At 39.1% G+C, this 72089-nt stretch overlaps 1 protein-coding gene across 1 annotated transcript; it reads left to right on the top strand.

Moving 5' to 3' along the window:
• The first annotated feature begins 28595 nt into the window (after window positions 1-28595).
• LOC110695385 lies at window positions 28596-53848 on the top strand. The gene is made up of 3 exons (XM_021872623.1): window positions 28596-29216; window positions 53094-53149; window positions 53734-53848. Exons 1-3 carry the CDS (start codon window positions 28596-28598, stop codon window positions 53846-53848), a joined length of 792 nt encoding a protein of 263 aa, XP_021728315.1.
• Window positions 53849-72089: the final 18241 nt, after the last annotated feature.

Here is a 72089-nt window from a genome sequence, read left to right as displayed (position 1 = left end):
GTTGGTGACATCAAAGTCGAGCTTCATGGAAATTGGGATGTGTTCTTCATGGGGTGATACGAGCAAGACTCCCACACCACATCCCTTTTGGTTTGAAGCTCCATCGAAATAGAGCGTCCAACTATCGTCTTCGGTCATGAGTAAATCTTCGTCAGGGAAATCATACTCATCTTCTTCTTTTTCAGCTTCTTCTAGCGGAAAGTCTGCTAAGAAGTCAGAAACTGCAGAACCTTTGATGGCCTTTTGTGACACAAATCTCAAATCAAATTGAGCTAGATTGAGTATCCATCTTGATAATTTGCCGTTGAGTGTTTCTTTCTCGAACAGATATTTGAGAGGATCCATCTTAGACACGACATGCACTGTATGAGTGAGCATGTAATGTCTCAGTTTTTGTGCGGCCCATACAAGTGCGAGACACAATTTCTTGAGTTGCGTGTATCGCGTCTTATATCCTTGGAGTTTCTTGCTCAAGTAATAGATTGCATTCTCCTTGCTTTTGATCTCTTGTGCTAGCATTACCCCCATCGTTTCTCTTGTGACTGTAAGGTAGAGTCGAAGAGGAAAGTCAGGTATTGCTGGCGCTAGCACGGGTGGGTTTGCCAAATACTCTTTGATTTTGTCGAAAGCCTTTTGGCAGTCATCATCCCATGTGACTGGGACATTCTTCTTAAGCTTCTTGAATATAGGTTCGCATATCGCTGTGAGCTTTGATATGAACCTACTTATGTACTGCAACCTTCCAATGAAGCCTCGAATCTCCTTCTCATTTTTGGGTGGTGGCATGGCCATGATCGCTTTTACTTTTGAAGGATCTATTTCAATCCCTCGGGAACTGATCACATATCCAAGTAATTTGCCTGACGTGACTCCGAATGCACATTTTGCTGGATTTAATCTCATGTTGTACTTACGGAGTCTTGCAAAAAATTTGCGAAGTGCGATAATATGGCCTGGGCGATCTTTAGACTTGACAATCATATCATCAACATAGACCTCCACCTCTTTGTGCATCATGTCATGTAAAAGTGTTGTAGCTGCTCTTTAGTAGGTGGCACCCGCGTTTTTCAACCCGAATGGCATTACCGTATAACAATATGTACCCCACTGTGTGATGAATGTGGTTTTCTCCATGTCTTCTACGACCATCAATACTTGATTATATCCAGCGTAACCATCCATGAATGACAGGAGTGCATGGTTTGCTGTATTATTGACCAGAATGTCAATGTGAGGTAGAGGAAACCCATCTTTTGGGCTTACTTTATTGAGATCCCTGTAATCAACACACATTCTGACCCTTCCATCCTTCTTTGGAACTGGGACCACATTTTCTATCCATTCCGGATACTTGGATACTCTGATGAAACCTGCGGCCAATTGCTTCCTGATTTCTTCTTTGATTTTGAGAGCCACATCTGGTTTCATTCGGCGCAGCTTTTGTTTGACAGGCTTTATACTTGGAATGAGTGGTATCGTATGCTGAGCTATATCCCTGTCAATTCCTGGCATATCTTGGTATGACCAAGCAAATACATCAACAAATTCACTAAGCAAGTTAATTAGCTCTTTGCGTTCATCTTAACTTAGTGTTAATCCAATTTTTACTTCCTTAACAGTCGTATCATTGGAAATGTTAACTGTTTCTGTATCTTCAATAACTGCTGTTTTATTTTCATGTTCTTCCATTGCTTTTATTATTTCTTTGTCATTTTTATCATTAGCAAAGAAATATTGATCAGGGCTAGGGGAATGGCACACATCGTAAGCAAAGGTATTCATTTTATTGAAATCACTGGCTAATACATCAAGAGAGGAAAGGTCAGCTGCGACCTCACCAGAATTATTAGGACTAGAAGGATAGGGCTATAGCAGAAAGAGGGTCAGCCTTAGACTCTAAGGACTCATCTATAGACTTAGAGTCAGACTCAGACTCGGACCCAGACGATTCAGACTCATCAAACTTAGGACCCTCGCCAGCGGTTATTTCCAACTTCTCTCCACTCGGCGTAGTGATCCTTAATGTCTTGCGCCATCCCCTTGAAATGTTGTCAGCTTGGACGATTAACTCGGAGGGATCAAACTCCTTGTTTGCTATGACCGCTTGAACGAGCTCAGAGTTATCATTGCAGACCGGCTTGGATTCATTTTTCTCCATTCCAAAAAGAAGGTTAATTCCCAGATCATCAGAGTTCAGGCTGGCTGACTTCTCGACTGTGGAGAGTTCTTCATCGATGAAGTCACAATCGAGGAATACCTCGAATCCTGGTTCACGGATCCCATCATGGACAAATGGTTCGGGGAATTCATAGCATGGGAAGTCTTCCCCTTCTTTGATGTACTGGCCGTTGAGAGTGAACGGATATGGATCCATGGCCATTTCTGTCTTCGTGATTCGAGCATTGTTGCGAGCCTTCAATTTCAACGCAGCCCATTTCAGGTCTTTCTTTGTCGGCTCGAATCCTAAGCCGAAAGTGTCCTTCTTGACTGCACAAGGATGGCCCCAAGATTTAGCCATTTTCTTCTTGAGCCCAAGGGTCATTCCAGGAAAGTGACCTTGCTTCTTCAGAATGGCGTTGATACTAGTGTTTGAATAAGGATCGAAGTCGAGATGACACTTTTCCTCTTCTTCAATCGCAAGAACATCATCTAAAGAAAACCCCCACAGATCTTCATCTTCCTCGTCGTGTTCAACATGGACGATAGGGGTGTCAATAACTTGAATGCGCATAGGAGAAGCATCGATAGTAATCAGAATCCCTCCTACTATGGCTTTCACTTTCTGGTGAAGCGACGACGAAATCGCCTTTAGCTCATGAAGCCAAGGGAGTCCTAATAACAGATTGAAAGAGGCCTTAATGTCCACCACCTGAAACTTGGTGCGACGTTCAATAGCCCCAGTAGTTATATTCAGTACGATAGTACCCACGACTTGACGGTGAGTATTATCGTAAGCTCGAATCCCTTGAGTGGAGGGAGTCAACTCTTCGTTCTTTATACCCAACTTCCTTGCAGTACGGAGTGGGCACACATTGATTGCAGAGCCATTATCAACTAGGCTCATAGGAACATTTATCTGCCTACACACTACAGTGAGGTGTAAGGCCTTATTATGTTGGTCCCCTTCCAGGGGTAGATCCTTATCAGAAAAGGAGATCAGGTTGCTGGTACTCGGCAGCTCAGTAGTGAGAAAGTTGACCAATCCTTGAGGAGTCATGTTGTCATCAACTCCTATCTTCACCAGAGCATTCATTACAGCCTTTCGATGCTCGTGGGAAGTGGCCAAAAGCTTCCATACATTCATCTCCACCTTGGTCTTTTGCAGCTGTTTGACCACATCGCTATTCACAGGGTCGACGGGATCAACTATCGGATTTGATTGTGGTGGAGGTGGAGGTGGGTTAGGTTGTTGCAACCGTCCACTTCTGGTGAGAACCTTGACCTCAAGGTCCCCCCAAACATCTTCACTGATGCCGAGAGATGAACAGGCTATGTCTTTGAGATAGACGTCTTCATCATCACTATCCCAAATCCCATTCACTTCTTCAGTGTTTGAGATAAATACAACTTCCGGCAGAGGTTTATTCACAGGTTGAATGAGTATTGACGGATCAAAGGAGACTTCATCTCCCATGATAGCCAAAGCATCAGAAAGAGGACCTGTTAGGAAGTTGGTTAGCATCAATCAGGTCTTGGATTGCGTCTTTCAGCCTCCAACACTTATCAGTGTTATGACCCTTGCCTTGATGATACTTGCAATAAGCATTGGGGTCATAGTTAGCGGTCCTATTCTCAGGTCGAGGTTCTGGAAATGGTCCGATTGGCATAATCAGTCCCTGACCATGAAGACGGTCATAAGCAGCATCATAAGTCATTCCCAAAGGCGTATAAACCCTCCTTTGCCTTTGGAATCTTTGAGGAGGAGCATTAAGGGCCAGCACATCATTGATGTTGATATTGTTGGTATCATTATTTCCTTAGAAGACGAAGAAGAAGGAGTGTCGTTCTTCTTGTTTTTTCAAGTGCTGTTGTTATTGTTGCTACCAACAAACTTCATCAGTTCGTCTTCGATATTGATTCCAATATCGTATACAGCATCAAAGGTACTTAGAGGCAGAAACTTTAGGTGTTGCTTGTATTTATGCGTCAGATTGGCAATGAACAAGCGAACCACCTCCTTCTCCTTGGGAGGATCCACCAAGAGCGCAGTTGTTTCTCTCCACCTGCTTAGGTAAGTGGTGAAGCCTTCATTCTCTTTTTGTTTGAGAATGGAGAGTTCACGTTCAGAAGTCTTGGCCTGGATGTTACACTTGTACCGATTCATAAAGCTTTCAGTAACATTCTCCCAGGTCGCGACATGCTTGGATTCCAGAGAGTAGAACCACTGTTGACAGGCATGTTCTAAGGAAAGAGGAAACACCGTAGGGAAGAGTGTCACATCTACTCCCTTAAGAGCCATAGTTGCAGAAAAAGCCTTCAAATGGAAAAGTGGATTATCAGTAGGCTTGAACTTGGGAATATCAGCAGTGGAAAACTTCTCAGGAAGCTTCAATCTTATAGACGAGGAGGTGATAGGCTGTTCCACATAAGTGAACTCTTCGGAAATCTTGCTCATTTGTTCCTTGATCTTGTCCATTGCAGCAGTAGTACCACTGTTTTGCTTGTCTTGCTCTACAGTGCTGACTCTAGTAGTGAGTATCTACATCATGTCAGACAATCTTTCGATTGTCCTGTTGAGGTTCTCGATGTCTTCCTTAGTGGCCATTGGTTGAAAGTAGACTGGAGACGGATCTTGTGGAGATGACTGAGGTGGTTTCCTTGTACGCCTACTTGGTATAAGAGGTTGTTGAGGTATGGACTCGAACCGTTACAATCTACCCTTGCTTCTTGCCCAAGTGCTGTGACACCGAAACAAACACACCTTTAATGACCAAGCTTGACCTTAACCTATCCGGATTAAAGAAATTTTTTTTTTTATTGAAGATCTACTTATTAAAAAAAAAAAAAGAAAACATGGGAGGATACCATCCGACTTACTCCGAAAAAAAAAAACGACACAAAAAAAACAAAACTTCCCTAAAATACGGTCAAAAGTGGTGCATGACTAAAAAAAAAAGTGTGGACATAATATGTGAGTGATTAGGTGAGGTTATAGACGCGTGTTTTGACCGTATAGCTAGACACGACTCAATACTGGACACAAAATTCGAGAAAAAAGACTGACGGGACACTTTCCTAGGCACCGTGTCACGGTGCAGACTGGCGTGACACGGTTAAGCCTACCGTCAAACGGTAGCCTTTACCGTGTCACGGCACTGTTCACCGTGACACGGTAGAAAATACCGTGACACGGTGTGCAGTTCCAGGTCAGGTTTGTGATTTATTTCAGATTTTAATCGATTTTAAGTCCGTACTAATTACTATGTGAGAATAAAAAATCCTCGGTCATGGGTCAAACAAAAAGAGCAAACACATTAGGGTTAGCACCGCACAAACACATAGCATTTAGGCACGATGATGTAAAAAAAAAGTTCGCAACATAAAGTCAAGATCTATGTTCAACTATTGGTCAAGCTTTGGGTGTCAAAAGGGTACCATGGTTAAGAGTTTGGACGCGTTAGCAAGGAGGCCTCCCTTGAGGGTGTATGCCAACGGGCGGCTCCGCGAGTTCGTGATGAAATCGAACTCGACTCCATGGCTTGGGTGGATTTAATGACTCGGATGAACCCTTATTGCCATGAGCGTTTTAGGGTTGATAGAGATTAAATCCCCCGGGGCTAAGACGCATGTAGAACACATACGTTTTTTCAGAAAAATCGAAGGAAGTCGACTGTAAGAAAAGAAAATAGGCCACCGGACTGATTTTAGGACTGCCGTGACACGGCAGACTCTGCCGTGACACGGCAGTCAGAAAATCTGACTGGTACCCTGTTTGCTTTTGCGCGCAACCGAGTTATCCAATTTTTTCCTACGGGACAGACCTGAATGCGACGTTAAAACGTCTATGCAGATGCAAAAAATGCCAAATTAATCACAGGAATATTTTTTCAAGAATCTTTCAAGTCTCATCCACTCATCTTAATTAAATACCGATCACTCAAATCGATAAATAATTAAGAATCCTCCCCAGTGGAGTCGCCAAATTGTAGGCGTCGTTTGAAGTGCGCCGATGTTAAAAGCATGTTGTGAATATGCTTGGCACTCATAGGAAGTGGGAATTGACATTACGATTAGGGACAACGATTAGGGACAAATAAAGTAGGGAGCCGCCAACAAGTTTTTAAGGAACTTGTAAACCGTCCACGGATCATAAAAAGGCAACCACGATAAGGGACAACGATAGGCAACAACGATTGACCCGTGAAGGTTACACCCCATTCATAATCCATGAGATTACTAACTCCATATGGTTCGGAACCAAGAAAGGAGGATCGGGGATGATGGTACGAAGTGAGTCATGGAGTCACATTCGCCTGTATTGGCCTCTACTCGATTCTTATATTGAAAAGCATTCCTGTGATCTCAAAAGCATACAAACAATAATTCAATTCGCTCCAAACTATTATTTAACTAAATTGGTTTAAAATTAATGCACACATAATTCTAAAAATTTGGTGATCACTTCAATTAATAATAAGATTAAAAAGGATCCTAAACCGGTTGTCCAAATTATCTTATTAGGCGTGATTTTCAATTACATATTCCCTTTAACATGCAATATGGTGATAAAAAATAATAACAGAATCAATATTAATATAAAAACCAATTTAATCATAATTCCAACAACATAAAAATCGTTAGAAAAATAACAATAATAACAAGAGCATGATCCTTACTTTGAATCTGTTTGCTTGCAACTACAAAATAATAAACGAGTTAGTAACTTCAAGGAAATAATAAAAACAATAATTAAATTAAATTAAATTAAATTAAATTAAATAAGGTTGATTTTGGGGCCAAACCCTCAAACGATTCTACCTTTAACGCCTTGGCTTAAGGACAGAACATCAAGTAAAATATGGACTCCTTTGAGTGCTTGAAGAAGGAATTTTTGAAGTGAAAAGGGTAGGCTAGTGTTTAGGTTAAGAGCATAGCAAAGAGAAAATAAAGAATAATCGAATTCTGCTCGCCTCGTACATTAGAAATGAGGGGGTATTTATAGTGAAAATGTGCTGAGGGAGCACACGGAACCCTAAAATGATAAAAACCCTAAAAACGTATCCCGTGACACGGACAGACTGTACCGTGACACGGTTAGACTGTACCGTCAGACGGTACAAGTTCCCGTGACACGATCAGTTTTGGAGTGACGCGGGAAATTTTCAGAAAACGGGACGGAAAACGCGTTAAGGGTTTACGCGGAAAGGACACGGAACTCTCCGTGTCACGGCAGACCTCCCGTGTCACGGGAAGTCCCACCGTCAGACGGGAGGGGTTCCCGTGACACGGTCTGGCTGTACCGTGACACGGTCAGTTTCAGTCCATTTTTCCGTCTAAATTCATTTTTAACCCTAATTTCTTTCGGCTTTTTAAGTTCCGATTGATAATTTCGGGCTTTTTTATGACTTTTATCATTCGGGCTAAAATAAGAAAATAATAAAATAAAAATAAATAAAATGTTTGGGCCAAAAATAAATAATAATAAAATAAAAAGGTTTGGGCTTAAAATTAATTGGGCTAAAAATTAAAACTATGCTTTTACCAAACATCAAGACTAATCCATGGACCTTTCAAAGGTATGAATTTAATAAAATACGATTTTTTAAGCACTCTCGGGATTAAATACTAAACCCGACCAATAGTGGCGGTGAAAGGTTATTTATCATCGGGTTTGGTTTCGGGGAGACATTTTTAGGTGTCTACAATAATCAACAACAATAAATTACCCCTTCATATTATTTATGGATCCCCAAAAACCCTAGAAAGGAAACTACTCAGACATAATCAAATATAAACTAAACAAAGCAATTAAAGGAGACATGATGAAAGAATTAAAGTAAATAATTGAGATTAAAGTAGAAGAAATCGTTACCAAAGTAATCATAATTAAGGAGTTGAATTAAGAACAAAGTTGTAGAGAGAGAAACTAATCTAAAAGCTAAGTAGAGAGAGAAAGTCTAAGAGAGGAAAATAAGAAAGTGTAAGAGATCCTAAACTTGCTTAACGGAAAAGTATTTATATTAAGAAAGAATCCTAAACTAAAACAAACTTAAACGAAACTTAAAATCTCCTAATGCTGACACGTGCCCGATCAGGCCCGCCTTTTCTTCGGTAATAGCTTCTCTCTCGCCCGGCCGGGTGCGAGTTCGGGCGCCAGTTTACTCTTCCCCGCCCGGCCAGGCGCGCCTTCGGGCAGGAGCTCTCTTGGCCGGGCGGCACTCTTGGGCTACTCCTTGGACTTCGATTGGGCTCCAATTCTTCGTGCCAATTCGGATTTCCTCTTCGGGTCTTGAATACTTGGTCCAAATGCCCCGGTATCACATATACCGAGCCCTTAATCACTGGTTCGATGACTTTAACCGGCCCTGGGCTATTGATATGTCTATTTTATATAGTATTTTACCCCCGTCCCTTGGTCATAAATAGTAGTGTTTTAGGCTCTTTAGAGCCACTTTTATTACTAATTGGTGTTTTCTAGTGTTTTTGTAGATTTGGTTGACTTTTGTAGGGATTTGCACTTTTGGAGCATTTTCCCGAGATATTATGGAGCAACTACGAGCATTGGAGAAGCACGAAAAATTTCTATAGCCCAGGGCCGGTTAGAGCCATTGAACCGGTGATTAAGGGCTCGGTATATGTGATAACGGGGCATTTGGACCAAGTATTCAAGACCCGAAGAGGAAATCCAGATTGGCCCGAAGAATTGGAGTCCAATTAAAGTCCAAATAGAGGCCCAAGAGTGTCGCCCGGCCAAAGGAGCTACTGCCCGAAGGCGCACCCGGCCGGGTGGGGGAAGCAAGGTCGGAGCCCGAACTCGCGCCCAGCCGGGCGCGAGAAATGTACCTGATGAGCAAAAAGGGCGCCCGATCGGGCGGTGCCTCGCCCGATCGGGCGCATGTTATTTTTAGGAGTTAATTATCGACGTTTAAGTTTGTTTTAGTTTAGGATTCTTGCCTAGTATGAATACTTTTCTGTTAAGCGAGTTTAGGATCTGTTACTCTTTCTTAATTCTTCTCTTAGATTCTCTCTCTCTACTTAGCTTTAGATTAATTTCTCTCTCTAATACTTTGTTCTTAGCTCTACTCTTAATACCAGATTTCTTTGGTAACGATTTATCTTCTCTTAATCTCAGTTATTTATTTTATTCCTTTGATCATGTCTTGTTTTATTACTTTGATTAGTTTAGATTTAATTATGTGTGAGTAGTTTCCTTTCTAGGGTTTGTGAGGATCCATAAATAATATGAAGGGGTAATTTATTGTTATTGATTTTCAATGCTAGATTAATTTCCTATTGATTGATTTAATGCTCTGTGACTAGATTAGGCCTGATCTTTATGCATGAGTTTGACCATATTGATTCGAGATTCGAGAGATGAGAATTGATATTTAGGTCTAGTTTCAATAGGCAGGTTAATCTATAAATGGTTAAGTCGAGATTCGAGAGATGAGATTTAATACCGGTAGATTAATTATTCGATTGTAATACGTAGCGAAAGCCCTTTGTGATCTGATTAATTTATGCATTGATTAATTATTATGTTTTACCCTGAAATATTATTTATTGGTGAACCTATGCCCTAGATCTTTTATTCATTGTTTTCTCTTTACTCTTAATCTCCGTAGTTTAGTTTTATATCCAAATTTATATATTGGTTACTCTATAATTTAGATTGCTTTGAATTAATTAGGAATAGAAAGACCAGTTTCCCTATGGATTCGACCCTACTTCCCTATCTATTATTAGTTAGTGGTTTTAGGAATTACTTTTTTTAGGTGATACGACTATAGCCTGTCAAAATTTGGCGTCGTTGCCGGGGAAACGATTTTATTTTTTATTTCTGATTATTTTTGTAGTCTAGGTTATTTCCTTTTGTCTCAAAGAACGTTAGTTCTTTGAGGCAAGTTTCATATTTTCTTTTAGTTCTTTGTTTATGCCCAGGTGTTCCAGATCAGGTTACATCCCATTCGATCCTGAGATCGAACGATCCTTCCATAGACAGAAGAATCTTTACAAGCAAATTCTGGCGGATTCTGGTGATAATAATAATCACCGAGACCCTCCAACTGATTCTAGCGATTCAGAGGTATCTTCAGATCCAGAATTAGAGATGACGGCTCTAAAGAAGCTTAGTGATTATTCACAACCAAAGCTTACCGATTTTCCACACCTTACTCCCACTCCAGCTCTTGATGGGGTACTGTTTGAGATTAAACCCCAATTTATAACGATGATAGAAAGGAAGCAATTTAGTGGAGCTAAAGGTGAAGACATAAATCTTCATATTGTAGACTACTGTCAGTACTGTAATACCATCAGGCAAGCTGGGGTCACACAAGACCAAATTAAGGAGATTCTCTTTCCTTTTTCTTTGACTGGAAAAGCCAAATTATGGTTTAATGGATAAAATAGAACTGCACTTGGTATAACTGACTGGGAAACTCTTGTTTTGAATTTTTATAACAAATATTATCCTGCAGAGAGAACATCTGTACTACGGAGTGCAATTCAGAACTTTGCCCAAGAAGCCGATGAAACTTTATATGAGGCTTAGGAGAGGTTCAAGGACCTATAAAGAGAATGCCCCCACCATAATATGGCACAATGGCAGTTAATCCAAGCCTTTTACAATGGGATTGGAAATTCATCTAGAATAATATTGGATTCTGCAGCTAGTGGGAGGTTTATGAACCTTAATGTTGATGATGCAGGTCAAGCTATCGAAGATATGGCGATACATAATTCCCAATATGGGAACCCTGAGGCTTTGCTAACAAGGGGAAGCATAATGTTGACTCTGTATCCTTTTTACAAGCTCAATTAACCTCTATCTGCCAGAAATTAGATAATCTTAGTACTGCAAATGTAGCTAATGTTTCTGCAATTAATAATAATGCTAATGAGGCTTTCTGTGAAAATTGTGGAATTTTAGGTCATTGGGAACAAGATTGTAGGAGTTCCATGGAGCAAGTCAATGCCTTTCAAGCTTATAGGAAGAATAACCCATACTCCAACACCTATAATCCTAGGTTCCGGAATCATCCATACCTTTCCTACTGGAGTACCAATGTTCAAAATCCACCACCACCTCAAGAACCACATGTGCCACAACAACAACAACAGCAGAAATATTACCACCCCAATGCTGGCTAAAAGAACCAACCACAACAACCCTCCTCATCTTCTGACCCTGCTTTGGCAGAAATTAGAACGATGCTGGTTAATATGCAGAAGCACATGGAAAGTAGAGATGCCCAAATTCATTCGATCCTAGCACACAATAAAATATTAGATAATCAAATTGCGTAAATTTCCGCTACTATACAAGCCTGCCAACAGGGAGCTCTGCCAGCACAACCGACCAGGCCTACGGATTAAGCTTATGCAATTACTCTAAGGAGTGGTTCAAACTATGAAGAGCCCCCTATGCCAAGAGATGATGAACTTGTTTTAATAAATAATGCTAATCTTGATTCCGTTAAACCTGAAAATGTAGCTAATAGCTCTGCAGGGCTAAAGAATAGTACTAATATATCTGATTTAACATTGCAGGGTACAAATCCAGGGAAGGTGGACACTCCAGATAAGAGTAATAATGCTCCAAAGCCAGTTATCAAACTTCCATTCCCCAATCATCACCTGAAAACAAATTTGGATAAGCAGTTTGGTAAGTTTCTAGAGATGGTAAAAGATTTGAAGGTAACAGTCCCCTTCATTGAATTAATTACACAAATTCCTGCATATGCATTATTTATGAAGGAAATATTGACAAGAAAAAAGGTATATTAGTGAGGTAGAGACAGTAGCTTTCACTGCAGAGTGTAGTGCCGTACTCAAAATAAATCTCCACCTAAATTAAAAGATCCTGGTAGTTTTTCTATCCCTTGTCATATTGGCAATCTAATGATTGATAATGCATTATGTGATTTGGGCGCTAGTGTTAGTGTCATGCCCTGGTCAGTGTGTTCCAAGTTAAATATGGGTAAATTAAAAGCTGCCAATATTACTCTACAAATGGTCGACCGTTATTTTAAATACCCCGTAGGTGTTTTAGAGGATGTTCCTGTTAGAGTAGGTAAATTTTACATACTTGTTGATTTTGCTGTTCTTGATATGGCTGAGGATATGCAAACTCCAATTATTTTGGGTAGACCATTCCTTAACACTGCAGGAGCAATTATAGATGTGAGAAGTGACAAATTAACACTATCAATAGGGGACGATAAAATTATTTTTAATCTTAATAATACCCCTAAAAGCCCCATGACAGAGGAGAAGTGCTTTAGTGTTAATGTGGTTCAAAGTTATTCTAACAAGCCCCAAGCTCTTGTAAAAGATCCCTTGGATGCGGTATCTTCTATTGCATCCCTTTCAGATGAGATAGACAAATGGCAGAAGGAATTTGACGCAATAGAAAGAGCCCTCTACACTGTCGGTCTTGGCTTCGAGGATGAGAAGGTGGAATTGAACAAGGAAGTTGTGGAAATTGAGCCTACAATAAGTGTTCCGCCAAATCGAGTTGCAAATGCTAAATGCAGTAACAATTTTAAGCAACCATCGATCGAAGAGGGATCTTTAGTGCGTAGAATTGAAGAACCCCCATTCCAAGTCAAGGAAGATCCACCAGATGAAGTGAATTGGCGTCCCATAGGGTATGTCAAAAAATCGCGTCGTGGCCTAAACACCGCTCGACTGGGTGAGAAACCACCCGACCAAGAGTTAGGCCAAGGGTCCTAGTTCTTGTACTTGGTAAGAAGGTCGTGCAGGGCCTAGATAAACCAGCGCTTTGCGGGAGGCAACCCGTATTTTAATGCTTTTTAGACTAGTTTTTCCTTCTTTTTCTTATGAGAGGAGAGAGGAGGGAATTTAGTGAGTTTTATGAGTTTTTGTACAGGTTTGAAGGAAAAGAGTTAGCCAAAAATTGAAGAAAAGAAGAAAATAGAATAATCGTCCAATTAGCCTCGGGCCCGAACCGGGCGAAGCTCGCCCGATCGGGCGCGAGAGCGAGGTTAGAAAAAGCTTAATTTTCGTCCGACCGAGCGCGAAAAATTGACGTATATGGACATTTTTATCGCTCGATTGGGCGAAGGGCGCCCAACCAGGCGCGAGAGCATCGTATAATAAAAAAATTAGATCACCCGATCGGGCGATAGCCCGCCCGACCGGGCGCGACACCACCGTCCCTTTTCTTCTTCTTCTTCTTCTTCTTCTTCTTCTTCTTCTTCTTCTTCTTCTTCTTCTTCTTCTTCTTCCTTCTTCTTTCTTTCTTCATTTCTCTTTTCCTCCATAACTTTCTCTCTCTAAAACCTTAAAACCTCTACCTTCTCTCTAAGATCTTTTCTTCATTTCTCAACCCAATCCAAATTTTTTTACATATTCTTAATCCTTTCTTCATCCTCTACAATCCTATACAAAAATTTTCAAGTTTCATTCAAATAATTTTTCATACCCATTTTTATACTATGGCTTCAAAGAGGGCTCGATCAATTTTCGGTAGGAATTCTAGCTCGAGGGAGGAGTACGATCCAGATTTGCAACTCTCCTACTCGCCAACGGTCCGTATTGCTAGCCAGGAGCCAAAGGAACGGCTAGAACACCTTGCCGGGCGGGAGGTAATTCCTTCACGGTGGTTACACTGCCCTACTCTAGAATCTTATGGTTTGTTCGATTTTGTTAAACAATTTTTGAATGATATAGGATTGAGAAAATTCGTTGACATGCATTATCCTACATACCGTGAATTAACTTGTGAATTTTTGTCTTCTTTGAAAGTTGTAAATAGTAGAAATGGACCGAATTTAATTTTTAGGTTGAACAATAGGAATATTAGTTTGACATATGTTGAATTTTGTAAATTATTTGAATAGAATTTTGAATTACCATTCCAATGGCATGCTGATTACAAAATGGGTGATATTTATCATGCTTTGACTGGTTTACCTACCCCCAACCCCCAACATGCTAGTACAAAACCTATCCATCACCCTATCCCAAAAATCTGGCAAAGATTTGTGGGACTGTGTTTTCTTGGTAGGAACAAGCCTCATAACGCCCAAACCAACGAACTAACTGTTATAGGACACTATGTGTATGGGTTTGGGAAACTGAACATAGGTAGATACATCATCCACCACCTGAGTAGACATGCCATAGCCAGTACCCAGTCTCGTACCCCTATTCGTATAGGAGGCCTTATGTAGGGAATATTTCAAGCGTTAACCCCTAGCTTGAACCCCACTCTGATCATACACTAGAGTACGGTGGCGTCCAAAAGGGAAGAAGATAGAGCAAAAGAGTCGCCAACAAGTTTTAGGAACTTGTAAACCATTCACGAGGTGAAGATTACACGCCTTAACGATCCAAGAGATCGTCAACTCCATAAGGTCTTGAACCAAATAAGGGTTCGGGGATGAAGGTACAAATCCAACCTAAAAGAGATTGAACCTGCCCTAATAATAGGCCTCTACTTTATTCTGATCGTATTCATGTGCGCTTTTTGACTAACATACAATCAATAGGATTAACCCTAAACCTGTTTATCTATGTTGGTTGAATTTAATGCACAAACAAATCTATTATTGGAGATCACTTGAATTATAATCAAATTAACCCTAAACAAGATTATTAATTATCTTATTATGCATGATTACAAGTACAAATTCCCTTTACCAATAAATAATAAATATCAAGCAACATAACAAATAATCATCAATATCATGACAATAAAATTATAATCATAATAATAATCATAATTAAAAATAATCATAATGATAATAATATATAATAATCATGATAATAATTATAAATTATAACAATTATAATCATAATCATGTTCATATTAATATTAAAGCATAATAATAGCAAGATCCTAGGCATGATACTAACAAGATTAATAACAAACCCTAGCATGCCACTAAGCAATAAAAATCAAATCTCTAACCCTAACATGATACTAACAATCATACATATTAGGAAGAACATAGGAAGCATCATAACAATCATATTTAATATCAAAGTTACCCTAGACATGATACTAGGAATATCATAATAATAATGTAAACATGATGTCTACATCATAAAGCCAATAAAAACCATTAAAGTACTTACTTTGATGCCTCGTACCTCTTTCTAATAACAAAATATACACGTTAGTAACTTCAAGGAAAATAATAAAACAAACAATTAAATTAAATAATTGAAATAGAGATTTGGGACCAAACCCTCAGAAATTATACCTTTCACGTCTAGGGCGAAGGCAACTTCGAATATGGCTAGGTGTTTCTAGATCTTGCGAATGCGGAATTTTGTATGTAAAAAGCTTGGTTTAGAAAAAGAGAGAGAAAGAGATGATGGATGATTAAGAGAGAATGAGAGAATGAAAGAGAATTGAAAACTGGTTGTAGGTGAATATAGATGAATGTTGATGAGAATTGGTGAATGAAAACGGAGTTTTTAATACGTTATTTTTAGAGAAAATCAGCCAAAAAGATAAAATTAACAGAACAGAGTATTGCCGCACGAAAAACAGAGCTGGCACCAGCACCAGCTTATTGGCGCCAGGCGCCAGCCTTAACGCCAGGCGCCAGGCTTGGTTCCAGGCGCCAATGGCTGGCGTTGGACGCCAAACCTGTTTTTGACGCATTTTCTAAAATCAGATATATTTTTCCGTACAGGAGGATAAAATCGTATATTTTCCTCAAAAATGCTCTTTGATTTTGATTAAAACTCTGAAAAGTCAACAAAAGTCAATTTATCAATGCTAATTGAATTAGGAATGAAAAGAACCTTCTAGAAGAATCTAGAAGACTAAAACCATTCCTAATTGCATTAGGAATGATAAATCTATATTAGGCCATCCCCTAGATCATTGGGCCGCATATAAGGCTCAAACCGGGCCCAGTTTAGTAAATTAGCCATAACTTCCTCAATATTCATCGGAATTGGGCTTATAATATATCGTTGGAAAGCTCTTGTCAAACCCCATCCAACTACACTACTATTGGACCCATATCATGGACCAAACAAACTGGATTGGCTTTTTTCTTAAAATAAGTTTTCAAAAACAGAGAGAAGAGAAAAGAAATTAAAACTATCCGCAACACTAAACTTTCCACACTTTCACTTCATTCGATTATGATTCGACGCGAAAGCTACTCATCACTGGGTTTGATTTTGGGGAGACACAAATGGGTGTCTACACGTTATCACTAGAATAACAGTTAAAAAGGCCGGCTTTATTGAGAGTGGACCCCACCATATGACTAACTGTGGAAGGGATACCTATATGACTGCTAGGTACTTTGAGGAGTTAGGGTGGGTACGACTGGATAGTGAGCAGACACCCCACTGATGTATTAGGACTGGGACCGAGCAGCCATTGCCCATATTTTCCCTACCTAGTCCAAATTTGACCGCCTTTCCCCCCGGGCAAGCGTCCTACACGTATGACCTTTTAGTTGCCAACGCTAGGGGACAAGAACCACAATTACCACCATCAGTTCCACCACCCCAGCCTGAGCATGAGGTAGCATTTTATCCACCTCGCATGTCTCATTCTGTCCCCCATGTTGACTCTGACCCAGTTTGGGACCTTTAGAGTATAGGTCAGGCATTAGGCCGTATCGAGCATTCCTACACTGAACTTAGGAGGATGGTAGGCTCCATTGACCATAGGTTAAGGTACCTTGAGAGGAATCAGGGTAGATCTCTCTACCCTATGTATGATGATTATGCTCGTCGGGGCAACATTCCCGACAGTGCCATTTACCCTGACTGGTTTCAGCCTTAGGTCAGGATGGTATGCTCGATTTTTCTCTTTTCTTTTGTTTTTGGTGTGTTTTCTTAGTTTAGATTTATTGCTTTCTAGGTTAGTTTTATTGTTTTCTTATATATGAAAATATACAAAAAAATTAAAAAAATTAAAAAAAAATCCAAAAATACGTTCCAATGAATTATAAATCATGCTTCCCTGTGCCCCATACTTGAAATAATTGTTATGAATCCTGGTATATGATGATAAGAATTGTGGATTAGTTGATCATGATTTGATGTTCGATTGCCTTGAAACCTTAACATGAGTCAATTTTGTCCAACTACTTGTGAATATAGTGCTTGACTAGTTGATTTGGTTAGGAATGTATGATAGTTCCTGGTATGTCAATGAATTTGAGTATTGGTTTGAAACTATAAGTAATGTTTGTATGACTCATTATTATGCACATTGAGGAGGACGAAGGCATTTGTTCTTTTAGGTAGCCTCCATATGATTTTAGATACATTTGTTCCTTTCTTGCTACCCATGTTTTTGCCTTGACTATTTATTGTTTATTTAGCCATATTACAAGCTGATTTTCCCCATTGGCTACTAGTCCCAAGCTTGGCTTGGGGGAGCTATTAGTGAGTGAGGTGAGGGAGTTTGTAGTGTGCTTATTATTTGCACAATGTGGGTGGGTTTTAAGAAGTTATTTTGTTTTTGATCATAGTTTATTCTTGATGAGTTTGAATGTTTAATCTTCTTGAGATAAAATAAAGTATGATGTTATGAAAAAAAAACAGAAGAAAAAAAAAAGGTGAACTTCAAAAGAAAAAAAGCAAAAAGAAAAAAAATTCTTCAATGTTCAAATGTTTTAGTTGGAAGTTGATCAAAAGGAAGAAAAATTGAGCTTCAATGAATAATTCAAGTTTGGAAAATAAAGTTTGTTTATTCACTCCACTTCTTCATTATTATATCTTATGAGTCAAATTGTAAGAGTTGGGATTGTTTATATTGTTTGGAGTTGTATTTGGTGGATTATTGTTGGGGTTGAGTTGTGTAGGAGATTTTGATCATTATTTATTTTGATCATGGGTTTTACTAGGATTTGCTCTCTTAAGCATAGCTTTTCTCTCACTTGCTCCCAAATGATTCCTTCCCTTTACCCTATCCTTACATTACAAGCTTTAAAGACCTTCCGACCTTTGTGCATAGAGTTGTATGAATGTGAAAGTGTTGTTTATCAATGCAAGTTATGATTTGACATATTTCGAGTCGACTAGTAGGTTAAGCGTACATCTTTTTATACACACGAAAGTGTAAGTTGGGAGGGAATTGTTCACATAAAAGGGTTGGTTGGAGAGCGATCGAGTACATCTTTTACTCGCCACATAAATGAGAGTTGAGTGTGTAAGCACTAGTCTTGAATTCTATATGCTCTTATGGTTTGCTCTATTTGAAAATTATTGGGGAGGATGAGTAATTGGACGGGTTTGATTGGTTAACTTTGAAGCATGTTTATTGGATTTACCTTGAATTGTTTGTGCTTAATTTTTACTTTTTAGGGTGAAACATATTTATTTATTCATTGATGAGATCTTTGCTTGGGGACAAGCAAAGGTTTGGCTTGGGGGAGTTTGATATGTCTATTTTATATAGTATTTTAACCCCGTCCCTTGGTCATAATTAGTAGTGTTTTTGGCTCTTTAGAGCCAATTTTATTACTAATTGGTGTTTTCTAGTGTTTTTGTAGATTTGGTTGACTTTTGTAGGGATTTGCACTATTTGAGCATTTTCCCGAGATATTGTGGAGCCACTAAGAGCATTGGAGAAGCACGACCAATTTCTATAGCCCAGGGCCAGTTAGAGCCATCGAACCGGTGATTAAGGGCTCGGTATATGTAATACCAGGGCATTTGGACCAAGTATTCAAGACCCGAAGAGGAAATCCAGATTGGCCCGAAGAATTGGAGTCCAATTGAAGTCCAAATCGTGGCCCAAGAGTGCCGCCCGGCCAAAGGAGCTACCGCCCGAAGGCGCGCCCGGCCGGGCGGGGGAAGCAAGGTCGGCGACCGAACTCGCGCCCGCCGGGCGCGAGAAATGTAACTGATGAGAAAAAAGGCGCACCCGATCGGGCGGTGCCTCGCCCGATCGGGCGCGTGTTATTTTTAGGAGTTAATTATCGACGTTTAAGTTTGTTTTAGTTTAGGATTCTTGCCTAGTATAAATACTTTTCCGTTAAGCGAGTTTAGGATCTTTTACTCTTTCTTAATTATTCTCTTAGATTCTATTTTTCTACTTAGATTTAGATTAATTTCTCTCTCTAATACTTTGTTCTTAGCTCTACTCTTAATGCCAGATTTCTTTGGTAACAATTTCTCTTCTCTTAATCTCAGTTATTTATTTTATTCCTTTGATCATGTCTTGTTTTATTACTTTGATTAGTTTAGATTTAATTATGTGTGAGTAGTTTCCTTTCTAGGGTTTGTGGGGATCCATAAATAATATGAAGGGGTAATTTATTGTTATTGATTATCAATGCTAGATTAATTTCCTATTGATTGATTTAATGCTTTGTGACTAGATTAGGCCTGATCTTTTATGCATGAGTTTGACCATATTGATTCGAGATTCGAGAGATGAGAATTGATATTTAGGTCTAGTTTCAATAGGCAGGTTAATTTATAAATGGTTAAGTCGAGATTCGAGAGATGAGATTTAATACCGGTAGATTAATTATGTGATTGTAATACGTAGCGAAAGCCCTTTGTGATCTGATTAATTTATGCATTGATTAATTATTATGTTTTACCCTGGAATATTATTTATTGGTGAACCTATGCCCTAGATCTTTTATTCATTGTTTTCTCTTTACTCTTAATCTCCGTAGTTTAGTTTTATATCCAAATTTATATATTGGTTACTCTATAATTTAGATTGCTTGAATTAATTAGGAATAGAAAGACCAGTTTTCCTATGGATTCAACCCTACTTCCCTATCTATTATTAGTTAGTGGTTTTAGGAATTACTTTTTATTAGGTGATACGACTATAGCCTGTCAGCTATAAAAACTGGTCGTGTTTCTCCAATGCTCGTAGATACTCCATAATATCTCGGGAAAATACTCCAAAAGTGCAAATCCCTACAAAAATCAACCAAATCTACAAAAACACTAGAAAACACCAATTAGTAATAAAAGTGGCTCTAAAGAGCCAAAAACACTACTAAATATGACCAAAAGACCCCCAAGCCAAACCTTTGCTTGTCCTTAAGCAAAGATCTCATGAATGAATAAATAAGTATGCTTCACCCCAAAAATTAAAAATCAAGCACAAACAATTCAAGGTAAATCTAATAAACATGCTTCAACATCAACCAATCTCATCCATCCAATTACTCTTCCTCTCTAACAATTGTCAAATAGAGCAAATTACAAGAGCATATAGAATTCAAGACTAGTGCTCACACACTCAACTCTCATTTATGTAGCGTGTAAAAGATGTACTCGATCGCTCTCCAACTAACCCCTTTAACGTGAACAATGCCCTTCCAACTCACACTCTCGTGTGTTTAAAAAGACAAGCACTCAACCTACTAGTCGACTCGAAATATGTCAAATCATAACTTGCATTTATAAACAACACTTTCACATCCATACAACTCTATGCACAAAGGTCGGAAGGTCTTGTAATGTAAGGCTAGGGTAAAGGGTAGGAAATATTTGGGAAAATGTAAAAGAAAAGCCATGCTTAAGGGAGCAAATCCTAATAAAACCAAGGTCAAAAATAAATGATGACCAATCATCTCCAACATACTCAACTCCAACAAAAGTTCACCAAATACAACTCCAAATATAAACAACAATCCCAACACTTACAAATTTCACTCATAAAGATATAACAATGTAGCACTTGGGCAAAAAACAAACTTTAACTCTTCAAACTTGATTTATTTCATTGAAACTCAAATTTTCCTTTCTTTTGATCAACCTTCACTTAGAACACTTGAACATTAAACTTTTTTCTCTTTTCCTCTCTCTCTTTTTTTTTCTATTGAAGTTCACTTATTTTGTTTTCACTTTTTTTTCTTGAACTTCTCTTTTTTTTCACAACATCATACTTTATTTTTTCAAGAAAATTCAACTTTCAAACTCATCAAAAATAACTATGACCAAGAACAAAATAACTTCTCAAAACCCACCCAAATTGTGCAAATAATAAGCACACTACAAACTCCCTCACCTCACTCACTAATAGCTCCCTCAAGCCAAGCTTGGGACTAGTAACCAATGGGGCAAATTAGGCTTGTAATGTGGTTAATAAACAACAAAAAGTCAAGGCAACAACATGGGTAGCAAGAAGGGAACAAATGTATCTAAATCATCTGAAGGCTACCTTAAAGAACAAATGCCTTCATCCTCCACAATGTGCATAATAATGAGTCATATAAACATTACTTATAGTTGCAAACCAATACTCAAATTCATTGACATACTAGGAACTATCACACAATTCCTAACCAAATCAACTAATCAAGCACTATATTCACAAGTAGTTAGACAAAATTGACGAATGTTAGGACATCTAAGAAATCAAACTTCAAATCATGATCAACAAATCCACAATGATTTTCGTCATATACCAAGAATCAAAACAATATTTTCCAAGTATGGGGCACAGGGAAGCATGATTTACAATTCATTGGAACATATTTTTGGATTTTTTTTATTTTTTGTATTTTTCATATAAGAAAGCTATAAATCTAACCTAGAAAGCAAAAAAAATATAATCTAAGAAAACACACCAAAAATAAAAGAAAAGAAAAGAAGAAAGATACCAAATCGAAAATCTCCCCCAAGCCAGAATCAGACAATATCCTCATTAGCTCAGGAATTAGCCCAGTTGGCTAATCCTCATCATCCTCATCCATCGAGGCAAATCCTACTCCTCCGCTGCCACCTGCACCACCTACCCAAAAGAGCTACCAATAAATAGTTAGCGTCAAAACTCCCCCCCGGCGGTCCCCCAAAAGGAATGTCCTGGCCGTACCCATGGAAGGTAGAATAGTTAGTATAAATACCATGGGAAGTGGGATCCCTATCGTATCCCTGGGGTGGAGGCTAAAACCAGTCAGGGTAGATGGCATCGTCCGGAATGTTGCCCCGATGAGCATAATCATCATACATAGGGTAGAGGGCTATACCCTAATTCCTCTCAAGGTACCCTAATCTATGGTCAATGGAGTCTATCATCCTCCTAAGTTTAGTGTGGAAATGCTCAATACGACCTAAAGCCTGACCTATACTCTAGAGGTCCTAAACTGGGTCAGAGTCACCATGGGGGACAAAGTGAGACATGCGAGATGGTGAAAGCACTACCTCGGGCTCAGGCTGGGGTGGTGGAGCTGGTGGTGGGACTGGTGGTTCTTGCCCCCTATTGTAGGAAACTAATAGGTCATATGTGTAGGATGCTTGCCCGGAGGGAAAAGCGGTCAAGTCAGGACTAGGTAAGGGAAAGATAGGTAATGGCTGCTCGGTCCCTGTCCTAATACACCAGTGGGGGGTTCGCTCACCATCCAATCGTACCCAACCCAACTCCTCAAAGTACCTAGCAGTCATATAGGTATCCGGTCCACAGTTAGTCATCCGGTGGGGTCCACTTTAATACCCTAAATGTTTTAGCATATTTAGTCAACAATTTTGCTAGTACAAATTTTAAATTTACAATTATTTTCAAATTTATATATTATAATTTTTATTTTCGGATTTGAAAAAAAAAAAACTGATTTTGGATAACATACAGAGATTGGTTTGAAAGCTGATAAAAAGGAATTTTGAAAATCTGTTTACTGAGATTATGTAACAAACTCAAGATAAGTTTGACCCTTATCTTGTGAAACTTCTAGAATCAAAGCTAAACAACTCAATTATATAAACCTCTCCCCTTAACCTCAAATTTCAATACCGTACTTTCAATCTTTTCTCAGGTAAACTATCTCTTCTAAAAAAAAATAAAAAAAAAATTCCAATGTCGAGCTCGGAAGTCACCTGCAACTCGTCACTCCATTATTTCGGTTTTAGTATTTGGTCCATTGGATTTTGTGCTTATCGATTTCTAAATAAAAAAAAAAAAGAATTCGTATGGATTTTTAGTGGGTTTTGGGATTTGGGTTTGGGGGATGTCGGTGATGATGATGATGGATGTCGGTGATGATGATGATGGCACCATTTAATTAGTTGATTAAATAATTATAGATGATAATGATGGTGATGATGATAATATAATACGATTCATCTAACTCTATAATTAGTTGTTTATATTTTGTTTGTGGGGGTAGGTGACTAGATTATGGGTTGTGATAAATTAATCACACGCTCATTTTTTTTTTATATAGTCGTATAATTATCTAACTTAGAATCATTTATTTGTAGACGGAGGCTACTAGGTGAACGTTCCGGAGATTAATTACCTTGAGTTTTTAGGCACGATCAAGGTAATTTCAATATCCATCATCTCTAGAATCCCGTTAGGAAATTGTTTTAAAATATTGTGTGCCAAGTACGTGCTTACGTAATTATATGTGATGAGTGTGCTATAGTATGATATTATGGAATTATATTATATACGAGTCTTCTATTTTGTGTACTAGTATATGTATTTTCGAAAAATTTGATTATTTTTTATTGTATGAGTTTTTAAATTAAATAAAATCTTGGGAATTAGATGATGGATTATATGTGATTGATAGTTTCTATATCATGTAGGATGACTATGTTCGGATAATATTGAAATTGAAATGTTGTTACTTAGGATTAAATTGATTTGTGCAATACTTGTGTACAGTGTAATTGGATGATATAATCTAATAAAATGTACAGTGAAATTTAATTTAAGAAGGGAAATGAAACCCGAAAGGGTGAAGAACATGTTGCCCACTAGTAGTTATGGTTGCTACTAGTTGGTTTAAATTATTATATATTGCTATTAGTCTTCCTCCTAATCACTGGGTATTAGTGAGGGGTGTGCACACTAGGGACATTCTGTTTTATATTATGGCCGATTGGGGTTATGCGCGACCCTCTATAAAGTAGGTGGTGACAGTGACTAGTCCCGGCTTACTGGCGTTCTCTTTCCCTTTCTTAAATAAAGTAATAATATGTTATGTGACTATTTGAACTTGGTTGAGTATTAAAATATTTATGAGACTATATTATATATAAAATGTTTTGAACTAAAATTATTTATTTTATGGGATGGAGTTGGAATTACTCAGTTTATCTGATTTTTGGGAGTTTTCTCTCTTTTCTTGTTTCTGATTTATTTTGCAGGTTGGTAAGAGGGTACTCGGTTACGTGTGAGGAAACATTAGAATAATCACGTAGTTAAGGAAATTTAGTTATTTTCGAATTTAATTATTTCCTTTCAACTATTGGTTTCAAATAATTGCAGTTTTGATGTAATGACTATATTATTTTGCCACAACTTAGACCACTTAGTTTATTTAAATATTATGTTATTTTTGCTTTGCATTTATTTTCTACGGAAAATAAGAGTAGCAGTAACACTCCCAGAGTTCGATGGTTGGGTTTTTGAAAGTTAAAGGTTACTCTGATTGTTTTTTTTTTTAAAAAAAGGACTCGAATTTTGGTGTGTTACAAATTGGTATTAGAGCCAGGTTTTTCAAAAGTTAGGGAATAAAATGAATTAAAGTAAAGATTTAGGTTTAAAATTTGTATATAAGTTTAAAATTGATTTAAGCTTAGGAAAGCCGTGAGTGTGGGAATCACGATAAGGGATTTATGTGTTTTATAGTACTTTTATTTAATACTTATTATGTGGTTATTTACTTTCTTTTATTAGATGGTACGAGTAAATAAAACTGCAAGAAAGTCGAGTGCTAGGAAGAGTACACATTTATTACCTGATTCTCCTTACGGGATTTGTATGAATCATAATGAAAACATTCGACATTACGTGCACCGCTTAAATCTCTGCATTGAACACTTCCATTACAATGTACTTGGGGGCCAATCTGACTACCTTACTCGGGAGAGACGATCTCAAATTCTTTTACTCACACTACACTTAAGGGGACCTTTTTCTCAATTTAAGAAGAAATATGCTGACTTATACATCAATGGTGAAACAAATGATAAATATTATTATGATGGAAGATGGATCCCTACTGTGGACTACCTTGAGAAGGCAATGATGGAAGCCAAGCGAGACTTTGACTATAACCTGGATGATGAGGAGGAGGATGAGCCCCAGGAAAGTGAAGCTCGTGAGAGTCAAGGGGAAAATAATAATTGAATTCTTTTAAGCTGCGTTTAGTTTAAATTTTTATAAATAAAATCTAGCTTCTTATGACTAGAAACTATAGTTTTGGTTTATTTGTAACTAGTAGTTTATTGAGCTATTTAGTACTAGTATTTTATTTCAAAGACGATTTTCATTCTCTTCTGGTTTTGCAATAAAATAATTTTGATTAATATATTTATACCTTGTTATTTTATGATTATTAATAAAAATCAATTCAATTTTTTCTATCTATTGTATTTATATAGAACAAAGCTCTTATTTTCTTATGCTTACTTTAGTCAAGACTAGTAATGGCTTGGTTGGGTGATAGTGAAATCACAAAGCAATGCGCGAATTTATAGTCTAATGCTAAGTTGATGCATTATTTGGTTTGGAATTTGGCCGACTCTATGAATGCTATTGAGATTTAATAAATCGCTTAATTCTTGTCTATATGTGCTGATGTGTTACATGAAAGCATGTGGTTGATGATTTAATTGCAATTCACACAATCTAAATAAGTCGTGTTAAAATGTGTATGGTGGTAACACTAGTGTTGAATTTGTGCAGACTGTGTATGCAAAATTACCACGTTTACACCAGGTCTCGTTGGAGAAGAATTGCACAAATGGCTGAGACCCCTGAATAACTTGCTGCTAGGTTAAGAGCTCTTGAGCAAATGAACCAGGACCTTGGAATGTTGTTGCAAAACCAGCTGAATAACAACAACAACCACAACAATAATGACAACGACCCTCAAGCTTCTATGGCTAAGAAACTTGCTGCATTGAAACCTCCGCTATTTATGGGGAAGGAAGTTGCCATGTTGGTTGAGAACTGGGTACGCGACTTTGACAAGATTTTCACTGCTGCTGGTACCCCTAATGCTCAGAAGGTAGACCAAGCCACTTTCTATTTACGTGAGGCTGCTGATACTTGGTGGGAAAATGAAGGAGCTACTATAAGAGCTTAACAGAATTTTAACTGGGAGGCTTTTAAGAAAGCAATTAGGGATCGTTTCTTTCCTGAGCATATCAAGAGGCATAAATACAGTGAGTTTAGTAGGTTTAACCAAACAGCTGGTATGAGTGTGCAGGAGTATGCTGAGAAATTTAATGAGTATGCTAGGTTTTGTCCCAATGTAGTGCCTGATGAGAGATCCAAGGCTCAGAAGTTTGAAGATGGATTGACTTTTAGGATCCAAAAGAAGGTGATCGGGGCTGGTACTGCTGCTACTTATAAGGAGGCCTATGATAGAGCTTGTAATATTGAAAGGATTTTGAAACGTGAGCAGGAGGTCAAGGATAGGCATAAGAGAAAAGGGAATGGTGAGAGTTCATCGAACCCTCAAGGTTATGACAAGATACCACGCCAGGGGGTAATAGAAATGGGAATGGTGGAAATGGTCAGCAAGGAGGCCGTAACAACAACAATCGAAGCAATAACCACCGGGGCCAGGGACAACAGAATCAGCAAGGATCTCGCAATCGACCATGCCGTAAATGTGACAAGAGCCATCTAGGACGCAACTGCAATGGAGATTTGCTTACTTTCTTTGAATGTGGGGAGGGTGGTCACAAGAAATTTGAGTGCCCAAAGAAGCAGAATGGCAATAACCAAGCTTAGAATGGGCAAGGTAACAACAATGGCAATAATGGAGGTGGTTATGGGAGGAACTCTAACTACAACAACCGCTTTAACAACAACAATTCTCAGGGCCAAAATGGCAATGCTCAAGGAGGGAATGGCCAAAACAACAACAATGGCGGAGGAAGTAACCACAATGGCAATGGTAGGACCAGTAACGGAAGAATTTATATCATGAACCAGAGTGAGATTGACTCTAATGCCAACGTTGTGACGGGTACTTTTCTCGTGAACTCAAAACCTGCTTACTTACTTTTTGATTCTGGGGCATCTCATTCTTTTGTAGCCACTTCTTTTGTGAATAAACATGCTTTAAAACCTTCATCTTTGTGTCAAACCAATATAACAATTCCTTCAGGGGAGGTAGTTCCTTGTAGATCCATATACCAAGACATTCCAATTAACATTGCTGGAACTGAGTTGCTTGCAAACCTTATTCAGTTTGACTTAACTGACTTTGATGTGATATTGGGGATGGATTGGCCTAGCAAGTATAAGGCTAGAATTGAGTGTCATACCCAAAAGGTGTCTCTTAGGGTGCCAAGGGGGAATGGAATCTCTTACCAGGGAGTTGTGTCAAAACCAGGGATCAGTATTGTGTCAGCCATGACTTTTCATTCTTATAACTGAAAGGGCTATCCTATTTATTTATGCATGTGAAAGATGTGAGTGTAGAAGAGAAGTCCATAGATCACATTCCAGTGGTGAGAGAATTCCAAGATGTTTTTCTAGATTAATCCCAAGGATGCCACCAATTAGGGAGATGGATTTCAAAATAGACTTAGAGCCTGGAACTGGAGCTATTTCCAAGGCACCATATAGAATGGCACCGGCAGAGATGAAAGAGTTGAAGGTACAGTTGGAGGAGTTGCTGGAGAAGGGTTATATAAGGCCAAGGGTTCCACCTTGGGTAGCGCCGGTTTTGTTTGTGAGAAAGAAGGACGGATCCTTAAGGTTGTGTATTGACTACCGAGAGTTGAATAATGTCACTATAAAGAACAAATATCCATTGCCTAGGATCGAGGACTTGTTTGATCAGCTTAAAGGTGCTGGGATATTCTCAAAGATTGACTTGAGGACAGGATACCATCAGTTGAGGATTGCTGAGGAAGACATACCAAAGACAACCTTTCGCACGAGATACGGACATTATGAGTTCACTGTTATGCCTTTTTTACTCACTAATGCGCCGACAGCTTTTATGGATCTCATGAATAGAACTTTTCAGCCATATTTGGATAAGTTTGTGGTGGTGTTCATAGATAATATTTTGGTGTACTCGAGGGATAGAGAAGAGCACGAAGAACATCTAAGAAAAGTGTTGGAGATTCTTAGAGAGAAGAAGTTATATGTCAAATTTTCAAAATGTGAATTTTAGCTAGAGAAGGTAGCATTTCTAGGCCATGTGATCTCAAAATAAGGAGTTGCGGTGGACCCATCCAAGATTCGGGCAGTTTCTGATTGGCCAAGACCCAAAAGTGTGACTGAAGTGAGAAGTTTCTTAGGGCTTGCTGGATACGATAGGAGATTTGTACAAGACTTTTCGAGGATAGCTCAACCCATAACAAATTTGATGAAGAAAACTACTAAGTTTCAGTGGGATGAGAGGTGTGAACAATCTTTTCAAGAATTGAAGCGAAGACTCACCTCAACACCAGTCTTAACCTTACCATCAGGGACTGAGGGGTTTTAAATCTATAGTGACGCATCTAAGAATGGCTTTGGGTGTGTACTTATGCAACATGGGAAGGTTGTAGCTTATGCATCAAGGCAGCTCAAGCAACATGAACAGAATTACCCTACTCATGATTTGGAGCTAGGAGCTGTAGTGTTTGCTCTCAAGATCTGGAGACACTACTTGTATGGTGTGAGATGTAAGGTGTATACAGACCACAAGAGTCTTAAATACATATTCACACAGAATCATTTGAAAATGAGGCAAAGGAGATGGATTGAGGTGCTAACCGACTACAACCCGGACATTCTATATCACGAAGGAAAGGCGAACAAGGTAGCTGATGCTTTGAGTAGGAAGATAAGTCATACAGTGAACTTGATGATTTTAGCCAAGGAACTTTGTGAAGAATTTAGGAAGTTGAACTTGGAGGTTGTGGAATATGGCCAGGTGAACGTTCAGTTGAATGCAATGTCAGTCAAACCTACCATGTATGATGAGATTCGTGAGAAGAAAATGTTAGATGAGTGGTTGACCAACGTGAGAAAGATGAAAGACGAAGGAGCAACAACTGAGTTTGATGTAGATGATAGTGGAGCAGTGAAATACAAAGGGAGATGGTGTATTCCTAAAAATGAAGATCTTAAAAGGAATATTTCCCCTTTAAGTCATATCTTAAAAGTAATCATACACTAAAGTACACTAAAGGGAATAAAAAACTGGGGGCAAATCCTTGTCGGAAAAGGTGATCAAGCATTACCCCTAGCTTGAACCCCACTATAATCATAAACTAAAGTACACTAAAGTACGGGGAATATTTCCCTTTAAGTCATATTCCTTTTAAGACTCTTTTTCTCTAAAATCGAGTCATATTCCCTTTAAGTCAACCCGGATTTTTATTCCCGTATACTGCACAAGCGTCAACTTGTTTTGGTAATAGACGGAGTTATAGGAAGAGTTACGAGTCGTTCAACCTATGGATCTGTAGCCCCGAGTTTTATCTTTAATTTAGCGTTGGATTCATCCCAATCAGAGTCACAGATCAAAATGTATGACTAAAATACCACAGCCTGTCCAGTTTAATGCATATATGTGAGGTCTTAACTTAGTCTTTGTTCGAGTCTAGCCACATGGTCATGACACGAGTCTTAACATGTCACCTACACTCACTAGTCTTAGCACGCACTTTGTGTATATGTCACCATGACCATGTCTTAGGTTCATGCATGAGTCGTTCTGTCCGTCATTTGAGTTGGGGGTACATTCTATTCCTAATTTCTTCATATCTCTCCATCTAAATCATTTTTCTTCACATCACAACCTTCATTCTTCCTACCTTCTTTCATCTATGCATGTTGAATAGATTTGAGTCAAATAATTAACAATGAATATCCCTAATTTCCTTTCCACAGTACTTGGTTAAGGAGAGAAGGGCGATTAATCAAGGACAACACCTTTATTCAAGTTCAACTTTTTAATAAACCGATTTGTCAAAAGAGGAAAGCTAAGAAGATAATGGCAACTCAAGAAGAAGTCAACGAGCATAGGAATCAATTGACTGGAGTGACTGAGGAGTTGAAGGCTTTAACCCTCAAAATCAATGACCCTGTGAAGCAACAACAAATGGAGCTCATGCAAGAAAGCTTGAGCAAGCTATCTAGTGACTACAAATTTCAGGTCATCAGTTCGCAAGGGGTCTTACTGGACAAGGAACTTCTTCCGCATAAATTCAATACCATTGACATCCCTAAATTCAAGGCAATAGATAATCCTTATCTTCACTTAAGAGCCTTTGAAACTATAATGAACATTAAGGGGATTGATAAGAAAGTCTTTCATTCCTTTTTTTCTTTATCAATTGAAATTGTTTGTCAACAACGGTTCTTTTCTCTTGACAAAGAGAAAACCTCTACCTGGGAATCGATAGTAAACGATTTTATTGATAGATACAAGTGTAACATTCAAGTCGAAACCGATTATAGACAACTTGAAATGCTAAGACAAAAAGAGAATGAAGGCTTTACTTCTTTCTTCAATAGGTAGAGGGAAACTTCCGCTAAGATGATCGAGGTGCCCTCCGAAAAAGAATCTGTGAGGATGTTTATCAAGAATCTCCAAGAGAAGTATTCAAAGAATTTAAAATATCAACATAATTTGAATACTTTCAAAGCCGTTTATGACATCGGAATTGAAATAGAAAGATGACCTCGCAAAACAAAAAGATACTAACAATAGTAACCACAGTGGATGGAAAGAAAAGAAGAACGACAATCCTTCTTCTTCCAAAAACGCCCACTCTAGTAATAATGTTAGTACGTTTGACCATAATGGTGTCTTAGCTATGGACAATCAAGGATCTAAAAGGGAACCCAGGAGAGAGTTCCTACCCATTGGAATGACCTACGATGTTGCTTTCGATCGTCTCTATGATCGAGGATTAATCAAACTATTGGCCCTACCGAGGATCCAACGCCAGAAAATCGATCTTCGAGATGGAATCCCAACTCTTATTGCAAGTACCATCGAGGACGCGGTCATACTACTGATGAATGCTACAGGTTTCAAAATCTCATTCAAGATCTCATAGAAGCAAATAAGATCCCATTTCCTCTAGCAAACGAGAAGACTGGGTGATGATGAAGCAACGACACAAGACAGAGGCGAGCTTCAACGACGAGATTTCATGACCTCTTTTTTCTATTTCTTTTTTTATTTACCGTTTCCCCCAATAAGTCTAGCATAGACACCTTTCTTTTCCCTTAGATTAATTTTGTAGAATCTTTCTTTTTCCTTTTTAATAAAATGAGTTATTATTTCCATGCATATGATCATTTCATTACATTGCATTAAAAAAAAATCATTGTTGAATTAAGAACAAGGTATACCAATGATTTGAGGCACCCCTTGTAGCCACATCATATTGCCTTTCACCCTTCTAATTTACAATCCTTTCTTCATAAACCACTTTGAGCCTTGTCTAACAATAGACCTTTCATTTTTCAACCCACATCTACCTAACCTTGGGATGTGATGGTGTGTAACTTATGCAATTTTCAATTTCATAAAAAGCTGGAGTGACTTCAAAAGATTAAAATAGCAAATAATAAGCAAAAAAAATAATAAATAAAAGTGTACAAAAGGGTAAGTGTTCCAATGTCTTTGACATGAACATGTCTTTGATATGAACACGTCTCAGATTGCGTCTCTTATCGAGTGCTCGGTACCGTTTCCCTATAAACATGAATGCCAAGTGAGTGATAGACCGCATGATCGGGATTGCCCACACTTATAAAAATGAAATACATGCTAAAGCAAAAGAGAGAGCTAAAAAAGAGTAGAAAACCTCAAGCATGAAAATACAAATACTCAATAGCAAGGTTGCACACCTTGGGGGGGCTTATCTAAGGTCTTGAGCCTTTATCCCCTTCATCTTCAACCTTTAGCCTAACCACGTTATAACCCTTCAAAAGACCTTTTTGAGGTATACACACTTGTGCGAGGTTCGGCTAGATCTACGTTCGGCCTGATTCCTAACGGATACTTAGGCAACCTCACATCGAGGTGCGCCCATAATAAACATGCATTCATATTCACATTCACATTCACGCATCATGGTCATATCAAGGGATCTCCTATGCTCATCCCTAATCATTTAGAGTTAGACTTGGGGGCGTGATCCCTACATCATTAGCTTACCTAGCCTAAGAGTCACCACCATTTGACTCTTGTAAAAAATAATATATTTCCACACACTTAGCCCTTGCGGCCTAACTTTAGTGTCACTTTCACACACTGCACCGATACATGACCAAATATACTTTCCCTTAGGAACCCTTTGTCATGAAATCTTAACACAACGTTGAAGCATGTATTGTCACATCAAAATCACTTATCAATCATAATTGTCATTGCATCACAAAGTATGAAGTGCTTAGCCTCCGTGCCTAAGTTACCCAAATACTTTCATCATCGAGTCAACCATTGAGATAGCCTAGGATGGATTAATCCATGCACCTTGAGAGATAGTATCAAACAACATTTGACTAATCTCATTCAACATGTACCTTCAATAACTTTGATTCTTTTTCACGTCTTTCTTCTTCGGGAGAAAGTCGGTACCCTCCACAAAAATGACGGAAATTTTTTGCTTTTTTTCATTTTAGAGTCGCACGATCACATTACAATGCACACACGAGTCATGTACACATTGAGTCATGTCAGGTTATTATCACATTGAGTCAGCACTAAGTCTTAGGTCAATGCTAAAGAAAGAAGGCAAAGTCCTATGATCAAAGATATAAATGCAGGTGCATCCCAGAAAGCGAGGACATTCTAGATTTTTTTCAAAAAAAACCGCGAATATAACACTGGAGATTCCTCTAAGATAAGAGGAGTTACATGGATCAGTAAATTAGATATGAAGAGCTTTAATTTACAAAAGATTTAAGCGGATTTGGTTGAAAGGAAACGACCAAGCTCAAAGTTCGGAGCAAAACCAAGCAACAGCGGCAGCAAGAGCAGAGTAGGGAAGACCCGACTCCAGCACCAGACGACAAGTCTGTCGTCTTGCAACAACATCTGGCATCTGGCAACAGAGTTCAGCACCTGGCGACAGAGCCAATTCTTGGCGCCAGCGATATTTCAGCAGCGACAGAGCTCAAAGCCTCTCAGAATGGTTATTTCAACCTCATACAACAATTTTGGGTTCCTTTGTACGCCAGTTAGCCCCTATAAGCAAATTGACATGATTAGTAGTCGACTCAATTACAATCGTAGTAAGTGATTGACCTGACAAAAAATCGTCTCACATAGCTTAAGCACCTAAGCATTGGCTCATTACAAACACCAAGACATTGGTTCAAAAGCAAGCGCATCACTTATACAACAATTTTTCCAAGATTGGATTGTCATCTCCAACTGACAATATTTCCAAAATATGGATTGTCGCGCATCTTCTTTAATCGACAATTTTTCCAAGATTGGATTGTCATCTCTGGCAAAGTTTCCAAGCGTGGATTGTCGTGCTCCTTCTTTGTTTGGCAAGTTTTTCCAAGTTCGGATTGTCATACATTAATCGACTCATTGGCAAGTTTTCCGAGATTGGATTGTCATACACCCAGTTCCCTATTCATTGTTGTAGGTCTCTATTAATCATAAATTTCGGCAAAGGTTCCTCAATGTGGATTGTCATTCATTTCAGTAAGTGGCAAATTTTCCCGAAGTTGATTGTTGGTCGACTCTTTTTTGCAAATGTTCCAAGACGCGGATTGTCAATTGTGGCAATAATTGCAGTTTTGATGTAATGACTATATTATTTTTCCACAACCTAGACCACTTAGTTTATTTAAATATTAGGAAAAATTTTAAATTACCACCCAAAAATGTATCCATTTTCAACCACCCGTTTAATTTTTTATTTTAAATTACCACCCCTTAAATTAAATAAATGCTCAGATTACCACCCATTTTTAAAATTCGATGGATTTTCCGTCTGTGGGCCCTACCTAACGCTTATTTTGACCCTTTTGACTGATTTCCCCCTCGATTTTTCTCTTTAAAAACGTTCTCCTAACTTCAATTCACGTTTTCTCTTTGAAATTTGGTAGAATTTTGTGAAGGAAATATGAATTAAAGTTTAGAGAGCGTTTTTAAAGAGAAAATTTGGGGAAAAAAATCAGTCAAAAGGGTCAAAATAATTGTTAGGCGGGGCCTACAGACGGAAAATCCACCGGATTTTTGAAATGGGTGGTAATCTGAGCATTTATTTAATTTTATGGGTGCTAATTTAAAATAAAAAATTAAATGGGTGGTTAGTTCGAAATTGGTTACATTTTTGGGTGGTAATTTAAAAATTAACCTAAATATTATGTTTTTTTTTTGCTTTGCATTTATTTTCTACGGAAAATAAGTGTAGCAATAACACTCCCAGAGTTCGATGGTTGGGTTTTTGAAAGTTAAAGGTTACTCTGTTTGTTTTTTTTTTTTTTAAAAAAAAGGACTCGAATTTTGGGGGTGTTACATCCATTCTCAACAAAACCGACCTTTTTAACTATTATTCTAGTGATCAAGCCTCCTAAACGAATAGGGGTACTAGACTGGGTATTGGCCGTGGCATGTCTACTCAAATGGTGGATGATGTATCTACCTATGTTTAGTTTACCAAACCCATACACATAGTGTCCAATAACAGCTAGTTCGTTGGTTTGGGCGTTATGAGGCTCGTACCTACCAAGAAAACAACAACCTGCAAATCTTTGCCCGATTTTTGGGACAGGGTGATGGATAGGTTTTGTACTAGCATGTTGGGGGTCGGGGGTCGGTAAACCAGTTAAAACATGATAAATATCACCCATTTTATAATCAGCATGCCATTGATGAGGTAATTCAGAATTCAAATCAAATATTTTACAAAATTCAACATAGGTTAAACTAATATTCCTATTGTTCAACCTACAAAATACGTTCGGCCCATTTCTACTATTTACAACTTTCAAAGAGGACAAAAATTTGCACGTTAATTCACGATATGTAGGATAATACATGTCAACAAATTTTCTCATTCCTATATCATTCAAAAAACGTTTAACAAAATCATATAAACCATAAGATTCAATGGTAGGGCGGTGTAACCACTGTGAAGAAATTACCTCACGCTCGCAAAGGTGTTCTAGTCGTTTTTTTTGCTCTTGGGTAGAAATTCGGATTGTTGGCCAATGAGGAAGTTGCAAATCCGGATCATACTCCTCCCTTGAACTAGAACCCCTCCCAAAGATCGACCGGGACCTCTTTGTAGCCATAATAGAAAAATGGGTATGAAAATATTGATTGAATTTGGTCAAATTTGGTATAGAAGTGTAGAGGGTGAAGTGAGGATTAAGAATATGTAAGAATCATTGGATTTGGGTAAGAGATGGAGAGGGAAACTAAGAGAGAAGTTAGAGAAAAATGGAGGTTTAGTGAGAGAAAGTATGGAGGAAAGATGAGAAAACGAGAAAAAGAAGGAAGAAGAAAAGCACGGGTAAGGTGTTGTCGCGCCCGGTCCTTTTACCATTTGTCTATTTCATCTGTAGAGGATGCAACACAAGATACCGCCTCTAAGGGATCTTTTATAAGAGCTTGGGGCTTGTTAAAATAATTTTGAACCACTTTAACTCTAAAACACTTCTCCTCTGTCATGGGGATTTTAGGGGTATTATTCAGATTAAAAGTAATTTTATCGTCCCCTACTGATAGTGTCAATTTGCCACATTTCACATCTATAATTGCTCCTGCTGTATTAAGGAATGGTCTACCCAAAATAATTGGGGTTTGCATATCCTCAACCATATCAAGAACAACAAAATCAATAGGTATATAAAATTTACCTACTCTAACAGGAACATCCTCTAAAACACCTAAGAGGTATTTAAAAGAACGATCGGCCATTTGTAGAGTAATATTAGTAGCTTTTAATTTACCCATATTTAGCATGGAACACACAGACAATGGCATGACACTAACTCTAGCACCAAAATCACATAATGCATTATCAATCATTAGATTTCCAATATGACAAGGGATAGAAAAACTACCCGGATCTTTCAGTTTAGGTGGAGATTTATTTTGAAGTACGACACTACATTCTGCAGTGAAAGCTATTGTCTCTACCTCACTAATAGACCTTTTTCTAATCAATATTTCCTTCATGAATTTTTCATATGTAGGAATTTGTGTAATTAACTCAGTGAAGGGAACTGTTACCTGCAAGTCTTTAACCATCTCCAGAAACTTATCAAACTACTTATCCAAATTTGTTTTCAAGTGACGATTGGGGAATGGAAGTTTGATAATTGGCTTTGGGGCATTACTGCTCTTATCTAGAGCTGCTACCTTCCCTAGAGTCGTACCCTGCAATGTATTATCAGAAATATGAGTACTATTCTTTAGCCCTGTAGGGCTATTAGCTACATTGTCAGGTTTAATGGAATCAATATTAGCATTATTCATTAAAACAGGTTCATCAGCTCTGGGCATAGGGGGGCCTTCATAGTGCGAACCACTCCTTAGAGTAATTGCAAAAGCTTGATCCATAGGCCTGGTTGGCTGTGCTGGTAAGACTCCCTGTTGACGGGCTTGCAGAGTAGCAGAAATTTGCTTATTTTGATTATCTAAAATATTATTATGTGTTATGATCGAATCAATTTGGGTATCTCTACTCTCCATGTGCTTCTGCATACTAGCCAGCATCGCTCTAATTTCTACCAAAGCTGGGTCGGAAGATGAGGAAGGTTGTTGTGGTTGGTTCTTATGGCCAACATTGGGGTGGTAATATTTCTGTTGTTGTTGTGGCTCCTGTGATTCTTGTGGAGGTGGCGGATTTTGTACGTTGGTGCTCCGGTAGGAAAGATATGGATGATTCCGGTACCCAGGATTGTAGGTGTTAGAGTATGGGTCATTCTGCCTATAAGCTTGAAAGGCATTGACTTGCTCCACGAAACTCCTGCAATCTTGCTCCCAATGACCTACAATTCCACAATTTTCACAGAAAGCCTCATTAGCATTAATAATTGCAGAAACATTGGCTACATTTGCAGTACTAAGATTATCTAATTTCTGGCAAATAGAAGTTAATTGAACTTGTAAAAAGGATACAGAGTCGACACTATGTTTCCCTTTGTTATCAAACCCTCTGGGATTCCCATATTGGGAATAATGTATTGCCATATCTTTAATAACTTGACCTGCATCATCAACATTAAGGTTTATAAACCTCCCACTAGCTACAGAATCTAATATTATTCTAGATGAATTTCCAATCCCATTGTAAAAGGCTTGGATCAACTGCCATTGTGCCAGATTATGGTGGGGGCATTCTCTCTATAAATCCTTGAACCTCTCCCAAGCCTCATATAGAGTTTTATCGGCCTCTTGGGCAAACAACTGAATTGCACTCCTTAGTACAGCTGTTCTCTCTACATGATAATATTTATTATAAAAAATTAAAACAAGAGTCTCCCAGTCAGTTATACCAAGTGGAGTTCTATTTAATCCATTAAACCATAACTTGGCTTTTCCACATAAAGAGAAAGGAAAGAGAATCTCTCTGATTTGGTCCTGTGTGACCCCAGCTTGCCTGATGGTATTACAATACTGACAGTAGTTTGCAATATGAAGATTTGGGTCTTCACCCTTAGCTCCACTGAATTGCTTCCTTTCTATCATCGTGATAAATTGGGGTTTAATCTCGAATTGTACCCCATTAAGAGCCGAAGTGGGAGTAAGGTGTGGAAAATCTATAAGCTTTGGCTGTGAATAATCACTGAGCTTCTTAGGTACCGCCATCTCTGATTCTAGATCTGAAGATACCTCTGAATCGCTAGAATCAGTTGGAGGGTCTCGGCGATTATTATTATCACCAGAACCCGCCAGGATTTGCCTGTAAAATTCTTTTGTCTATGGAAGGATCGTTCGATCTCAGGATCGATTGGGATATAGCCTGATCTGGAACACCTGGGCATAAACAAAGAACTAAAAGAAAATATGAGACTTGCCTCAAAGAACTAACATTCTCTGAGACAAGAAGAAATAACCTAGACTACAGAAAAAAAAAATCAGAATTAAAAATAAATTTTTTTCCTCGGCAAAGGCGCCAAATTTTTACAGACTAAAGTCGTATCACCCAATCAAAAGTAATTCCTAAATCCTCTAACTAATTCAAATAGGGAAGTAGGGTCGAATCCACAGGGAAACTGGTTTTTCTATTCCTAATTAATTAAAGCAATCTAAATTATAAGTAACCAATATATTATGATGAAAGGAAACTAAACTACGGAGAGTAAAAGTAGAGAAGAATAAGAATAGAGGAAAAACAATGAATAAAAGACCTAGGGCATAGGTTGATGTGTCTATTTTATATAATATTTTACCCCCGTCCCTTGGTCATAATTAGTAGTATTTTTGGCTCTTCAGAGCCACTTGTATTATTAATTGGTGTTTTCTAGTGTTTTCGCAGATTTGGTTGACTTTTGCAGGGATTTTCACTTTTGGAGCATTTTCCCGATATATTATGGAGCAATTACGAGCATTGGAGAAGCATGACCAGTTTCTATAGCCCAGGGCCAGTTAGAGCCATTGAACCGATGATTAAGGGCTCGGTATATGTGATACCAGGGCTTTTGGACCGAGTATTCAAGACCCAAAGAGGAAACCCAGATTGGCCCGAAGAATTGGAGCCCAATCGTAGTCCAAACAGTGGCCCAAGAGAGCCGCCCGGCCAGATCGGGCACGTGTTATCGTTAGGAGACGATTAGCGTCGTTTAAGTTTGTTTTAGTTTAGGATTCTTACGGAGTATAAACACTTCTCTGCAAAACGAGTTTAGCACCCTTTTCTTTACCTCCTTTTTACTCTTTCTTAATTATTTCTTAGACTTTCTCTCTCTACTTAGCTTTTAGATTAGTTTCTCTCTCTTATACTTTTGTTCTTAACTCTTTTCTTAATTCCATATTTATTTGGTAACGATTTCTCTTTTGTTAATCTTAGTTATTTTATTTTATTCTTTTAATCATGTCCTGTTTTATTGCTTTGATTAATTTAGATTTAATTATGTGTGAGTAGTTCTATTTCTAGGGTTTCTGGGGATCCATAAATAATATGAAGGGGTAATTTAATGTTGTTGATTGTCAATGCTAGATTAATTTCCTATTGATTGATTTAATGCTCTGTGACTAGATTTGCGTAGATATTTTATGCATGAGTTTAACAATATTGATTCGAGATTCGACAGATGAGAATTGATGTTTAGGTCTAGTTTCAATAGGCAGGTTAATTTATAAATGGTTAAGTCGAGATTCGAAAGATGAGATTTAATATCGGTAAATTAATTGTGTGATTATAATACGTAGCGAAAGCCCTTTATGATCTGATTAATATATGATTTGATGATTGATTATTATGTTTTACCCTGGAATATTATTTATTGGTGAACCTATACCCAGATCCTTTTATTCATTGTTTTCTATTTATTCTTAATCTTTGTAGTTTAGTTCCTTTTGATTATAATATATTGGTTACTTCATAATCTAGATTATATTAGTTAATTAGGAATAGAAAGACTCGTTTCTCTGTGGATTCGACCCAACTTCCCTATCTATATTAGTTAGAGGATTTAGGAATTACGTTTGATTTGGGGATACGACTCTACCTTGTTAAAATTTGGGACCGTTGCCGGGGAAACGGTTTTATTTTTATTTCTGATTATTTTTGTAGTCTAGGTTATTTCTTTTTGTCTCAGAGAACGTTAGTTCTTTGAGACAAATCTCATATTTGCTTTTAGTTTTTTTTGTTTATGCCCAGGTGTTCCAGATCACGGTACATCCCATTCGATCCTGAGATCGAACGATCCTTCCATAGACAGAAGAACCTTTACAAGCAAATTCTGGCGGATTCTAGTGATAATAATAATCACCTGTACCCTCCAATTGGTTCTAGCAATTCAGAGGTATCATCAGATCTAGAATCAGATATGACGGCTCCAACGAAGCTTAATGATTACTCATAACCAAAGCTTACAGATTTTCCGCATCTCACTCCTACTCCGGCTCTTGATGGGGTACAATTTGAGATTAAACCTCAATTTATAATGATGATAGAGAGGAAGAAATTTAGTGGAGCCAAGGGTGAAGACCCAAATCTTCACATTGCAGACTATTGTTAGTATTGTAATACCATCAGGCAAGCCGGGGTCACACAAGACCAAATCAGGGAGATTCTCTTTCCTTTCTCTTTAATTGGAAAAGCCAAATTATAGTTTAATGGTTTAAATAGAACTGCACTTGGTATAACTGACTGGGAAACTCTTGTTTTGAATTTTTATAACAAGTATTATCCTGCAGAGAGAACAGCCGTACTACGGAGTGCAAATCAGAACTTTGCCCAAGAAGCCGATGAAACCTTATATGAGGCTTGGGAGAGGTTCAAGGACCTACAAAGAGAATGCCCCCACCATAATTTGGCACAATGGCAGTTAATCCAAGCCTTTTACAATGGCATTGGAAATTCATCTAGAATATTTTTAGATTCTGCAGCTAGTGGGAGGTTTATGAATCTTAATGTTGATGATGCAGGTCAGGTTATTGAAGATATGGCGATACATAATTTCCAATATGGGAATCCTAGAGGCTTTGCTAACAAGGGGAAGCATAGTGTTGACTCTGTATCCTTTTTGCAAGCTCAATTGACTCTATCTGCCAAAAATTAGATAATCTTAGCACTGCTAATATAGCTAATGTTTCTGCAATTAATAATAATGCTAATGAGGCTTTCTGTGAAAATTGTGGAATTTTAGGTCATTGGGAACAAGATTGCAGGAGTTCCGTGGAGCAAGTTAATGCCTTTCAAGCTTATAGGCAGAATAACCCATACTCCAACACCTACAATCCTAGGTACCGGAATCATTCGTACCTTTCCTACCAGAGTACTAATGTTAAGAATCCACCACCACAAGAACCACAGGCGCCACAACAACAACATCAGAAATATTACCATCCCATTGCTTGCTAGAAAAACCAACCACAACAATCCTCCTCATCTTCCGACCCTGCTTTGGTAGAAATTAGAGCGATGTTGGTTAATATGCAGAAGCACATGGAGAGTAGACATGCACAAATTGATTCAATTCTAGCACATAATAAAATTGTAGATAATCAAATTGCGCAACTTTCTGCTACTCTACAAGCCCGCCAACATGGAGCTCTGCCAGCACAGCCAACCAGTCCTACGGATCAAGTCTATGCAATTACTCTAAGGAGTGGTTCAAACAATGAAGGCCCCCCTATGCCCAGAGATGATGAACCTGTTTTATTAAATAATGCTAATCTTGATTCCGTTAAACCTAGCCCTGCAGGGCTAAAGCATAGTACTAATATATCTAATTCTACATTGCAGGGTACGACTCCAGAGAAGGTGGCCACTCCAGATAATAGAAATAATGCTCCAAAGCCAATTATCAAACTTCCATTCCCCAATCGTCAACTAAAAACAAATTTGGATAAGTAGTTTGGTAAGTTCCTGGAGATGGTAAAAGATTTGAAGGTAACAGTTCCCTTCACTGAAATAATCACACAAAATCCTGCATATGAAAAATTTATGAAAGAAATATTGATAAGAAAAAGGTCTATTAGTGAGGTAGAGACACTAGCTTTCACTGCAGAATATAGTGCCGTACTTCAAAATAAATCTCCACCTAAATTAAAAGATCCGGGTAGCTTTTCTATCCCTTGTCATATTGGCATTCTAATGATTGATTTGGGTGCTAGCGTTAGTGTTATGCCATTATCTGTGTGTTCCAAGTTGAATATGGGTAAATTAAAAGCTACTAATATTACTCTACAAATGGCCGACCGTTCTTTCAAATATCCCTTAGGTGTTCTAGAGGATGTTCCCGTTAGAGTAGGTAAATTTTATATACCTATTGATTTTGTTGTTCTTGATATGGCTGAGGATATGCAAACCCTGATTATTTTGGGTAGACCATTCCTTAACACTGCAGGAGCAATTATAAATGTGAGAAGTGGTAAATTAACACTATCAGTAGGGGATGATAAAATTGTTTTTAATCTTAATAATACCCCTAAAAGCCCCATGACAGAGGAGAAATTCTTTAGTGTTAATGTTGTTCAGAATTATTCTAACCAGCCCCAAGCTCTTGAAAAAGATCCCTTGGAGGTGGTATCTTGTGTTGCATTCCTTTTAGATGAGATAGACAAATGGCAGAAGGAAGTTGATACAATAGAAAGAGCCCTCTACACTGTCGGTCTTGGCTTTGAGGACAAAAAGGTGGAATCAATCAAGCAAGTTGTGGAAATTGAGCCTACGGTGAGTGTTCCGCCAGATCGAGTTACAAGTGCCAAATGCAATGACAATTTGAAGCAACCCTCGATCAAAGAGGGATCTTTAGTGCGTAGCATTGAAGAACCCCCAATCTAAGTCAAGGAGGATCCACCAGATAAGGTGAATTGGCGTCCCACAGGATATGTCAGGAAGCCGCGTCGTATCCTAAACACCGCTCGGTCGGGTGAGAAACCGCCTGACCAAGCATTAGGCCAAGGTCCTAGATCTTGTATTTGGTAAGAAGGTCGCGCGGGACCTAGATAAACCAGCGCTTTACGGGAGGCAACCCGTATTTTAATGCTTTTTAGACTAATTTCTCCTTCTTTTTCTTATTAGATGAGGGAATTTAATGAGTTTTATGAGTTTTTGTACAGGTTTGAAGGAAAAGAGTTAGCCAAAAATTGAAGAAAAGAAGAAAGCAAATAAATTCGTCAATTATCCTCGGGCCCGACCGGGCGAATGCCGATCGACAGGGCGCGAAACTCGTCGTATACGGACTATTCCAGATCACCCGATTGGGCGAATCTCGCCCGACCGGGCGCGAGAAGAGACAAAAATTTCTTCTATAGATCCCCGATTGGGCGAAGGGCGCCTGACCGGGCGCGAGAGTATATGAAAACTGGTAATTTAGATCGCCCGATCAGGTGAACACCCGCCCGACCGGGCGCGACATACCCGACGTCTTTCTTCTTCTTCTTTCTTCGTTCTTTTCTCATTTCTAACTCTTTCCTCCATAACTTTCTCTCTCTAAAAACTTAAAACCTCTACCTTCTCTCTAAGTTTTCTTCTCCATTTCTCACCCAAATCCAAAACTTTTTACATATTATTAATCCTCTCTTCATCATCTACATTTCTACATCAAAATTTTCGGATTCCATTCAAATTAATTTTCATACCCATTTATACCATGGCTTCAAAGAGGGCTCGATCTATTTTCGGTAGGAGTTCTAGCTCGAGGGAGGAGTATGACCCGGATTTACAACTCCCGTACTGGCCAACGATCCGTATTGCTAGCCAGGAGCAAAAGGAGCGGCTAGAACACCTAGCCGGGTGTGAGGTAATTCCTTCACGGTGGTTACACCGCCCTACTTTAGAATTGTATGGTTTGTTTGATTTTGTTAAACGATTTTTAAATGACATAGGCATGAGAAAATTCGTTGATATGCACTATCCTACATACCGTGAATTAACTTGTGAATTCTTGTCTTCTTTGAAAGTTGTAAATAGTAGAAATGGACCGAATCATATTAGTTTAACATTTGTGGAATTTTGTAAATTGTTTGAATTGAATTTTGAATTACCATTCCAATGGCATGCTGATTACAAAATGGGTGACATTTATCATGCTCTGACTGGTTTGCCTACTCCCGACCCCCAACATGCTAGTACCAAACCTATTCATCACCCTATCCCAAAAATCTGGCAAAGATTTGCAGGTTTGTGTTTTTTAGGTAGGAACGAGCCCCATAACGCCCAAACCAACGAACTAGCTGTTATAGGACACTATGTGTATGGGTTTGGGATATTGAACATAGGTAGGTACATCATTCACCATCTGAGAAGACATGCCACAGCCAGTACCCAATCTCGCACCCCCATTCATATAGGAGGCCTTATCACTAGAATAGCAGTGAAAAAGGTCGGTTTTGTTGAGGGTGGACCCCACCAACTGACAAACTGTGGACCAGATACATATATGACTGCTAGGTATTTTGAGGAGTTGGGATGGGTACGATCGGACAGTGAGCAGACACCCCATTGGTGTATTAGGACTGGGATCGAGCAGCCTTTGCCCATCTTTTCCCTACCTAGTCCTGACTTGACCGCCTTTCCCCCCGGGCAAGCATCTTACACATATGACCTTTTAGTTGCCAACGCTGGGGGGCAAGCATCACCAGTACCACAACCAATTCCACCACCACAGCCTTAGCCTCAGCCCGAGGTAGCATTTTCTCCACCTCGCATGTCTCATTCCGTCCCCCATGTTAACTCTGACCCAGTGTGGGACCTTCAGAGTATAGGTCAGGCTTTAGGCCGTTTCGAGCGTTCCCACACTGGCCTTAGGAGGATGGTAGGCTCTATAGACTAGAGGTTAGGGTACCTGGAGAGGAACTAGGGTAGAGCTCTCTACCCTATGTATGATGATTATGCTCGTCGGGGCAACATTCCCGATAATGCTATTAACCCTGACTGGTTTCAGCCTCTACCCCAGGGATACGATAGGGATCCCACTGCCCATGGTATTTACACTGACTATTCTGCCTTCCATGGGTACGGCCGGGACATTCCTTTCGGGGGACCGGCGGGGGGGAGTTTTCATGCTGATTATTTCGGTGGTACCTCTTCTGGTGTAGGTGGCGTAGGTGGCAGTGGAGGTGCAGGGCTCGACTCCATGGATGAGGATGATCAGAACTAGCTATGCTAGGCTAATTCCCGAGCTAATGAGGACATTGTCTGATTCTGGCTTGGGGGATATTTTGGATTTGGTATCTTTCTTTTTCTCTTTTCTTTTATTTTTGGTGTGTTTTCTTAGTTTAGATTTATTGCTTTCTAGGCTAGTTTTATTGCTTTCTAGGCTAGTTTTATTGCTTTCTTATATATGAAAAATACAAAAAAATTGAAAAATAAAAAAAAAATCCAAAAATATGTTCCAATGAATTGTAAATCATGCTTCCATGTGCCCCTTACTTGAGAAAAATTGTTTGATTATTGGTATATGATGATAAGCATTGTGGATTAGTTGATCATGATTTGATGTTTGATTGCCTTGAAACCTTAACATGCGTCAATTTTGCCCAACTACTTGTGAATATAGTGCTTGACTAGTTGATTTGGTTAGGAATTGTGTGATAGTTCCTGGTATGTCAATAAATTTAAGTATTGGTTTGCAACATTGATTAATGTTTGTATGACTCATTATTATGCACATTGAGGAGGACGAAGGCATTTGTTCTTTTAGGTAGTCTTCAGATGATTTAGATACATTTGTTCCCTTCTTGCTACCCATGTTGTTGCTTGTGCCCTTTTGCTGTTTATTAGCCATATTACAAGTCGATTTGCCCCGTTGGTTACTAGTCCCAAGCTTGGCTTGGGGAAGCTATTAGTGAGTGAGGTGAGGGAGTTTGTAGTGTGCTTATTATTTGCACAATTTGGGTGGGATTTGAGAATTTGTTTTGTTTTTATCATATCTATTTTTGATGAGTTTGAAAGTAATATTTTCTTGAGAAAAAATAAAGTATGATGTTATGAAAAAAAAGAAAAGTTCAAGTGGAAAAAAATAAGTGAACTTCAATAAAAAAAGAAAAAAAAAATAGAAAAAAAAAAAGTGTTCAATGTTCAAATGTTCTAGTTGGAGGTTAATCAAAGGAAAGGAAAAAAATAAGAGCTTCAATGAAAAATTCAAGTTTGGAAAATAAAGTTTGTTTATTCACTCAACTTCTTCATTATTATGTCTTATGAGTGATATTGTAAGAGTTGGGATTATTTATATCGTTTGGAGTATATTTGGTGGTTTTTTTTTAGAGTTGGTTATGTAGGTGATGTTGATCATTATTTATTTTGATCATGGGTTTTATTAGGATTTGCTCCCTTTAAGCATAGCTTTTCTCCCACTTATTCCCAAATGATTCCTACCCTTTACCCTAGCCTTACATTACAAGCTTTAAAGACCTTCCGACCTTTGTGCATAGAATTGTATGAATGTGAAAGTGTTAATTATCAATGCGAGTTATGATTTGACATATTTCGAGTCGACTAGTAGGTGGAGCGTTCATTGTTTTAAACACACGAGAGTGTGAGTTGGGAGGGCATTGTTCACAAATAAAGGGGTTGGTTGGAGAGCGATCGAGTACATCTTTTACTCGCCACATAAATGAGAGTTGAGTGTGTGAGCACTAGTCTTGAATTCTATATGCTCTTGTGGTTTGCTTTATTTGACAATTGTTAGGGAGGAAAGGTAATTGGATGGATTTAATTGGTTGATTTGGAAGCATATTAATTTGATTTACCCTGAATTGTTTGTGCTTGATTTTTACTCTTAAGGGTGAAGCATATTTATTTATTCATTGATGAGATCTTTGCTTAGGGACAAGAAAAGGTTTGGCTTGGGGGAGTTTGATGTGTCTATTTTATATAATATTTTACCCCCGACCCTTGGTCATAATTAGTAGTGTTTTTGGTTCTTTAGAGCCACTTTTATTACTAATTGGTGTTTTCTAGTGTTTTCGTAGATTTGGTTGACTTTTGCTGGGATTTGCACTTTTAGAGCATTTTCCCGAAATATTATAGAGCAATTACGAGCATTGGAGAAGCACAACCAATTTCTATAGCCCAGCGCCGGTTAGAGCCATCAAACCGGTGATTAAGGGCTTGGTATATGTGATACCGGGGCTTTTGGACCGAGTATTCAAGACCCGAATAGGAAACCCAGATTGGCGCGAAGAATTGGAGCCTAATCGTAGTCCAAATAGTGGCCCAAGAGAGTTGCCCGGCCAAAGAGGCTGGCGTCCGGAGGCACGACCGGCCGGGCGAGGGAAACAAAGACTGACGCTTGAAGACGCGCCCGACCGGGCGCGAGAAACGTACCACATGGAAAAAGGCGCGCCCGATCGGGCGGTGCCTCGCCCGATCGGGCGCGTGTTATTGTTAGGAGACGATTAGCGTCGTTTAAGTTTGTTTTAGTTTAGGATTCTTACGGAGTATAAATACTTCTCCGTAAAACGAGTTTAGCACCCTTTTCTTTCCCCCTTTCACTCTTTCTTAATTATTTCTTAGATTTTCTCTCACTACTTAGCTTTTAGATTAGTTTCTCTCTCTTATACTTTTTTTCTTAACTTTTTTCTTTATTCTTGATTTATTTGGTAACAATTTCTCTTCTCTTAATCTTAGTTATTTTATTTTATTCTGTTGATCATGTCTTGTTTTATTGCTTTGATTAATTTAGATTTAATTATGTGTGAGTAGTTCTATTTCTAGGGTTTGTGGGGATCCATAAATAATATGAAGGGGTATGTAATTTATTGTTGTTGATTGTCAATTCTAGATTAATTTTCTATTGATTGATTTACTGATATGTGACTAGATTTGCGCAGATATTTTATGCATGAGTTTAACAATATTGTTTCGAGATTCGACAGATGAGAATTGATGTTTAGGTCTAGTTTCAATAGGCAGATTATTTATAAATGGTTAAGTCGAGATTCGAAAGATGAGATTTAATACCGGTAAATTAATTGTGTGATTATAATACGTAGCGAAAGCCCTTTATGATCTGATTAATGTATGCATTGATGATTGATTATTATGTTTTACCCTGGAATATTATTTATTGGTGAACCTAAACCCTAGATCCTTTTATTCATTGTTTTCTCCTTATTCTTAATCTTCGTAGTTTAGTTCCTTTTGATTATAATATATTGGTTACTTATAATCCAGATTATATTAGTTAATTAGGAATAGAAAGACTCGTTTCTCTGTGGATTCGACCCTACTTCCCTATCTACATTAGTTAGAGGATTTAGGAATTACTTTTGATATGGGGATACGACTCTACCTTGTCATAGGTTCACCAATAAATAACATTCCAGGGTAATGCATCAATTAATCAAATCATAAAGGGCTTTCGCTACGTATTATAATCACATAATTAATTTACCGGTATTAAATCTCATCTCCTGAATCTCGACTTAACCATTTATGAATTAACCTGCCTATTGAAACTAGACCTAAACATTAATTCTCATCTCTCGAATCTCAAATCAATATTGTCAAACTCATGCATAAAAGATCAAGCCTAATCTAGTCACAGAGCAATAAATCAATCAATAGGAAATTAATGTAGCATTGATAATCAACAACAATAAATTACCCCTTCATATTATTTATGGATCCCCACAAACCCTAGAAAGGAAACTACTTAGACATAATCAAATATAAACTAAACAAAGCAATTAAAGGAGACATGATGAAAGAATTAAATTAAATAACTGAGATTAAAGTAGAAGAAATCGTTACCAAAGTAATCAGAATTAAGGAGTTGAATTAAGAACAAAGTTGTAGAGACAGAAACTAATCTAAAAGCTAAGTAGAGAGTGAGTCTAACAGAAGAAAATAAGAAAGAGTAAAAAGAGATCCTAAACTTGCTTAACGGAAAAGTATTTATATTAAGCAAGAATCCTAAACTAAAACAAACTTAAACGACGCTTAAAATCTCCTAATGCTGACACGCGCCCAATCGGGCCCGCCTTTTCTTCGGTAATAGCTTCTCTCGCACCCGGCCGGGCGCGAGTTCGGACACCAGTTTACTCTTCCCTGCCCGGCCAGGCGCGCCTTCGGGCGGGAGCTCTCTTGGCCGGGCGGCACTCTTGGGCTACTCCTTGGACTTCGATTGGGCTCCAATTCTTCGTGCCAATCCAGATTTCCTCTTCTAGTTTTGAATACTTGGTCCAAATGCCCCGGTATCACATATACCAAGCCCTTAATCACCGGTTCGATGACTCTAACCGGCCTTGGGCTATAAAAAGTGGTCTTGTTTCTCCAATGCTCGTAGATACTCCACAATATCTCGGAAAAAACTCCAAAAGTGCAAATCCCTACAAAAATCAACCAAATCTACGAAAACACTAGAAAACACCAATTAGTAATAAAAGTGGTTCTAAAGAGCCAAAAACACTACTAAATATGACCAAGGGACGAGGTAAAATACTATATAAAATGGACATATCATATATATAACAAATTCTACTATTCCATCCCTTTTTAATCCTCATTCCCCTAAATGAACCTACCAAACGCACGCGGTCGTGTTTTATTAAGTGTTACATTTTCTTTTTTAGCAATTATACACATTTTAATATTATATATCTCTCCTCTCGTGGTCCCTACACAAACCCAATATTTTTTTATTATTATTTCTTTCCTCTCACATTCATTATTTTTCAATAAATTATTTACCGCACTATCGTTCTTTCGAGTGAGCCCGGGTTAATATCAGAGATTAACATTCTAGTTTATCTCCTCTCACAATTTTATGCACTGATTTTTGTGCCACTTTACTTTTATCATTTAAAAAATAAAAGAAACTGATTAGGTTGTGAGTGGAGATATATTCAAAAATTTATCTCGGAGATAAACTTGAATTTACCCCTTTCTTTTACAAATTATAAATAATGCAATTATTCCACTTATCTCTTATTTTATTTAAGTCAATTAAATTACCTAAAATTATGTGTCGATCAAAATTTAACACTTATTCAAAACACGAAGGGAGTACATATTTTTCTATCCCTTACATCTTGTCTCTATTAATCTCTTTTTCCGAGGCATTTGGTATGAGGGATATGGATAAAATATGTGGATAAGAAAAAAATTATGGGTGTGAATAAAATAAAGTGTTATCATTTGATAAAAGTTAAGGATACAAGTAGAATAAGTAATAAAGTTACTAATATATCCTTACTAACTTTATTCTTTTCTTTTATTTTCTTTTCTTTTCATAAAGGGTATATATTTATTTTCAATTATAATCTCCAATTTTCCCTTAAACAAACGCCTACAAGCTGTTTGTTTGTGGGGATTATTAATGGGATAAGTATTTAAAATCCCTCATATCCCATTATCTCTTATTTGGATGAGAGAATACAAGATATCCCATGTAGAAGAGATAGGGATAAAATAGAGGGGAGGATAATTCAAAATTTTTAAAAATTTTTAATTTTGAAATTGCTACCCGCCTATTATAGGTGGGTTACGTATCCCAATTTAATTCCTAAATAATACAAAATACAAATTCTTATATAGACCTGGTTCACATTAATTTATTGTGAACTACTAATATTAGAGATGTCACGATCATTTTACAAAAAAAGTCACTATGTTAACATAAAAGGTTACTATGTTAAAAAATAAAAGTCATTGTAATATTATAAAGGATATAAAATGTATTTTTATAATGAAATTTTAAATATACTAGTAAATATGAATAATAAAGGTCAATATGTTAAAATGAGTTACTATGTTTAACATAATGTAGTACTTTAGGGTCGTATAATATTAAATCATTTAAATGTCACACAAGTTGTAACACCCCAATAATTCTCTCTTTAAACATGTGAGTACCCTGAACAAAATTCAAGAGGATTACTGGCGTGCTACCGCCACGTGTTCAAACATTAACGCTATATCAGAAAATTAGAAGCGAAAAAACTAATTCAGTTATAAATGAGTCTCAAACCAATAAACAAAACCAAATTAAATCTTACAACTTGGAACCATTAAGGCCCTTATTCAAAACCCAAATTAGTTAAAATAGTATAAAATGAAATTGAGTTTAATGAATTCAAAATTAAGTAGCAAAATAAGTTGTGAAAAGTAACTAACACTCCACTCAAAATCCCACAACCTTGATGTGAATGTTAAATGTGTAAGAACCTATGGTTAATCTGCTCCCCAATATTACAAGTGTAAAAATTAGATCGTCACAGGATCATTGAAAGGCGAAGTCCATGACCAAAGAAAAACACACAAAGCACGCAATCAGCAAATCTGGGTACATACAAGCTGGGAAACATAATAAGAAATCCCTAGCATGCTACTAATATTCAATCATCACACATTATCAAACTATAGACTCAACACGCTACTCAACTATCAGTTTACTAAGACTTCACTATTTCAAAGTAGTTAACTCATCATTTTTATTCATTGTATTAAGCAATAGACAAGGTTGTCCAACCCATGCTCCATTTGGAACATCAATAAAAGAAAAACCCCATGCCTCCTTTTGGAAACATCCAACGACCAAAGGCGTGACTCCGTGACCGTAGCTAGTATGAGATCTCATCTAACTTCTAGTTTTTGAAAATTATTTGAAATAAGAGACTTGTAGATCAGACGACCTCAAGAAAAGTGCACGGCTAATACCCCGTGTACCCCAACCCCTGATTGTCATTACTCCAGATGTGCACAAATCCAGAGTTATAATTTATTGATCATCCATCTTGCACTTTACGTGATTTACAAATTTAAACTTGGTGATGACTCATTTGCAAAACAATACAATCAATCCAATATCAATTCAATCAAGTAAAGCAAACTTCCAATTTCAATTCTTGATTATTAGCGGATTTGGTCATATTGAGTAAGAGAAACTCTAATGGCAAGCTAATTGTTAAATTAGCTTGTCATGCCACCTAGGATTGCAAAGCTAATCTACTTTCTAGCTACTTTATCCTACAATGGTTAAGCTAATTTCCAATAATTTTTTTTTGTTCAATTTTTTTTAATTCCTAGAAGTATTATTTATTTATGAATTTTTTTTATACAGACTAGCTAATTTGTTTTATACTACAGTATTTTTTTTGGGTATAATAGGTAGGGTATCGTAACAATTACTTTGCTAATTTCAAATTAATAATTTCGTATAATAAAATATTTAAACATTCAATTAATTCAAAATACAGTATTCGATTTAAAACAAGAAGACTTAACAATGAAATAATTTTTGGAAGGAAAAACTACAACATTATTCTAACAATAGCGTAAACAAAATATACAAGACATTCCATGAGAAGAAAACTAAGAAATTAAACATAATAATAAATGATGCTCAATTAAGAGTTTGGCCTCCAAAACAACTTCATATATGTTCCACTAGATCAGATCAGCCTTAAGTTGATGATATAACAACCATGCTAAAAGCACTCTAATAGTGAAAAATAGTGCCAAAAAAATCTTTAAACCAAAGTTAAAAACGTAAAAACAAAAAAATAAAAAATAAAAAAAATAAAGTTGATAAATAGCACCGCTGCAATTTTTGAGGATTTCTTGGTCTCTAGCTACTTGAGACCAAGATGGTCTCAACCAAGTAAAAAAAAAAAATTAGCTGGAATTGAAAAGGCTAGAGTGCAAACAAAATAGCTGAATGAAAGAAAAGAAAAGGACAACAGGTGGTGGGGGACCAGTGTTTTTGTACTGTCAAATGGAAATTCTCACATTTTTCACCCCAAATTTTTTCCCCCAAATTCATGGCGGGCCCCTTAAATTTTCCCTGCTCTTCAAATTATTTGGGAAAAATTAATGGATTCCCATCCATTATATTTTGAAGGCTCGACTACAACAATAATCAACAAATCAGCTGGGAGGAGTTGGAGTATTTTTATAGCTGGATTTCTTGGCGACTCAAACCCTAGTTGTCTGTTGAATTAATTCACGCAGTTTGACTCAAATTCTTCATCAATTAATAACTTCAACAAGTTTACCGGTGGCGAAATGATGAGTAATTTTTCGAATAAAGAGATTGAGATGATTGAGGTTAGTGTTTCGAACAATCTTTGAATTGGTTTAGTTTGCTCTACAAACTCAAGTAACTGAATTAGTTTTTACTGATAAATCAATGCCTTATTTGCTGGTAGTTGTAAATCAATGCACTTAATGGGTAGTAGTTGTAATTGCTGAGATAATATGAAGATGGTAGTTGTAAGAAATTGATTAAATTGAACTGGGAGAGAGTTTAGAAAGGATGCAGGTTACAATAATTTACATTCAAAATGAATACCATTAAATATCAGATTGGTACCAAGTACCTTCTAATTGGTATTAGCAAAAATGACAATATGGTACCATCTAAAATAAAGATCATATATTTTTGGAACTCTCATTCCCATTAACTGAGATGGAATTGCATATCAATTCAGGTGAAATGCGTAAGATATGGAACTGAGATTGAATTTAAGCGATGCATTGTGGTTCTGTTTGTATGTTCTTAATTCAAACATAATTCATGAATTGAATTAGTGAAGGTGGATGTAAGTTAATGATATGAAATATGAAATAGATTACAATCAAATGGTAATTGATGGATGTACGGTTGATTTTGTCGGATTGTATGTTTGTTGGGGTAATTTATTTGATGAAATATGAAATAGATTATGGTAATTGATGGATGTACGGTTGATTTTGTCCTCGGTTTTTAATTTTTAATCCTGCCAATTTGGACAAGTATGAATTTTGTTATGTATAGCAGTGGTGTTGATTTATTGTAATGTTGTGAAGATTGTTGCTTTGTACTTTATTATAATGTATTATAATGTGAGAAGAGATAGTACTATATTAATATTTGGTTTGTTTGGGTAGGATTGTAACGTTGATAACCAGAATAGTGTCATGGAGCACATATGTTAACTCCAGTTCAGATAGCTCGTCAGATAGTGATGATAGCTTGCAATTTGATTTAAATGAGGATTTGAATATCGATGGAGGGGATATTTTTTATTTAAATAAGGACCCTGCTGACTGTAGTACTAGTGATTTGAATAATGACCCTGCTTAATGTAGCTTTCCCAGGGATGTTGGTGAGTTGAATAATGATTGTGGACACAACTTACACAATTCGGGAACAAGTAGATGTATAGGTGCAGCTGCATTACCTCATCCAAAAGTAGGGATGTAGTTTAGTTCTTGGGATGACATGAATAATTACTATCGTACATATGGAGAGCAAGAAGGATTTGGGGTTGTGTGTATAGGTGGGAGAAAGAATGATGTTTACAACAAAGCGGCATATAGCAGTTATGTTTGGAAGTGCGAGTGTTATGGAATTACAACATACAAGAAGAGGGTTAATGGGAAAAGGGTTGTGGTATATGATGAGCCATCGAAGAAGAGGAAGATTAAAAAATGTGAATGTCCAGTGATGTTGTATGGGCAAGGCCACAGTGACGGTGTGTGGCAGATTTAAAAAGTCGTTAATGAGCACAATCACACTGTGAATCCTGAGCTATCAAGGCACATTGCAATGTACAGAAAGCAAAAGATTACGAAGCATTTGGAGCAAAGGATTGAAACTGACCATGCTTCTGGTGCCTCGGTTAGTCAGATTTTCAACAACATGGCGGGCCAAAGACACGGAGTCGGGAATGTTGGTTTTACGAAAAAAGATATTCATAATTTAGTGAATAGGAAGAGGAGATTGAAGTTAAAAAACGGTGATGCATCGGCTATGCTTGAGTATTTTTATAAAATGACTGCCGATAACCAAAATTTTTTCCACATGCATCGGCTTGATCAAAAGGGCCGATTGAAAGAAATCATGTGGGTTGATGCTAGGAGCAGGAAGGCGTATCAGTATTTTGGAGATGTTGTCTGCTTCGACTCCTTACCTTACTAACCAATACGAACTTCCCTTCTCAAATTTTGTGGGTGTCAACCACCATGGTCAGACTATCCTATTAGGTTGTACTTTGGTATCTGATCGGCCCCCTAGGTGTCGTTAGTTCCTAAAGGTCGAGTCAAGAATAAAAAGAAAACCCACGTCCTAAACTAACCAAAGGTAGCATAGTGGAAGAGGGGTCGAATCCTCAGGGAAGGTCAAACGTCTCTTGCTTAGATCACTTATAAGTCAATTGAAAAGGGAGGAATAAATTTTTGATGGATTTATCTATAGCTACTAGGGAAACAAATAAACTAAGAACTAAATTAACAAGCAACAAGCAGAGGTATAAAACTTCGAAAATCAAGGAATAGCAAACACTAGGGGATAGGGGAGAATTCCTAACTAACAATGATTTCAACAATTAGAGGCAACAAGAATGGTTCAATCGGTCAACCAAACAATTGGGGCCTATGGTCCAACATCTAGGATTCCCTCTCGGGCTCACCTAAACACCGCCTACCCAACCCCGCCTCGGTGGTCGAGGTCATCCCTAACCTAGTCATCATCACATACAAGCTCACTCTCGCGCAACTAGCATGCAACACAAAATAGGGTCTTAGAGGTGATCAATCTCTAATTCCTAACAACTAAAACCTAGGTTGGAATCAACTGCAAAACTTCTCAATCTACCCAATCTTGCACCACATATCATTCATTTCATCATTAGTTCATCATTTCCCCCTCCCCTAGCTAGAAACCTAGCCTAGAGAAGGAAGGGTCATACCAAAGCACACAAGAACATTAACAAAAGCAAAAACTAAGTTTAATGAGAGAAACATGGCTAAAACCAGAAAATAGGATGATTAAACTTTACTAAAGAAGTTAACTTTGAAGAGAATATGTTAAGTCTACTTGTAATCTATTCTAAATAGCATGAAATCTAAGCAAATAAGGATAATATTATACTAATAGCAAGAAAATAAAGGATCAAAACCAGAAATTGCAAGTTTAAACAAGGAGGCAACTAAGATATTAAACTATTCTATTGACTTGAAATAACAACTAAAGATAAGCTAAAACTAATTAAAATAGATAAATAAAGCAATAAATAAAGAGTAGGGATAGAAATAATACCAAAAGATTTAATCTTGGATTGAAAATGAAAGAGAGTAACAAAGAGTAGTGTTTTTTTATCTAATGAGGAACTAAACCCTAACTAATCTAAAGTGCAAAAGAAAGAAAAAAAAAACAATAAGCTGAAATCTGATTTTCTAATATTTCTCTCTCTACACACCTCTCTCCCCCCAATTACAAGGAAGAGAGGTATTTATACCCTCCTCTAAAACCTAACCCAAATCAAGGCCCAAAATTTTAGGCATCACGTGCAGAGTAAAATAATTAGAGCCGTCGGCCTACGCGTGTAGCAGAGTTCAAATCGGTCAGGGGAACACGGAGCGCCCGCTCTAAGGCCAGAGCGCCCGCTCTGAAGTCTCGCAGAAAATGCTCTGATTATTCTGGGAGCTAGAGCGCCCGCTTCAACATTAGAGCGCCCGCTCTGAGGGTTGGGTACTTGGTTTTTCTGCAGCAAGGAATACAGAGCGCCCGCTCCATATCTAGAGCGCCCGCTCTGAACTCTTCTTTCCTTCATATTTTGGGCTCTAATGCTCCAATCCCTTTGACTCCAAAGCATGCCTAATCCTTGCATCCAATCCTTGCTTTCTTAGCCACGGGAGGACCTGTAAGATGGAAAACACAAATCATAGGAAAGGTTCTAATAGGAGCAAATTGAAATGGGTTAAAGGAGAGGGAATAAAACCTTAGGAAATGAGCCAAAAATGACTCAAAACCACTCCAAGTAACAAATATGCTCAATAATAACAAAACTAAGCTAAAATAGAGGAAAAAGGGCAAAAAAAGGGCTCAATCGGGGAAGAAACGAAGTAGAAAAGTGGGCCAAATGGCCACTGATCAAATTCCCCCCAACTAAGTCCTTTGCTCGTCCTCGAGCGAAGTAAAATAAGCAAACAAAAATAACCAAAAGCATAAGTCTATACACTAACTCACTTTCGTAGGAATCACGGTCGTTTTTAGCGTAAACGACAAGCCATTTAAACCCCCAAGTCACTTAGGAGGACGAGTATGCTCTCGTGAGGGTTTTCGAGAGAGATTAACCCACAACTTCGCACTAAATCAAGGCAAGGTTTTTAGAGACAAATAGAAAAATAGAAAAATAGAAAAATAAAAAGGGAAAGAAACACCAACATGAATGGTTGAACTTTCACTACAATGCAATCACAAGGATGCGCAAGCTTCTTGACAAGATAGGTGGACAAGCTAGCTAATGCTCCTGGTTGAAGGCCACATAGCTCATGCTCAAAAGCTTGGACTATAAAGATCCTATCCTCCAATTGTCCCTCACCAAGGCAACCTTCCTCATCTCGATCATGTACACTAGGCGGCTAGTCGTCTCGAATTCCACAAGAGAATTAGGAGAACAACAAGGAGGTGGGCAAGGTAGGATTGCCCTAACTTAGTAAATGCAAATCCAATCTAAAAGCTCGACCCATGACTCTCTCCACCGACATTGACTCAATCACTCAAGGTCCAAAGGGCTTTTAAGGTGCAATGAAATGGCTTGGGGTAAGGGTTAAAAAAAAAAAAAAAAAAAAAATTCTGGCTGGTGGTGTAAGCTCCTAAAAGTGAAACATTAATGAATCGAGCAAAACCAAGGCCAACTAACCTTAGTTGGTGGGTATTATACCCCCCAACTAACTCTAAACTATATACAAGATCGATGCCTTACTTATGCATTCTTATTCCAACCTTTTTTTTTTTTTTTTTTTTTTTTTTTTTTTAATACCAAAAGATTTAATTGGGGAAACAAACACGTCCCTTGCAATTTACATTATAGACATCCACTATGCCAAAATTTTAACTTAGATACAAAGCCAAGCTCGAGTTTCACTCATTTCTATAAAGGTGAAAATAAAATTAGGTTCATAAGGCTTGTAATGCGGGTAGACAAAAAGTGGAAGGCTCAAGGGGGTACGCAAAAGGTGAATGTAAACCCAAAAACCTTAAATTTGAAAGTAAAGGTGTCCTAGGAAATAAAAAAAGGATCTAAAAAGAACGAAAAATTATGCCCTTATCCCGAAATGAATGCCTTTATCATCCTATGAGTCGATTCGGTCGCGATCTCAAGAGTCAAATGGAGCGAGTTTTAGATCAAGTAGCAAAACACTAAGTCTCCAAATTTCTAGCCACCTAGCTTTCATTCACAAGATGAGCTACGCCCAACAACCACAAACCGAGGACAAAAGGGATCAAGGCCTAAATAGCCCAAGATATGTCCAATAGGAGTCATTTGAGCAATGAAGCTATGTGATTTTCAACCAAAACATTAAAGACCTTGTAAACCTATCAAACCAAGGAACCAACTCATATATGTTCATACATTGTAGCTACTAATTCAGCCAAACACAAAACAAAGTTTTAACACTTGCCTTGGATAACACTAAGAGAAAGAAAAAGAAAAAGAAAACATTGAAGAGCAACAAGAGAAGTAGGACTTCGTTTGGAATAAATTCCATAAGTGGGGGCGGTAGAAGGTACGTGAATTGAATGCACGTCCTCCTAGGCATAAAGCCGGGCGCCTCTCACGAGGTGTGAACCTCGCCCCGTTGCTACTCTTCAACAAAAATAGAAAGGAAGGGATAGAAGGATAGAAGAGGAACTCAAGAATGAAAGCATCAAGTCACACAATTCTCAGTACACAATTCCAAGTATGCAAACATCCATGAATCAATCAACTTAATCCTAACTCCGCTCCTAGGAACTAAGCAAGATAAAATAAATAGAAGAGAGTTTGGAAAGATCTCACCGGAGCCATGCCAATCCAAAACATAAAAAGAATGATGGGTTCCAAGTCAACCAACCTTGGCTCCTTCCAAAAGTAGTATACAACCTGCCAAAAAGTGAGAAATACCAGAACTCCAAAGCAAAAAGATTAGAAAACAAAATAAAGAAGAAAAAGGAAAAGTGATCATGTATAATACAAACCAACAGATACAAGCCAACAGATTATTAAGCACAAGCAAGCATAGGAAAGGTTGCTCATCCCCAAAATGATCTTTTCATTTGCCCCTAGATATGAAAATGCTAAGGCACCCCCCCAACTAAAACCAGGCACCGTCTCGGTGCGATAAAACATGTAATAGTCAAGGGTGGGGGGGGGTCAAAAGAAATGATCATCTATTCCTCAGAGTCTTCCTCTTCCTCTTCCTCTCCCTCTACAACTACAGGGGGCGCCCAATCATAATCAACATCGCATGGCGGCCCATATGGCTCCCACCCACCGTAATAACCGGGGGGAAAGCCGTCGCCCAGATAAGGATAGGCGGGATCACCGAGGTAATCACACCCACCTGGGCGCTGGTAGTTGTAGGGGGGGAAGGAGTGGGGAGGGTCATGCAGGGTACCGGGGCCTTGCCAATAGGGGTATTGGCCGCCGGTACGAGGAATGGGGTTCCCATTGTCATCTACCTGAGGGGGCTCCCAATTCGGGACAGGCCCGTGCTGCGGAGGGTAGTAGGGGTAGTTGACACATGGGCTAAAATGTCCCTGGTCCACATGGTAATCATAAATATGGTTTTGATAAATATCAAAAGTGGGACCAGGAGACTGAGCAGGGGCCTGCTCTCTTTCCCTAGGCCGGGCTTGAGCAAGGTTCCTAACCTCCAGAGTGAGGCTAGCGAAAGCTTGCTCAATATTAAATGAAGAAGAGGAAGAGGGCTCACCTCCCCCCGAGAACTGGGGGGGCTGCTGAAGATGCTGCTGTGCCTGAGAAATAAATTGTTGAAATTGCTCTTGTTGCTGCTGCTGAAACTGTTGCTACTGTTGCTCTTGATGTTGCTGGAATTGTTGTTGTTGCCGCCTCGCTTGCCTGATTTCATTTCTATGATCAATCTCGGGCTGGGAGAGGTCATTCTCGTGAATTTTCTCCATAGGGACTTGCCATGGTAACTCAGTTCCCGGGGGCGGATTCATCATGAACGGACATGGCATGTAGCACCAAGGGACGTCTCGGATCCGCCAAATGAAGGCCTTACCCGTGACTCCCGTGGAATCCGAAATGAATTGCATTCTTTTCATCTTCTCTATGTTCAATTCGGCTGCCATGTTCAAGCTCTCCATCTGCTGCAGCTGGGTCTTGTATCTGTACTTGAAGGCGATATACGTGACCATCCCTCCCATAAAGATAGGACCAGTCAAGAGGGGGGAGTCCCTTATTGCCTTACATCTCTTGGCAAACAGATACCCTAGATTGATCTTGTGCTCCGGGGTGGCAGGTGGGTAAAGAAGCGCACCCTCGGTAGCTCTCCAAAGAAGATATAACTCTTGATCGCTCATTTTACCTAGATCTTTTCTGGAGAAGAAAATATATGCAAGCATCCGGTGAAAGTACTGTAAGGCGGCATGGTGGATCTCTGAGGCCTTGGAGGAGTTTGATTGGAATTCTCTAGCCCCACTCGTGATTCGGGCCCAAAATTCTTGCGGACTGTACCCCTCTATATAACCTTGACCGTCAAGTCCGGAGGTATCCAAGATTCGAGCATTTGGGTCCCAACCAAATAGTTCATTGAAAGCACGGAGGGTAATGTGGCGGCCTTTGTTGAACAACCGGAATTTTACTTTGAATGCATCAATGCCTTCCATACCCTCTTCTTGATTTAACTCGAAGCTAGCAAGAAACTCCAATGTTAGGGGGCGGTAAGTTAGAGGCGGTTGGGTGGGGTAGTAGTAGGAAGTATCTGCGGTGATGTAATCATTTGGCAATCTACAATCCAAGAACGCATCAAACCCCAGATTCACTGCAAGCTCCCTAACCTTCTCGTCTATTCCAATCATATAACAGTCGTGTTGGGAATAGAAGAGAGTTGGATTAATTGCCCTCCTATCCAATGCGGCCAATTTGGTCCTTTGGGCCGCATGTGGCAGGGTAATGTTGAATTGAGTGGGTTGAGCATGCCCACCACTACTACCGGCACCACTACTTTCTCCTACATTACCACTCCTTGGTTCGGCTCTTTGCCTCTTTGAACCACCAGCCATTTCTTACAACAACAATATAGAAATTTTCCAAAGCAACACACCACAACAACCCAACAATTTCCAACAATTCTACACAATGACCACAAAAACAAAACTCTCCAAAACTTTGCACAACCACCAATTCTAAAACCAAAACTTTCTACAAACCAAAACCTAGCAAAAATCCACAATAATTTTCCCTTGCCAAAGCACCACAACAAACAACACACTACAATTCACAACAAATTTTCACCACATAAAACACAAAACCCATTCATTCACCATCAATTCTCCAATTAAGCCAACCTTAATAAGCAAATATCCAAAGAAATAGGGAAAATTAACTTAGTAAGAGTAGGATTATACCAACAATTGGAGACAAATTAGCCTAGAGTTGAAATTGAAGAAGAACCCGACTTGGCCCGACGCGAACCCGGTAGAACCCGCTTCAACTCTTGATGGAGATGTATGATTTTTGGAGATAGGGGATGAATAATTTGTGAATTTTAGAGGAATTCGTAGTTGGAAGGTGGAGATTTGGAGGAGATGAAGGTTTGGTTATGGAGGAAGAAGTTGAGGGAGTTTGAGGTGAGAGAAGGGATAGGGATAGGGAGTTTGAGGTGAGAATTTGGGTGCTCAAAATTAAAAGGGGATAAAACGCAAAGTCTGAAATGAGGGTCGGAGCGGGCGCTCTAAGGGTAGAGCGGCCGCTCTAATATTTCGCTGAAAAATCAGGTTTCTGGGTTGAAAATCAAAGCGCCCACTCTAAGACCAGGGCGCCCGCTCTAAAGCTGCGCAATTTTCCCACACTTAGTCAATTTTTCACCCAAAACTCAGAGCTCCCGCTCTCTGACCAGAGCGCCCGCTCTAGCTTCTCGGATTTTAGCACCAAAAATGTAGAATTTCTGAGGGACCTTCAAAGCGCCCGCTCTACACCCAGAGCGCCCGCTCTAAATTCTCGAAATTTTCCTTCCTTAGCCCCCTTAAAATCAGAGCGCCCGCTCTACACCCAGAGCGCCCGCTCTAAATTCTCGGATTTTGGCCTCAAGTATTCTGAATAATTCCCAATGATGCAGAGCGCCCGCCCTCTGTTTAGAGCGCCCGCTCTAGACTGTCGGATTTTTGGCTTTAAAAGCATTATTTCCCAAACCTGCAAACACTCAAATATCACTCAAACCAAAATCGTTAGTACTTCTATAGGATGCGACCTAAGTACCCGACTCAACCATTGATTGGTTGAGCCAAGAGGTCGTGCCCTTCGGTTTATAGCATTTTGGCTAACGATACCCAACATAAACCATCCCCTCTTTGGGGAAAAATCCTCCGGATTTTTGCAAAGTACTTAAAACAAAAAGTAACTAAAGAGATAGTTCAAAGACAAATATTCACAATATACTACAAAGCATGCTAGTTTAACGTCCCTAGCTTGACGTTACGTCACGAGCAATAAAGCTAAGGGGAGGAACGGTGTGGACCGTCCCAAGCATTAGGAAACCGATCTTTCCAATATCTCCTTCATCATAGTATCTTTTGATCCGTTGCCCATTCACCATGAACCGGCTCCCATCTTCATGATTTTCCAATTCGAACGAGCCATAGGGGGTTACTTTGGTGATTGTAAACGGCCCCACCCATTTGGACTTGAGCTTCCCGGGAAAGAGTCGGAGACGTGAGTTGAAGAGAAGAACCTTGTTACCCACCTCGAAGTCACGATCTCGAATCCTTTTGTCGTGCCACCTCTTGGTTTGTTCTTTGTAGAGTCTAGAGCTCTCATAAGCATCATACCTCAACTCTTCCAACTCGTTGAGCTTGAGTAACCTCTTTTCTCCGGCCAAGTGAAGGTCCATGTTGAGTTCCTTTACAGCCCACCATGCCTTGTACTCCAATTCCACCGGAAGGTGGCATCCCTTACCATAGACAAGTCGATATGGCGTGGTGCCAATCGGTGTCTTGTAAGCGGTCCGTAAGGCCCATAGTACATCATCCAGTCTTAGGGACCAATCTTTTCTAGACTTGTTGACCATCCTCTCGAGCAAACTCTTAATTTCTCTGTTGGACACCTCCACTTGCCCTTGGGTTTGTGGATGGTAAGGGAGTCCAACCTTATGATGTACCCCATATTTCTTCAAAAGTGCTTCGAGTTGTTTCTTGGCGAAATGAGATCCGCCATCACTAATTAGGCACCGTGGCACCCCAAATCTAGGAAAGATGATCTTCTTGAGCAACTTCAACACTACCTTGTGGTTATTTGTGGGTGATGGTATCGCTTCCACCCATTTAGTCACATAATCCACAGCCACAAGGATATACAAATTCCCACATGAGGAGACAAACGGACCCATGAAGTCCACTCCCCATACATCAAATGGCTCAACTTCTAAGATTGATTGTTGCGGCATTTCATTTCTCTTTGTGATTCCTCCCATCCTTTGGCATCGGTCACATCGAAGGATGAACTTGTGAACATCTTTGCGCATAGTTGGCCACCAAAGCTTGCAACCTAGGATCCTTGCCACGGTCTTGTTGACACCTCCATGACCTCCACAAGGTAGTGAATGACAATGTTCCATAATACCTTCCATCTCATGATTTGCCACACATTTCCGGAACAAACCGTCAATACACTTCTTGTACAAGCTTGGATCATCCCAAAAATTCCTCTTAACTTCCTTGAAGAACCTCTTCCTTTGTCGAGCATCATAGTCATGAGGTACCACCCCGCTTGCTAAATAATTTGCAATATCAGCGAACCAAGGGATGGTGTTGGTAACGATCGCCATAAGAGAGTCATCTCGAAGCTCATCATCGATGGGATCCTCTTTGTCAAGGTAAGAAGGGTGGTCTAACGGCAACCTTGAGAGGTGGTCAGCCACTAGGTTCTCACTTCCTTTCTTATCCCGTATTTCAATGTCAAATTCTTGTAAGAGAAGGACCCATCGGATTAGACGCGGCTTAGCATCCTTTTTGCTCATTAAATACTTCACCGCGGAGTGATCGGTGTAGACAATGGCCTTGTTGCTCATTAATTTCTCACACTTGCCCCAAGATCGGCTAGTGCACCCGTGGTCTCCATATCACCAATCTTGACCGGAAGAGTGAAGCTTCCCGGATCACATTGCCTGGTAGGCAAGGTTCTTTGCACTAGGGCACTAACTTGATGAGGAAGAGTGATACACTCATCACTTAGCTTCTTTTTGTTGGAGAGGAGTTCCTTGAGGAATTTTGCATAGGGTGGCATTTGAGTCATGGCTTCAAGGAATGGAATGTTGATGTGAAGTGACTTGAGCATAGCCATAAACTTGTTGTACTTGTCATTCAATCTCCTCTCAACAATCCTCTCGGGATAAGGCGGTGGTGGTTCAAACCTTGATGGTTGATAAGATGTTGATGGTTGCTTGTCTTTCCCAACTTCCTTGCTCTTTTCACTACCTTCACCCTTCTTCTTCTCAATGCTTCCTTCAACACTATTGTCAATTATTTGACCTTGGCTATCTCCATTGACCTCTTCAACCACTTGCTCTTCACCCTCCTTGTTGTGCTCCGATTGATCACTCCTAGGCCCCTCATAAGACTTTCCGGACCTAAGAGAGATAGCTTTGATATGATGGGTGGTAGCCGGGTTGGTAGTAGGTTGGCCCGGGAGCTTCTCATTGGCTAGATTGGTCACCCTCTCGGCGAGTTGAGCCACTTGATTATCCATCATCTTTTGATGTGCGGTGACCTCTTGATGCCTTTGATCCGCTTTTCGCTCACTATTGGTTATTCTTTGATCCATGGCGGATAGGCTTGATTGGATTCTATTGAGAGTTTCCATGAGCATTTGTTGATTAGGATCATTTTGCATGGAAGGGTTGGGTTGGAAATTTTGAAATTGGTTGGGTGGTCCTTGCTTGAATGGTGCTCTAGGGTGATTGCTAGCATTTGGATTTGGAAAGGGAGCCATTTGACCCGTGTTGTGGCTTGGGCCACTTGCATCTTGAAATCTATTACCATAATTGGCATTGGGGGCTCTCCAATTATCACGTTGATTGTTCATGTACCCCATTGCCGCTACATGTTCGGGGTCTCGACCACCACAATATGATATATCATGGTTGGTACCCCCACAATTCTCACAAGAGAAAGAGTGTACTTGATTGGTGGAGGAAGATGAAGACCCTTGGCTATTTCCCAGCTTCTTGTCAATGACTTGTTCCATAAGAGCCTTGAGTGAACCTTGATCAAGCTCGAATTTGCCCGAAGCTCTCTCTTCACCTCTTCTTCTTCCACCACTCGTAGAATAGTACCTCACAACTTCCTCTATGGTGTCCTCCAATTGAGCTTGAGGCACCTTGCTAATATGTCCACCACATCCGGAATTCAAATTTTGCTTGGGTATGTCGTCAAGACCATCATAGAAGAACTTGATGAGAAGTTGCTTGTCAAACTCATGGTGTGGGCAAGCTCTCACATACTCTTTAAACCGGTCCCAAGCTTCCCCCAAAGATTCATACCTTTCTTGCCTAAATGATGAAATTTTCTGCCTCAATTCGGTTGATTTGTCTTTGGGAATGAACTTGTTCAAGAAAGCTTTGGCCGTGTCTCTCCATGTGGCCAACGAGCCGGGCTTTAGGTTTTTGAGCCACCTATAAGCCTTGCCTGTGAGCGAATACCGAAAAAGGTGCATCCGGATGTATTCTTGAGTGACTTGGTTGGTTTGGATTAAAGCACATGTCTCGAGAAATTTGTCCAAATGCTCTATCGGATCTTCATGAGCTGCTCCAGAAAATTGATCTCCACGCACCATTTGAGTGTAGTGCGGGTGGATAGTGAAATTTGTTTCCGTTGTAGGAAGTAGAATCCCACATTGCAATTCATGACTACCCGGATTACCAAAGTCACCAAAAAGAGCGCCATTGGCATCCCCCATGTCTGAAGAAATATCACTAGAAGAATCAAAGAACTCCTCCTCCTCACCCGTTTGTTCAACAAATAGTCTCCTCACTCGCCTTAGAGTGCGGTCAATGTCGAGATCGAGGTCGTGAGTAGGTGGTCCCTGTGATCTTCTAAGCATTCAACACAGCTAAGCAGACAATTAGCGAATGACAACAACGGAGAAATAAATGAAAAATAGAAGGATAGAAGTAGAAAACAATTGAAAAACAAGATAACTAAGCAATAAACAATGTTGCCAGTCCCCGGCAACGGCGCCAAAACTTGATCGGCCCCCTAGGTGTCGTTAGTTCCTAAAGGTCGAGTCAAGAATAAAAAGAAAACCCACGTCCTAAACTAACCAAAGGTAGCATAGTGGAAGAGGGGTCGAATCCTCAGGGAAGGTCAAACGTCTCTTGCTTAGATCACTTATAAGTCAATTGAAAAGGGAGGAATAAATTTTTGATGGATTTATCTATAGCTACTAGGGAAACAAATAAACTAAGAACTAAATTAACAAGCAACAAGCAGAGGTATAAAACTTCGAAAATCAAGGAATAGAAAACACTAGGGGATAGGGGAGAATTCCTAACTAACAATGATTTCAACAATTAGAGGCAACAAGAATGGTTCAATCGGTCAACCAAACAATTGGGGCCTATGGTCCAACATCTAGGATTCCCTCTCGGGCTCACCTAAACACCGCCTACCCAACCCCGCCTCGGTGGTCGAGGTCATCCCTAACCTAGTCATCATCACATACAAGCTCACTCTCGCGCAACTAGCATGCCACACAAAATATGGTCTTAACTTGTCAAAAGCGAAGACCACCGCCAACATTTCCTTCTCCGTGGTGGTGTAATTCTTTTGTGCCGTATCTAAAGTCCGGCTTGCATAAGAGATCACATTCAATTTCTTTTCTTTCCTTTGCCCAAGGACTGCTCCAACTGCATTATCACTCGCGTCACACATTAGTTCAAACGGGAGTTCCCAATTCGGTGCTTGCACTATAGGCGCATTCACTAAAGCATTTTTCAAGGTTTCAAATGCCTTAGTGCAAGCATCATCGAATTTGAACTCCACCTCTTTTTGAAGTAAACTCGTCAAAGGTCTCGCTATTTGTGCAAAATCTTTGATAAATCGGCGATAGAAGCCGGCGTGCCCCAAGAAGGCACGTACCCCGGTCACCGATGATGGTGGGGGTAGCTTTTCTATCGCCGAGACCTTTGCCGGGTCTACCTCAATACCATTAATGGACACTTTATGCCCGAGGACAATGCCCTCCTCGACCATAAAATGGCACTTTTCCCAATTCAACACAAGGTTCGTCTCTTGACACCTCTTTAAAACCTTTTCGAGATTGTGCAAGCATAGGTCAAAAGACGAACCACAAACACTGAAATCATCCATGAAAACTTCTATTGCATTTTCGATCATATCATAAAAGATTGCTGTCATACATCGTTGGAAAGTCGATGGGGCATTGCACAATCCGAAGGGCATCCTTCGGTAGGCAAATGTCCCAAATGGACAAGTGAAGGTTGTTTTATGTTGGTCATCCGGGTGAATTGGGATTTGAAAGAAACCCGAATAACCATCAAGAAAACAATAGTGTGAATGCTTCACCAACCTTTCCAACATTTGATCGATAAATGGCAAGGGGAAATGATCTTTTCTAGTGGCTTTATTAAGCCTCCTATAGTCAATGCACATTCTCCACCCCGTGACAGTGCGGGTGGAGATATCATTCCCCTTGTCATCTTGTATGATGGTCATGCCTCCCTTTTTGGGAACCACATGAACCGGGCTCACCCATTTGCTATCGGAGATAGCATAAATGATCCCCGCTTCACGTAGTTTGAGGATTTCCTTCTTAACCACTTCCTTCAAAGTCGGATTCAACCGCCTTTGAGGTTGAATGGAAGAGGCATGATCATCCTCAAGATGAATGCGATGCATACACAAGCTAGGGCTAATCCCCTTAATATCATCAATGCTATACCCGATAACACTCCTATATTTTTTTAAAATCTCAATTAATTTTTGCAATGAGGTGTCATCGAGGTTAGCATTGACAATAATAGGATGTAAGCAATCATCATCCAAATAAGCATATTTGAGAGAAGGAGGGAGGGGTTTTAGTTCTACCTTGGGAGGAGGCGTGGAACTCTCCTCCTTAGACTCACTTTGGATCGATGGGAGCTCATCCACGGCTCCTTGAGTCTCGGGATGAGTTTCACCTTCAAGGCTTTCAACCTCCAAGGCACACAAAGATTCTCCTTCACCCACCTCCTCACATGGGAGGTCTTCATCACCCTTGTCTTTAATTACCTCATGAGACTTCACCAATTCATCAAGTTCGGAGTCCACCAAGTCCACCCGCCAAATCTTCTCTACCATAGGTTGCTTCAAAGTCTTTGAGAATTCAAAATTGTACTTCTCATTGGCCACCTCACATGTAATGGTATTATCTTTGCAATTGACGACCGCTCCCATGGTCTTGAGTGCCTCTCTTCCAAGGATAAGAGGAGTATGAGGGTCCTCCTCCATATCCATCACCACAAAATCGCAAGGCACAAACAAATTCCCAATCTTGATAGGAACGTCTTCTAACTCACCGCATGGGAATTTTGTGGACCGGTCGGCTAATTGAATCACCTTTCTTGAAGGTATCATCTCGAACTTGAGCTTCTTTGCAATGGATAGTGGCATGAGGCTCACACTTGCCCCAAGATCGGCTAGTGCACCCGTGGTCTCCATATCACCAATCTTGACCGGAAGAGTGAAGCTTCCCGGATCACATTGCTTGGTAGGCAAGGTTCTTTGCACTAGGGCACTAACTTGATGAGGAAGAGTGATACACTCATCACTTAGCTTCTTTTTGTTGGAGAGGAGTTCCTTGAGGAATTTTGCATAGGGTGGCATTTGAGTCATGGCTTCAAGGAATGGAATGTTGATGTGAAGTGACTTGAGCATAGCCATAAACTTGTTGTACTTGTCATTCAATCTCCTCTCAACAATCCTCTCGGGATAAGGCGATGGTGGTTCAAACCTTGATGGTTGATAAGATGTTGATGGTTGCTTGTCTTTCCCAACTTCCTTGCTCTTTTCACTACCTTCACCCTTCTTCTTCTCAATGCTTCCTTCAACACTATTGTCAATTATTTGACCTTGGCTATCTCCATTGACCTCTTCAACCACTTGCTCTTCACCCTCCTTGTTGTGCTCCGATTGATCACTCCTAGGCCCCTCATAAGACTTTCCGGACCTAAGAGAGATAGCTTTGATATGATGGGTGGTAGCCGGGTTGGTAGTAGGTTGGCCCGGGAGCTTCTCATTGGCTAGATTGGTCACCCTCTCGGCGAGTTGAGCCACTTGATTATCCATCATCTTTTGATGTGCGGTGACCTCTTGATGCCTTTGATCCGCTTTTCGCTCACTATTGGTTATTCTTTGATCCATGGCGGATAGGCTTGATTGGATTCTATTGAGAGTTTCCATGAGCATTTGTTGATTAGGATCATTTTGCATGGAAGGGTTGGGTTGGAAATTTTGAAATTGGTTGGGTGGTCCTTGCTTGAATGGTGCTCTAGGGTGATTGCTAGCATTTGGATTTGGAAAGGGAGCCATTTGACCCGTGTTGTGGCTTGGGCCACTTGCATCTTGAAATCTATTACCATAATTGGCATTGGGGGCTCTCCAATTATCACGTTGATTGTTCATGTACCCCATTGCCGCTACATGTTCGGGGTCTCGACCACCACAATATGATATATCATGGTTGGTACCCCCACAATTCTCACAAGAGAAAGAGTGTACTTGATTGGTGGAGGAAGATGAAGACCCTTGGCTATTTCCCAGCTTCTTGTCAATGACTTGTTCCATAAGAGCCTTGAGTGAACCTTGATCAAGCTCGAATTTGCCCGAAGCTCTCTCTTCACCTCTTCTTCTTCCACCACTCGTAGAATAGTACCTCACAACTTCCTCTATGGTGTCCTCCAATTGAGCTTGAGGCACCTTGCTAATATGTCCACCACATCCGGAATTCAAATTTTGCTTGGGTATGTCGTCAAGACCATCATAGAAGAACTTGATGAGAAGTTGCTTGTCAAACTCATGGTGTGGGCAAGCTCTCACATACTCTTTAAACCGGTCCCAAGCTTCCCCCAAAGATTCATACCTTTCTTGCCTAAATGATGAAATTTTCTGCCTCAATTCGGTTGATTTGTCTTTGGGAATGAACTTGTTCAAGAAAGCTTTGGCCGTGTCTCTCCATGTGGCCAACGAGCCGGGCTTTAGGTTTTTGAGCCACCTATAAGCCTTGCCTGTGAGCGAATACCGAAAAAGGTGCATCCGGATGTATTCTTGAGTGACTTGGTTGGTTTGGATTAAAGCACATGTCTCGAGAAATTTGTCCAAATGCTCTATCGGATCTTCATGAGCTGCTCCAGAAAATTGATCTCCACGCACCATTTGAGTGTAGTGCGGGTGGATAGTGAAATTTGTTTCCGTTGTAGGAAGTAGAATCCCACATTGCAATTCATGACTACCCGGATTACCAAAGTCACCAAAAAGAGCGCCATTGGCATCCCCCATGTCTGAAGAAATATCACTAGAAGAATCAAAGAACTCCTCCTCCTCACCCGTTTGTTCAACAAATAGTCTCCTCACTCGCCTTAGAGTGCGGTCAATGTCGAGATCGAGGTCGTGAGTAGGTGGTCCCTGTGATCTTCTAAGCATTCAACACAGCTAAGCAGACAATTAGCGAATGACAACAACGGAGAAATAAATGAAAAATAGAAGGATAGAAGTAGAAAACAATTGAAAAACAAGATAACTAAGCAATAAACAATGTTGCCAGTCCCCGGCAACGGCGCCAAAACTTGATCGGCCCCCTAGGTGTCGTTAGTTCCTAAAGGTCGAGTCAAGAATAAAAAGAAAACCCACGTCCTAAACTAACCAAAGGTAGCATAGTGGAAGAGGGGTCGAATCCTCAGGGAAGGTCAAACGTCTCTTGCTTAGATCACTTATAAGTCAATTGAAAAGGGAGGAATAAATTTTTGATGGATTTATCTATAGCTACTAGGGAAACAAATAAACTAAGGACTAAATTAACAAGCAACAAGCAGAGGTATAAAACTTCGAAAATCAAGGAATAGAAAACACTAGGGGATAGGGGAGAATTCCTAACTAACAATGATTTCAACAATTAGAGGCAACAAGAATGGTTCAATCGGTCAACCAAACAATTGGGGCCTATGGTCCAACATCTAGGATTCCCTCTCGGGCTCACCTAAACACCGCCTACCCAACCCCGCCTCGGTGGTCGAGGTCATCCCTAACCTAGTCATCATCACATACAAGCTCACTCTCGCGCAACTAGCATGCAACACAAAATAGGGTCTTAGAGGTGATCAATCTCTAATTCCTAACAACTAAAACCTAGGTTGGAATCAACTGCAAAACTTCTCAATCTACCCAATCTTGCACCACATATCATTCATTTCATCATTAGTTCATCATTTCCCCCTCCCCTAGCTAGAAACCTAGCCTAGAGAAGGAAGGGTCATACCAAAGCACACAAGAACATTAACAAAAGCAAAAACTAAGTTTAATGAGAGAAACATGGCTAAAACCAGAAAATAGGATGATTAAACTTTACTAAAGAAGTTAACTTTGAAGAGAATATGTTAAGTCTACTTGTAATCTATTCTAAATAGCATGAAATCTAAGCAAATAAGGATAATATTATACTAATAGCAAGAAAATAAAGGATCAAAACCAGAAATTGCAAGTTTAAACAAGGAGGCAACTAAGATATTAAACTATTCTATTGACTTGAAATAACAACTAAAGATAAGCTAAAACTAATTAAAATAGATAAATAAAGCAATAAATAAAGAGTAGGGATAGAAATAATACCAAAAGATTTAATCTTGGATTGAAAATGAAAGAGAGTAACAAAGAGTAGTGTTTTTTTATCTAATGAGGAACTAAACCCTAACTAATCTAAAGTGCAAAAGAAAGAAAAAAAAACAATAAGCTGAAATCTGATTTTCTAATATTTCTCTCTCTACACACCTCTCTCCCCCCAATTACAAGGAAGAGAGGTATTTATACCCTCCTCTAAAACCTAACCCAAATCAAGGCCCAAAATTTTAGGCATCACGTGCAGAGTAAAATAATTAGAGCCGTCGGCCTACGCGTGTAGCAGAGTTCAAATCGGTCAGGGGAACACGGAGCGCCCGCTCTAAGGCCAGAGCGCCCGCTCTAAGGCCAGAGCGCCCGCTCTAAGGCCAGAGCGCCCGCTCTGAAGTCTCGCAGAAAATGCTCTGATTATTCTGGGAGCTAGAGCGCCCGCTTCAACATTAGAGCGCCCGCTCTGAGGGTTGGGTACTTGGTTTTTCTGCAGCAAGGAATACAGAGCGCCCGCTCCATATCTAGAGCGCACGCTCTGAACTCTTCTTTCCTTCATATTTTGGGCTCTAATGCTCCAATCCCTTTGACTCCAAAGCATGCCTAATCCTTGCATCCAATC

This window comes from Chenopodium quinoa, unplaced genomic scaffold, assembly GCF_001683475.1.
Source record: "Chenopodium quinoa cultivar QQ74 unplaced genomic scaffold, ASM168347v1, whole genome shotgun sequence".
Lineage (NCBI taxonomy): Eukaryota > Viridiplantae > Streptophyta > Magnoliopsida > Caryophyllales > Amaranthaceae > Chenopodium > Chenopodium quinoa.
Note: the sequence above shows the minus strand (reverse complement) of the source record. Positions and strands in the feature narration are given on the sequence as shown.

Bases quoted from the DNA above. Each gene is read 5' to 3' on its own strand.
- LOC110695385 (XM_021872623.1), top strand. From the start codon at position 28,596: ATGCAACATGGGAAGGTTGTAGCTTATGCATCAAGGCAGCTCAAGCAA. The intron at 29,217-53,093 runs GTAATCATACAC...ATATCAATTCAG, and splicing joins CTTTAAGTCATATCTTAAAA to GTGAAATGCGTAAGATATGG. The intron at 53,150-53,733 runs GTTTGTATGTTC...TGCTTAATGTAG, and splicing joins AAGCGATGCATTGTGGTTCT to CTTTCCCAGGGATGTTGGTG.